This window comes from Copadichromis virginalis, linkage group LG3 (assembly GCF_057382275.1).
Source record: "Copadichromis virginalis isolate Kocher_CV1m ecotype Utaka linkage group LG3, C_Virginalis_male_GT1.1, whole genome shotgun sequence".
NCBI classification, from domain to species: domain Eukaryota; kingdom Metazoa; phylum Chordata; class Actinopteri; order Cichliformes; family Cichlidae; genus Copadichromis; species Copadichromis virginalis.
Window position 1 is genome coordinate 990,567 of NC_140620.1, and position 72,089 is coordinate 1,062,655.

The 72,089-nt window shown below is 43.3% G+C and overlaps 1 protein-coding gene and 2 long non-coding RNA genes across 3 annotated transcripts in view; all 3 read left to right on the forward strand.

Annotated features, from left to right (window-relative positions):
• The first annotated feature begins 3,830 nt into the window (after nt 1-3,830).
• LOC146712196 (uncharacterized) lies at nt 3,831-15,727 on the forward strand. The gene is made up of 3 exons (XR_014919022.1): nt 3,831-3,890; nt 15,259-15,300; nt 15,458-15,727. It is a non-coding gene; the product is annotated as an uncharacterized LOC146712196 (long non-coding RNA).
• Nucleotides 15,728-16,378: 651 nt separating this feature from the next.
• Nucleotides 16,379-33,248, forward strand: LOC146712197 (uncharacterized). Its single transcript, XR_014919020.1, has 3 exons — nt 16,379-16,586; nt 18,105-18,245; nt 33,216-33,248. It is a non-coding gene; the product is annotated as an uncharacterized LOC146712197 (long non-coding RNA).
• Nucleotides 33,249-70,357: 37,109 nt separating this feature from the next.
• The window catches only part of LOC146712198 (uncharacterized), a 9,489-nt gene continuing 7,757 nt past the window's right edge, over nt 70,358-72,089 (forward strand). The window contains exons 1-4 of the mRNA XM_085435991.1: nt 70,358-70,383; nt 70,476-70,552; nt 70,627-70,860; nt 70,956-71,228. Of these exons, the coding sequence (XP_085292117.1) occupies nt 70,358-70,383; nt 70,476-70,552; nt 70,627-70,860; nt 70,956-71,228 (610 nt within the window). The remainder of the gene's footprint in view (nt 70,384-70,475; nt 70,553-70,626; nt 70,861-70,955; nt 71,229-72,089) is intronic.

A 72,089-nucleotide genomic window follows, 5' to 3' on the forward strand; every position in this document is an offset into this window, starting at 1 on the left:
ACAAAGGCTGGCTCATTTCCATGGAAACGACAGGTGTGTTACCTGTGGGCAGGGTTAAGACATCAGGACGGAGCACCCATTTCATCCCTAACTCAAACACGGCAATGGCCAAAGAGCGCGGCTAAAAACTTTTAAATATTATTCTTTCTGGGTCACAAAATAAACTTTTAACATATTTTTAGGTGAGAATGTAGCTGTGTAAACTTCAAATATCTGCTCAATTTATCAAGATATCATATATTTCCAAAAGTGCTCCGACGTTTTCGGGGACGTCTGTTACCCACCAGCTCCTTAGCCGACCGGGAGGTCGAGACTCTCTAGAGCCGGCGAGAACAGGGAACTCCTGGCACATCGTTTTCAATCCCCCGCGGTCTTTCACTACTTAGGTTAAACATGATATATAAGTCACTTAGATAACCTATATACCGTGCTGCCCCATGACAACACTGTTGCTGCACAGCAAGAAAGTCCTGAGTTTGCATGTTCTCCCCATATTTGCGTGGGTTCTCCCCGGGTACTCTGGCTTCCTCAAACAGTCCAAAGACATGCACCTAGTGGGGATAGGTTAATTGATCAATCTAAATGTGAACATGAATGGTTGTTTGTCCCTGTGTGTTGGCCCTGCGACAGACTGGCGACCTGTCCAGGGTGTACCCCGCCTCTCGCCCTATGACAGCTGGGATAGGCTCCAGCGTGAGTGGATGGATGTTTATGTTTGGTTTATTTCAGTGTTTGATTTGTTCCTGAGTAAATCGGTTTGGCTCAGATTAAAGTTCAGCTTCATAACTGGACCGTTTTATTTTAAAGTCATACTCGGAGAGCTGTCAGTATATTTGAACCTGAATATTTCACCTAATTTAAATTGTGCTGTTCTTATTTAAACAGCTGAGTCTGAATTAAATCTAACAGGAAACATATTTAATTCAGGAGGAAACAAAACCAGCATGTTGATACATGGAGATGCTGAAGGCTGCTCCAACAAGGATCTGTTTATATTTGAAATATTAGTTCGGTTCTCTTCCAAACCCCGGCAGCTGTCTGTTGTAGGTTTGAGTCTTTACTAAAAAAAATGTTCTAACATCTCACCTGTTTGTTTCTATTCACACATACATGTGTATTATGTTTATTAACAGAGAGATGAAGCTTGCGTTTCTGTCATGTAGTGATTGTGCTTACCTGTATGAAGCTTATTAGAAATTATGAAACAGATGATGAGCATATGTAAAAGCAAAAGTGCTTAAGATACTTTTTTAAATGATCTTTTTTGCTTAAAATAACTACTACTACTTCATCATGTATAACTTTTTCATGTCATGTGTAATTTCCATTGCGAATATTAATCAGTGTTAAGTTAAGAGGGGGCGGCAGTAAAAACTCCAGACCTGTGATGTCATCAGTACACTACCATTCCAACTGTAGAATGATCACGCTGCATTCTTGGGACGTCTGGACTGGCGAGAACGCGAGTACGGACTTGCGTACTTGAGAATTGAGAAATGGCCGAAGAAACTGGGAGACTAGGAACAAGAAACCAGGTGTGAGGAAACCCAGGAACACAGGAAACCCCACGCAGCAACATAGGACAACACGACAACAGGCAGAGGAAGACAGAGGAGTAAATACACAGAGGCTAAGGGATGAGAAAGAGCAGGGAAACACAGCTGAAACAGATCTAACATAATGGGACAGGGAGGAAGCCACACTGAAGACACTGAACAAAAGACTATTAAAATAAAACTGGAAACATAAGACACACACTAAGATTAAGTGTTAACTCTGATGACCCAGCCTGTCTGTGTTGTACTCTCGTTGTTGGGTGTGTGAGGTTGCTGTGGCCTCCTGCTGCTGCCTAAACACAGTGCTGGCTCATGTTCTGTAGCTTATTTTAAGCACAGCACAGAGCTGAGCTGATCTTATCTGCAGTCTGACTTCTGCTTTAAATGCTGTGAAAACAGCTTGTTCACACCTAAAGTGACAAACTGTACAAGACAAAACCTCTGCTGTTTTATCATCTGCACAACAAATGTAGTCTCTGTGAAAGACACGTGGTCATCATGATCATCTCATTATAATCATATAATTAAACATTCTTCATTTAACTCAACTTAAGTTGGTGTTAAATCCAGAGAAATCCAAGTTCATGTTATTCTCAAATGGCAAAGAGTTGTTAGCTACGTCTCCTAAGATTAAAACAATTCAAGGATCTGAAATTGAAATGGTCACATCTTACAAGTATCTAGGGATCATTATAGATCAGAATTTGTCATTTAGGACTCACATTCAAAGGCTTGTGTCGAAGTTAAAACTAAAACTAGGTTACTTTTTTAGAAACCAATCCTGTTTCTCCCTCCAAGTGAGAAAACATTTGATTCGTTCAACCTTTTTACCTTTATTGGATTATGGTGACCTGCTTTTTATGAATGCACCTGCCCACTACCTAAAGAGGTTGGATACTGTGTACCATTGTGCTTTACGTTTTATTACTGGCTATGGAAGTCGTGTACATCATTGTTCTCTGTATGCTGCTGCTAAATGTCCATCTTTGCATATTCGCAGACTCTCCCATTGGTTGATTTTTATCTATAAATCTCTCCTTGGGCTGGTTCCATCTTATTTATGTGTTTATATGTGTAAAAACCACAACCAATACAACCTTCGTTCGAACAAAATCATACAATTGATTGTCCCAAAAATCAGAACAGAATTGGGGAAAAGGGCTTTTAAATACGCTGCCCCTGCTTCCTGGAATAATCTGCAGAAGGAACTGAAATGATCAGAATTGGTTACCTTGGGAGAGTTTAAGTCTGTCTTAAAGGAACGAGAGAACAGCTCTTTTACTCAGTGTGATTGTTTTTAATGTACTCTTTTTGTATTTGATCTGTTATTGTATATTTTACACATGTTTGTATGGGATATTGTATTTGTTTTAAATGTTATATACCTATGTGGTATGTGACTTTTGTTGCTATGATGCCAGGTCTCTCTTGGAAATGAGATTTTTAATCTCAATGAGATTTTTTACCTGGATAAATAAAGAATTATATATTAACTCATTCACTGCCAGCCATTTTCAAATCAGGTAACTCCCCACTGCCAAGGTTTTTGAGCATTTTTACTCATTTTTGAAGAGCTTTTTTTGAAGAGTTTTTCAATTGACGTCTATAGACGTCAATGGCAGTGAATGAGTTAATTGTTTTATTATGAGGAAGTTGTTCAAAGCTGCAGATGAATCATGTTGAAGTCGTCTCCTCGTTTTTATTCTCCTGGTGATCAGAGAGAGGATCTGAAACTGCTGCAGTCTGCACTCTTTAAATTCAGGACCACAAACACCTTTAACAGTTCAAACAGCAACAGAAGCAAAGATGATGATTACTCACTACATCGTGTATTTGTGACCAAAGCATCATGCTGTTGTTTTATATTCCTGCTGTGTAACATCATTAATGTTACTGAGCTGCAGAGCAGTGAGGACACGAGCATCATTACTCTCCAGAGAAATCTGATTTTCAGGATGGCCTCTTGTCTTTCTGCCTCTTCCTCATGGGCTCACTCCAATAACTAAATTCATCAAACATCCTACTATCGCTGAACGACTGCTCATAGAGGGTCATATGATTGTTGGGTTTGCTCTGGTAGGGTCTTTAATGAGCAGAGTCATAGTCAGCCTGTGCTCTCTGAGGTGCTGCTTTCACACACTGAGCTGTGATGGACTGAGAAGGACAGCTGGGACACTTCATGAAGGACCTTTGTGAGCCGGACACACAGCAGCACGCTGACGTGAGAACAGGAAGTGATGAAAGCGGGCATCTCTCCGTAGCTCAGAGCCCACGTGCTCAGTCTACATCCAGACACCATGAAGCCAGCAGCCACCCCTCTGCTCCTCCTCCTCGGTGAGTCCCTCACTCATTTATTTCCAGCAGAGACTCTAACAGCAGCTCACAGTCTGTATATTATAACATAATATAACATATATAATATGTCAACATGGTAATTAATCTATTATTAGACAAAACTGGCTACATCTTATCATCCATCTTCATTACAGTCATAGTGACAGGTTTATGGCTGTTTACAGGGTCAGAAAGCTGTCATGACAGCTTTTTAATAAGAATGAATTAATTACTGGATATTTGTATGACTTTAGAAAAGGCTGCACTCCCAAGTATCAGGTATAAACTCCACTAATTAGGAGTTTCTACAACTTGAGACAGTTTGTGCTGTTAAAACAAACAATACATCGATTTTAAATACCAAGTGCATAAACAGTATATTTGTTTTGTTTTTTACAGTGATGTGTCAGCTCATTTTTAAAAGTAACTGTGTTACATGGCTGGCCTGATCTGAACCTGAGTGATAGTCTGTTATTGGACTTTTGTGCACAGAATCACAGTTTGTCTATAATGAACACCATGTCCATAAGTGCACATGACACCAAGACACCCCAGGTCACAAATGCACAGCCATAATTTTGTAATGGTGTCACCAGATGAGCAGCTGTATGTCTTGTAAAGACAAGAGCTGAGCTGTCAACTGATAACCACTTGGTGGTGAGTTGGATCAGATGGTGGGGGAGGATGCTCAGCAGGCCTGGTTCACCTAAACAGATAGTGAGGGTGTGCTGGGAATGCCTAGCAAAGGCCGCATCCCATGACATCTTCAACTCTAGCAGAACCACATCAGTATTTCAAATGAGGCTGAGAACATTGAGTTTGAATGGGTCACCCTCAGTTTCTTAGGGGCCAATAAGGTCAATTTGACCCCATATACATTAATGTCAAACCAAGAAACATGACTGTTAACATAATGTTTGATGTGAAGGCTTTTAAATAGTTAAAAGTTGAAATGTAAATTGTTGATTTCTGTATTTTATAATATATTTATTGCATTTTATGTGGAGTGAATGAATAAAAGTATATTTTTGCCTCATAACTTTTGCACTGTCCACTTCCTGCTGTGACAAAACAAATTTCCCACGTGTGGGACTAATAAAGGTTATCTTATCTTATCTTATCTTATCTTATCTTATCTTTACGGTGGCCCCCTAGAGACAAAGCACGTACAAACTCTGAAGCACGTGCAAATTTTCCTGCTTGGAATTGTATACAATTGCATTGGATTCACTGCATGAATAAACTTTCTGAATCCTTTATCATCCACAACAGAAAATAGTTGTGGATGATGCTATGCAGATGACGCCGATGAAGCCAGATAACACACACCAATGAGTTAAACTGCAGGAATGTCTTAAAGACATAAAGACCTGGATGGCCGCTAACTTTCTGCTTCTTAATTCAGATCAAACTGAGGTTATTGTACTCGGCCCTGAAAAGCTTAGAAATATGGTATCTAACCAGATTCTTACTCTGGATGGCATTACCTTGGCCTCCAGTAACACTGTGAGGAACCTTGGAGTCATTGTTGACCAGGACATGTCCTTCAATGCACATATTAAACAAATATGTAAGACTACTTTCTTCCATTTGTGCAACATCTCTAAAGTTAGAAATATCCTGTCTCAGAGTGACGCTGAAAAACTAGTTCATGCATTTATTACTTCCAGGCTGGACGACTGTAATTCATTATTATCAGGATGTCCTAAAAACTCCCTGAAAAGCCTTCAGCTGATCCAAAATGCTGCAGCAAGAGTCCTGACAGGGACTAGAAAGAGAGAGCAGATTTCTCCTGTTTTGGCTTCCTGTTAAATCCAGAATTCAAAATCCTGCTCCTCACATACAAGGTCTTAAATAATCAGGCCCCATCTTATCTTAATGACCTTGTAGTACCATATCACCCTATTAGAGCTCTTCGCTCTCGCTCTGCAGGCCTACTTGTTGTTCCTAGAGTATTTAAAAGTAGAATGGGAGGCAGAGCCTTCAGTTTTCAGGCCCCTCTTCTGTGGAACCAGCTTCCAGTTTGGATTCAGGAGACAGACACTATCTCTACTTTTAAGATTAGGCTTCAAACTTTCCTTTTTGCTAAAGCATATAGTTAGGGCTGGACCAGGTGACCCTGAATCCTCCCTTAGTTATGCTGCAATAGACGTAGGCTGCCGGGGATTCCCATGATGCATGTCTTTCATCCTGTTTTCCTTCTCTCACCCCAACCAATCACAGCACTCCATACTGTACAGTAATGCCACTGTTTTGCACATGTCTCAACTCTGTATATTTTTATATATTTTATTTTATTGTTTGCTCTATTTAATTTGTAAAATATGTGTATACACACACATTGGAAAACATTTAGTATACACATCCAGAAATGCATATACTATTATATACTGTACATATATTTATTAGTTTCAGATTAGCCATTCTTGTATTTTGCTTGTTTACATTATTGTATTTTGCACAACTCTGTTGCTTGTGGGGCTCGCACACAAGAATTTCACTCACATGTGCTGTACCAATGTACCTGCACATGTGATGTGACAATAAAAGTGATTTGATTTGATTTGATTTGAGATGGCCCCGCCCCTCCCTGAGCCTGGTTCTGTCGGAGGTTTCTTCCTGTTAAAAGGGAGTTTTTCCTTCCCACTGTCGCCAAAGTGCTTGCTCATAGGGGGTCATATGATTGTTGGGTTTTTCCTCTCTATCTATTATTGTACAATCTACTGTACAATATAAAGCGCCTTGAAGCAACTGTTGTTGTGATTTGGTGGTATATAAATAAAATTGAATTGAATTGAATAGTACCTTGTGTGCCCGCTCCGGAAAATTTCCTGGAGCCGTGCTCAGGCTGTTTTTCCCCAGCCAACCAAAGAGACTTTTTCCTTTGGACTCTGCCGCTGCACATGTGGTGTGAATCTTGTTTTCATGCTTAATTATCATTGTGTCCTAGCCAATCCTAGTGCTTCATAGCTTTGTCTTCTTTCTCAGCATTCCTAGTAGTAGTTTTGTCTCGTAGTTCTTGCCAGTATTTAGTTACAAGTTCTTAGTGCTCTAATAGGAAGTTTTGCGTTGGTTTAGTAAATTAAAGGGTCCAGAGGCCAATTGTTTTCCCTCTCGTCCTTAGTTCATGTGTAGTGTTTCATTTTCGTTCACCACTTTCAATGTGTGCCACTTTTTAGTGCCAAAATAAATTGTTTCTTTTCACTGTACCTCCGAGCATCCTTGTGGTGTCTGCATTTGACAGAAGTACCCAGTGAAAATTAAAAATCTTTCAGGTTGGTCAGATTGCAGGTCACTGACAGCCTCATACAGCTTGCGTAGAGCTTCCTTAGCTTCAGGGGGAATGTACACTGCCACAATAACAATGATACTGAACTCCCTTGGCAAATAATAGGGCCTTCACATCTCTGCCATAAATTCCTTCAGCAGAGCACTGCTTGTTGATTATACCTGTGTTGATTTAAACATACAGGCCACCGCCGCCGTGTCCTTTTCCAGATATACCGGCATTCCTGGATATTGTGTTGCCCCATTAGCTGAATGTCCACGTGGGAGATCGTGTCATTCAGCCAAGTTTCCATGAAGATAAACACACAGTGTAGGAGCCATATGAGTTGTTCCTTTTTTGGATTAAGAGGGTTGGTTTTAAATGCACACTCTGTATTGGTGCACGGGTGTTGGGCGTGACTCATGGGTGTATTAGGTGATAAATGTGGTTGCACTCACATGAAGGACAAGGGAGACTTAACAGGGGTTGGATACACAAGGGGAATCTAATAAACAAATGATCTTATATAACCTAATGAACTTAAACATAAACCATAAACATAGAAAATAAACTAAAACTTAAAACGCTGGGTCGAAAGACCCTGGATCGTGACAGTAAGACTTTGTGAGTTGCAGTTCTTGTGTTTGTGAAATCTGCGCGTTTGTTTAAAAGTTGATCCTATGTGCTGATTTTGTATAGTGGACAGTACCATGTGGAATAAAAGGAACAAATAGTACATAAGTGCATTAATGTGTTTATTGCTGAGCATCATCAGCGTTCTCATGTTTGGCCTGCCGTGCCCGTTGGGTGGAGGAGCCGCAATACACAGTACGAAGTACAGGCCAAGAAGGTGGTGTGGCAGCAATCATCCACACCAGTCTATCAGTCAACAAAAGCCCCAGACAGACTTTTAATTCATTTGAAAGCCTGATCCGCAGAAAGGAGGGGGGCTTGCCATTGTTGTTAACAGCCGGTGATGCAACCCTGCTCACAGCTGCTGCTCGGTGCTGTTGCGTTTTTAACTCCTCCACTGCTGACCAGTTTCCAGCTGTTTTTAACCAGAACTGTAAAAGTTTTTATGCAGCCAGACTGGGGAACTGAGCTCATGGTTTTATTCCACTTGTCAGACTGCCTTGGACACTGTGGCGCCATTAAAAACCAGACTACCTAAAACTAAATCTGAGCCCTGGCTGAACGACATGATCCGAGCTGTCAGACGCGAGTGTCGTTGAGCTGAGCACAAGTCGAAAACGGACAAACTACAAGTGTCATTTCAGATGCTGAAGGACTTTTGGGGACAATATCAAAGAACTGTAAAAGATGCCAAAAGAAAACACTTATCTGACATTATTCTGTCAAACTGTCACAATCCCTATGTTTTATTTAAAACTATTAACTCTGTTCTTAGTGCACCACATATTGACTGTATCGAGCCCTCATCTGAAGCCTGTGAAAGTTTATTACACATTTTTATTGAGAATCAAATCTCTCCCCTTCTGCTCATGACCCATCAGTCTCTGCTTCCTGCGCTGCTGTCTTTAAAAGGCTTGAGCCCGGGTCGTTTTAAGTCTGCAGGGTCTCCAAACCATGCTGTTCCTCCTTGACTTTTAAAAGAGGCGTTACCTACAGTCGGACCTTTGGTTCTCGAGTTGGTAAACCACAGTTTGATGTCAGGTGTAGTCTCTAAAGATTTTAAACATGCAGTAGTCAATCCCCCTGATTAAAAAAACTGCTCTTGATCCTACGGTTCTTGCAAATTACAGGCCTATCTCCAAACCACCTTTTCTTTCCAAAATTCTTGAAAAGTTAGTTCACAGCCAATTAATGACCTTCCTGGAAAAGCAAAATGTGTCTGTGTGCATGGGTGTTGGACTTCCTCACTGGCAGAACTCAGGTGGTGAGGGTGGGTAGATGCGTCTCTAACAGCATCACCATCAACACAGGAGCACCTCAGGGATGTGTCCTCTCGCCACTGCTCTACTCCCTCTACACTTCAGACTGTGTGGCCACCCATGGCTCCAACACCATTGTGAAGTTTGCTGACGACACAGTGATGTTGGGCGCCATCTCCAACAACGATGAGGCGGCCTACATGGATGAAGTGAAGAATGTTATGCAGTACATTTGCATAACAGTACATTATGCAAATGTACTGTTAGGGTCCTAACCCCTAACCCTAACAGTACATTTGCATAATGTACTGTTTATAATCTTATAAACAGTACATTTGGATAATGACTGAAACTAGCACCACTGCACCACTCGCAGCCATTCCCCAACTCTCTGTGAATGGTACTCATGGTTTTTGATCAGTTGTTGTTGATCAATGGTCATGACAATATGCGTACCAATGATCAAGGAACTGACCTCCCAGCCCATTCGTTCCTTCAGTGGTGCTGGTTTCAGTCATTATGCAAATGTCCTGTTTATAAGATTGGGGAAACCTGCAGTCAGCTGAGACTGAAGAAGTCACCTGGATGAGTGACGAAACGTTTCTCCCACTGAAAACGCTACGTCCAGATGAACAGAATCAACTTTTGGGGATTTACTTACCTTGATTATTGAGCATTTAACAAGAAATGCAATAGTTACATCTTTTGTACAGTAAAATAATAAATAACAATGTTTCACAGTTTAGACTAAAATTTCACTCATATATGCCACCTCTGTAATATTCTAGATATTTGTAATCGAGCGATATATAAATATTAAAAATATATAATATTTCATATATGTGTAGGGGAATGGCTATTATATCTCCACAATGTAGTAGTATGTAGTAATAGTATGAAGCTAAGTGAACAAACTGATGCACTTCTGTGATGGTCCGCGGTGTATGCCATTCCGCCACTTGTTGAACTATCAGGGGATCTGTGGAAATACCTCCAGCAGAGATGATCTGGCCCAGATTGGCAACCTGCTCCAGGAACAAGCAGCATTTTGATGGCTTCAGTTTTAGGTTGGCTCCACACAATCTGATGAACACTTGCTCGAGCTGCTCCAGCATCTGGGTGCCATCCTGACCCAGGACAATGATGTCATTAAGGTACACTAAGCAGGTCTCCCACAGCAGCCCGGGCAGGACTCTGTTGATTTAGCCTTTGGAATCTGGCTGGTGCATTGCATAGTCCAAAAAGCATCACATTCCACTCGAACAATCCCTTACAGGTACAAAAATGCAGGTGCTTTCTATTGCCAGTATCCTGATATCAGGTCTAGTGTACTGAAGTAGTTGGCAGTGGAAAGCGTGTCAAGGGTATCCTGGATGCATGGCAGGGGATAAGCGTCTTTAAGAGTGCGCTCATTTAGTGGTCTATAGTCCACACACAGTCTGAGACTGATATTTCTTTTTCACCATAACAATTGGAGCAGCTAGCTATTGCTAGGCTGAGTTAGCCCAGTCGCAGGCTCTGCTGTACATGCTGGTCGGCCGCTATTTGTTTGTCTCCTGCCATCCTGCATGGCGGGTGCTTAACTGGTGGCACTGACATGGTCAAGATGTCATGCTGGACGACACTGGTGCAACCAAGGTCATTTGGGCCAGTGAGAAGACATCACCATAGGACCCCAGCAGGCCTGCTAGTCCCCAACGGGCAACGTGTGTCAAACCGGGGCTGCTCTCAGCATACAGGGCCTGCAAATGGCTTGGCACAAAAGCAGGGGCAGTGCTATCAAGCTTGAGGGCTGCCAAGACCCTTGGTGGGTAATTCGCCAACCCCTCCAGGACTTGCACAGGCTGAAGAACCCCAGCCACGGCAACCCACTTTAAAGTAACAGCCCCAGGGTTAAAGACTCTGATCAGGATGCTAGAGGGTTTGCAAGGCTGCACAACTACGTGAGCCACCAGCACTTTGTGTTTCTCCACAAAACCCTTCATGGGGCTTTGTGGGGTCTATCAGTTCACACTGTTACCCCTACTCCCCAAATACAGTGCAGTGGGCTCCAACAGTATACTCAGAACGAGCATCACATACACCTTGGGCTGCCATGAGAGTTTTTTTTATTCCCTTTTAATTCCTGTCACGGGGCTGGGCAGCCTGTACTGAACAGGACTCAGGTGCAGAAACCCAGAGCAGAGACAGCAGATGATGTAACAATTTATTAGGCTTAAGTTCAAAAAAGAAAACGTAGCAAAGACAAAAAAAACAATAAGACGTGGAGTTTGGATGAGGCGTGGCCTGGGGAACGTGGCTAGGGAATGAGGCCTGAGATGCGGAGTGGAGCTGAGTAGGGAACAGTCACACTGAAGAGAGAAGATAGGGAGGTAGTGAAGGCAGCTCTGAAGTGGCCAGTTGTAAGAGCAGCAATTCTTACTTGCAGTAGGGGACATGGAGTGTTGAGAGGGGGGTGATGAGAATCCAGGGGAGGCTGAGTGGCGTGGAAAGGCTGGCCTGAGATCCAGGGCTTCAGATGGAGTGTGATGGCAGGAGGGCAGGCAGGTGAGGCACAGAGAGATTTTCAGAATGATTGCTTGGTACCCTGAGTCCGGAGGTGGAGCGTGAGCCAAAGTGAATCCAGCAACTGCAGCACAAGAGAGTCGTGTTAACAAGATAGATCACAGCAAGAACTTGAAGTATAAGGCCTGTTACCAACATGTGTTGATGACGAACTGGCAGTGAATGAAGCTCAACGTGTGGTTTAAATCCCTCTGGCTTGATTGCCTGCAATAGGCTCCAGGTGTGCAGGAGCTGGAGTTGGCCCTGCCCAGGGGCGGATCCCAGGTAAGTTCAGGAGCCTTATGGAAATTCCAGCCACCCACTGCAGACCATGACAATTCCTTTCTTTTCCGTTTCTTCTTATTATCCAGACAGCTCACTTTTGCAGCTTTGTCCTTCATAACTGGTACCAGTAAAATACACAGCATTGAGTCTGGTAGTCTTCCATGAATCATAAACCCTGTGAAGCAGAGTGCTAGAAGAGGAACTAGCCTTAAACTTAAACTGTTTTAAATGTGATCCAACCCTGAAGCTTTATTATCAGATAACTATGAATGAATTCATATATGTCACGGCTGCCGAGGCGAGCCGTGTGGTGTTGGAGGGAAAGAGGACCCAAAATGCAGGCAGTAGATTGATGATGCAAGTGACGTTTATTTCCAAGTGATGGAGTTACAGAACGGGCAGTGAGTACAGTAGCTGGGAAGTGCAAATCGCAACAAATTAAAAAACCGCAACAAAATACAAAAAGCCCACAACAAAATCCTAAACCAACCAACCAAAAATCCTGGCCACGCCCCCTCTCGTGACATCACGCTTGTGTCACTTCCGGTATTTCAGACAATCCCTTTCCGTCAAGGATTTTTAATTTGTTGTGGGGTTTTTTAATTTGTTGCGATTTGCACTTCCCAGCCACCGTAAGTGAGGAATGACAAATGACTAAAGAAACCTAAACTGGGAAAACTAAATAACAAACCTGAGAACATACGAAATAGGGTGCGGGGCAGAGAGAGGAACGAAACACCTTGGAACACAGACGAGCCGACAACAAGCACAGACCGACACCCACTATATATACACACACAAACAAGGAGACCAGGTAATGACATACAGGTGGGAGCACAGCTGATTCTAATACACAAGACGACCTGAGGATACAAGCTGAACACAATGACAACAGACGGAGACCTTCAGAATAAAACAGGAAACCCAGAACACGAACAGGGCACAAGGGGAGGACACAGAATACCAAAATCAGAATAACTAGAACAGAGGAAAATAATCATAAAACACAAAACGCTGGGTCAACGGCCCAGCACCATGACAATATACTTCATGTGTCCTTACACTTATTGTGTCATTACTCATGTCAGAATTGTCCTCATATGATTCACTTTTTATACAGTAAAACAACGCGCTGTAATGCTCTCCTGACAGGGTTTTGTAGGCGGACTCAGGCGCAGACCAGGAGACCTTTGAAAAAGCTGACAGTGCGTTTATTTACAGTGATTTCACCAGGTGATAATATATACGAAGTGTTTGGGAGAGGGGTCCATGGCTCCAGGGTCCGAGGGGAAGGGGAAGGGTCCGAAAACACACTCCACTCTCTCAGCAACGATCCCCTTCCTTTTCCTCCAATGCTCCTCTCGCTCACTCGCTCACTCAACGATACAGGGACGGGTCCAGGGAAGATCTACAAACACAGAAAAATCTATTTAGTACAAGGTCGCATGAAGACTAATACTCTCAAACTTGCAGATCACAGAATAACTGACGCTGGTGGCTCAACGTTCCAGCAACGAGTAGCCAAAGAATCTGCTCTCAGCTCATTTTGAGTTATGAAGCGAACAGCATATTTATATCTGACATTCACACATTTTTTCTGTTCAAATTCTGGGCCTTGTTTAGGTCTTCCAGCCATGGCCCAACATTTATAAGCTACACAAGCTTCATCATGGTACATGGCTACATGTTCTTTCCAGGTCTGATGTTAGGTTTCTTAGGCTTATATTGTTTATCAAGCAGTGTACCACATTCATACAGAGCAGTCACTATATCATCATACATGGAGCAGAGTTCATGTTTATGCACAGCATTCTTACAGTTGACATCCTTGCACAAAACAGCTTCTTTGGGCAAAGAAATGTTGTTCAGACGTATATCGGTATTACTATGATAAGCTAAGACGTCCCCTTCACCATATTGGTAGCAATATTAGCAATATTGTTTCCAGTTGTTGCTGGCATTTATCCCACATTCACAGTAAAACCAAAAGGTATATGATCTGACACAGTTACCTCATACCTAATAGTCATGTTTGCTAAAGCTGCATGTCCATCAGCTGTACAGATACAGTGGTCCAATCATGATGTACTATGCCAGGCTTCACTTATGTATGTATAGCTGTCTGCAGGCAGCAACACTTTGGTAGACAAGATAAGATTATTATCTTCACAAAAGTGGGCTAAGTGGTTAGCAAACTGAGAACTGGTGTCTGTGAGATCAGCATTAAAATCACATAAATATTAAGAATAATAAAGCTACTATTATTCTGTGTATATTGTATACCAATACACCGGTCTACATCCAGTCTAATGGGCTATCACAGGGTCTTTTTTGTCCTAAAGAAACTGTTGGACATTATGAACAATGCTGGGCATCGTCTGCACACTTTTCACTGTGCAATTTTTATTCTATATTCAGCGGTGCAATAGACTCAGAATAGTTGAAATGTGCACTTCCCTGATTATTCCTATTGTTGGATTTATATTTTATTATTGTCATTTGTATTGGGAAATATTTATCCATATATGCTTAGAGGTGTATAATCAATTGTGTAGTGATAGGATGTGTGATCCTTAGGAGTCTGCAACGACTTTGTTTGCATTCCAGAGTGTTCTGGCTTTCACACCCACATCCTGGGAGCATGGGAGAGGTCGTACCTGCTCTTTGTTTTATGGCAGGATAAACGTATCTATGTCTGTTTTACTCTAAGTGCCTTTTGTTTAGATGAACTGCTCGACTTCCAGGCCAGCAGATTTTGGGAAGTCATTTATGGGGTCACAGCTTCACCCCACACACACACACACACACACATACACACATACACACACAGGTACTCTTTGTTCACATGTATATCTATATAAGATATCCTATGTTAATGAACCTATGCATATTCATGTAACCTCAATAAAGAGCAGTGTTACGAGGAAGCAGACAAGAGCAGCTGGGGTCAAGCGAAGGAACGGCGCTTGTCATGGTTTTATCTAATCTAATGTTGGAGAGCATCTAAATTCTCCCTGCTGTCCTCCACGGTGTTGGGAAGGATTATGCAGATGTATTTAGGTGCCTATCAGATTTTGTGGTCTAATCTGAGTGTTAAAACATGTTCAATTCTGAGCTAACATTCACTTTTTCCTCCAAGACTCTGGTGTCTAATGCCACCTCTCTGCTCACACTCAGCTCCCTCATAACTGTTCTAACTTTCATGTGATTTTGTAATGACTGCAGGCCCATCAGTGTGACTGTCACAGACATCTGCTTATCTGTTTGGTCCTGTTCACAGAGAGGAAAAAGCTCCTCACCTGTGCAGGTACACAAGGTGGAGGAGCCTCTGACCTTTAGTGACCTCTGACCTTTAGTGACCTCTGTCCTCCTGTTGCAGGTGTGTGTGTGCTGCTGCTGTCTGCACTGACTGTTTCTGCAGGTGAGGAGATGAAGTGAAAACAATCAGTGAGACTCCAACAAGAACACAAATACACTTACTGTGTGTGTGTGTGTGTGCGTGTGTGCGTGTGTGCGTGTGTGCGTCTGTGTGTGTGCGTGTGCGTGTGTGTGTGTGTGTGTGTGTGTGTGTCCTCCAGTGTCTCTGTCTGTCTGTCCAAACCTTCAGCAGGTCTTCAGAGGATCTTTAGTGTCTCTGAGTTGTGTTGATGATGGACAGACAGCTGATGGATGGACAGTGAAGAGGACCAGAGGAGGACTCACTGAGGACTGTGGAGCAGCTGCAGACTTTGGGAGGCTTCTTGGTTCCTACTCTGTTGTGGCTGTTTGTCCTCCCAGTGAAACCTTCTGGTGTGAGGACTCCTCTGGACAGCAGAGTGACAACGTCTCCCTCAGTGTCCAATCAGACACTACAGGTGAGATGTTCCAGCTGTGTCTCTGTCTCTGTGTGACTCTGCTCTCATTAACTCTGTTTGTCTCTGATGGTCAGATATAGATGTCATCCTGGAGATCCCTGCACTTCCTGTGAGGACAGGAAGTGATGTCATTCTGCGCTGCAGACAGAGGAATGGTGACACGGTCGCAGCTTATTTCAACATCAAAGGAAGTCGCCATGGTCCTAAACGAGAGCACATCATCACTAACATCACGCAGGCTGATGAAGGTCTCTACTGTTCTACTGAACAGGGTAGAAAGTCTCCTCAGAGCTCTCTGAGGGTCAGAGGTCAGAACACTGACATCACTTCCGGTTTAAAAAATGATGTAACAATGTGACCTGATAATAAACTGACTGAACCTTAGCTTACTTAGCTTAATTTTCCCTGATTCATGTCTGTTCCAATATTATCATTTTATAATTTTATTCTTTGTTGTTAACTGTTTTCTCCTGCTGTAAATTGCAAGTATGGTTCGTTTGTGAAGCACTTTGTTGTACTTGTGACTTTTAAATGTGCTATAGAAATAAAATTGAAATTGAAATTGAAAATTGAACCATCTTCATCATCTCTCCTGCAGATCCTCCCAAAATCATCTATCCTCCCCCTCCTCACTGTCCTCCTCCTCCTCACTGTCCTCCCCCTCCTCACTGTCCTTCTCCAAGGACCTCCTCAAACTTTGCTCCTCCTCTTACTTATCCTCCTCTCCCAGCATCCACCTGTCCTCCTCCTCCTCCTCCCTCTCTCCTGGTCCCCATTGTTGCAGGTCTGGTTTCTGGGCTTCTCCTGGTTCTAGTTCTAGGTTTGGTTCTGTTCCTCTGCTGGAAACTTAAAGGTATGAAAGCTTTCACTCATCTGATATGAACAGTTGTAATCTGATTACTACAGTTATTAGCCATAGGGTGTTTAGACTCACCCATGAATTAAGTTTCCCATTGGACCTTCTGAAATAAATAATTAATTTTACTTCATTTCATACGAGCACTTATATGTTCAGCTGAAAACAGATCTGGTCAGACAGACATTTGTTTAATTTTCTGTGTTTTGTGTTGTTTTATTTTAATCATGTCAGTTTGTCTGATCTGTTTTTAATACCTTTGTAAATAACATTGTTCATCGAAAATAAAATAAATTTTTCTTACATGATGCAAAATGATGAGGAGAAAGAGGAACAATTAAACAGGAGTTCTGTTCCTCTAAAAAGAAACAAGTTAAACATACCAAAGGTATCTTTCTATTATCTGGAATCACTTATCCCAACATTGCTGATCATAATAAGCAGTCACACAAAGCTGGTTATCAGCTCGCTAAGTTAGCTTGGGGTTTAACCTACAAATTCACAGGAAAGGGGCGGGGCTTGAGAATCTGATCAATCAAAAACGGTTATTTCATGGATCACATGATTGTTCTTCTAAATAAAATGATCCCTATAGGGGTCACTTATAACAGAGAAATGATCAGATAGTGATCAAAATATAGAATAGAATAGAACAGCATTTAATTGTCATTGTAAAAATAGAAAAAATAAACAGAAATAAATACTAGTGACATATACAAAAACAAAGAAAGGTACACAATGGAGGACTGTTTCTTTGAGACAGTTTAAAAGGACTTGGTCTGAATAGGGTCCATGCATGAGTGGCCTGAGTGATGAGGGTTAGTCAGACCACGGCTCAGATAGGTGGGTGGGCAGGAGGATAACAGTCTGATCTGCCCAGGGTGAGAAGCTGTTAGTGAGTCTGGAGTTGTGAAGTGCTGTATGTAAAGAACATAATAATATTAACCAGAAAAATGTCACATTCTTATAAAGTCAACTGAGATCAAAGGTGCAGAAACTGGTTAAACTGGTGATGTGTGACAGAGCTGCAAAATAAAGATCTGAACAGCAGTGAATGTCTGAGCTCAGTACTGCTGCTGTTTGTTTCTAATGAACAGCTTCACATTGAACCTGTAAAACTTTAAACTGGATCCTAAGAATCTGTAGCTATGCCCAAATTTAAGGGTAGCATCCTTAAGATAACGCATTTTTAGTCAATTACGTTACAGCAATGTGACGAAGGCTTGTCCAAATTTGAAGGCTGCTCCAAATGTGCCCAACAAATGTGTCCTCCTTTTCCCCAGATTTGAAGGATTGGTTGGGTGTATCCTTCGTGCCCCGCAATATCCCATAATTCATAGCGCGGCCAGGAAATTCCAGTTTCCAACAATAGCGGCAGCTACTTCATTTTAATATAACTTTTATTAGTCTTTCTGGGTCACAAAATAAACTTTTAAGATATTTTCAGGCGAGAATGTAGCTGTGTAAACTTCAAATATCTGCTCAGTTTATTAAGATATCACATATTTGCAATAGTGCTCCGACGTTTTCCAAGACGCCTGTTACCCACCAGCTCGATACCTAGCCAGGGTGAGACGAGTGGACTGTGGTGTTATGGAGGTCACAACTGTGAAGAACCTGCAAAGAAGTGTCTGAGATGGATCATCTGCCTCTGCTGTGAGTCTCCTTCATATTACTTCAAATCTTCTCTTTAAACATTTCTCCAAAATTATTACCTCTGTATCCCAAAAGGTTGATTCTGTTCATCTGGATGTAGCGTTTTCAGGGGGAGAAATGTTTCATCAGTCATGGTCTCTGATCAAAGCCCGTTGATCAATAACCATGAATACCATTCACAGAGAGTTGGGGAATGGCTGCAATCACAGCATTGTAAGATGGCGAAAGATGTACCCTTAGGTCCCTCCTCGATTCAGAGATGGTCTTTCCCTTTTCATGTAAATGGCCTCCTTGACTCCACACTCAAACCAGCGTTCCTCCCTGTCCAGGATGTGTACATCCTCATCATTGAAAGAGTGTCCACTGGCCTGTAGGTGTAAACAGACTGCAGAGTCCTGGCCTGACGAGGTGGCTCTTCTGTGTTGTGCCATCCGCTTATTCAGAGGTTGTTTGGTTTCTGCAATGTATTCAATTCAATTCAATTTTATTTATATAGCACCTAATCACAACAACAGTCGCCTCAAGGCACTTTATATTGTAAGGTAGACCCTACAATAATAGATACAGAGAAAAACCCAACAATCATATGACCCCTTATGGGCAAGCACTTTGGCAAAAGCGGGAAGGAAAAACTCCCTTTTAACAGGTTGAAACCTCCGGCAGAACCAGGCTCAGGGAGGGGCGGGGCCATCTGCTGCGACCGGTTGGGGTGAGAGAAAGAAGACAGGATAAAGACAATGTATAAATACTGGCATTCCTCCTGGCACTTAACAGTGTACACTATATTACTCTGTTTGTGTCGGGGGACCCGATCCTTTGGGTGGATCAGTTTTTGGCTACTAAATACTAGAGATGGCACGATACCACTTTTTTTGTCAGATACAATATCATAAATTTGAATATCTGCCGATACCGATATGAAACCGATATATAGTGTATCTTATAATCAATAAATAAATAATAAATAATTATGGAGTTCCACAGGGTTCGGTGCTAGGACCAATTCTGTTTACATTATACATGCTTCCCCTAGGCAGCATCATTAGAAGACATAGCATAAATTTTCACTGCTATGCAGATGACACACAGCTCTATCTATCCATGAAGCCGGGTAACACACACCAATTAGTTATTAGTAACGCTGTGAGGAACCCTCCAGTCATTTTTGACCAGGACATGTCCTTCAACACACATATTAAACAAATATGTAAGACTGCTTTCTTCCATTTGCGCAACATCTCTAAAATTAGAAATATCCTGTCTCAGAGTGACGCTGAAAAACTAGTTCATGCATTTATTACTTCCAGGCTGGACGACTGTAATTCATTATTATCAGGATGTCCTAAAAACTCCCTGAAAAGCCTTCAACTAATCCAAAATGCTGCAGCAAGAGTCCTGACAGGGACTAAGCTCTAAAGAGAGAGCAGATTTCTCCTGTTTTTGGCTTCCTGTTAAATCCAGAATTGAATTCAAAATCCTGCTCCTCACATACAAGGTCTTAAATAATCAGGCCCCATCTTATCTTAATGACCTTGTAGTACCATATCACCCTATTAGAGCACTTCGCTCTAATAGGCCTACTTGTTGTTCCTAAAGTATTTAAAAGTAGAATGGGAGGCAGAGCCTTCAGTTTTCAGGCCCCTCTTCTGTGGAACCAGCTTCCAGTTTGGATTCAGGAGACAGACACTATCTCTACTTTCTTTTTTTTTTTTTGTCCCGTTTGGATCTATAGCCATCAGAATTGTTGTCTTGAGGCCAAGAAAGATGCCAAGCGGATTTATTTTACCAAGTGGATCATCATGGCCTTGCCATATTGGTCCATTTGATTGACCTTTATTATAATTATGAATTTATTTTATTTTCAGTTGCAAACGGGACAGACATGACTGTGGGATAGGACAGGGGGAAAGAATGAAAGAAAGAGGGGGAGAGAAAGAAAGAAAACCAAAGGGGAGCAGAGACGGTGAGAAGGGGGGGAAGAGAGAAAAAAAATAAAAAATAAAATAAAAACTCCTGGGTCACCTGTATGGAGAAAAAAAACCAGAGGAGACAGCAAACAACAAAGAGCAACATAATAGTGGGGAAAAAAAGCACCATCACAATAAACTAGCAAGCCATAGATATCAATAGTTACTAAATAATAAACGATATTGTGCAACACGCAAGATAGACAGCGCACAGTGTGCTTTGAGGCAGCAGCCAAGAAAGCTGTAGTCCGCGTCTGTGAATACCCATGTGTACACCTGTGTGCATACCTGTGTGGATCAGCATGCTTGCATTCCAAAGGTTTCTCCATGTAATGATCTGCTAGGGAGTGTGGGGAGCCACAGCCCCGTCCTTTATGGTATCAAGCAGGTATGGAGGAGATCAAAACTCCAGACATCCAGAGGCCCCCAGAACACAAGAGACCAAGGAAGACCCACAGAGGGGCAGCCGCGCCACTGTCCCAGTAAGAGCTGAGGAGAGTCCCAGATGAGGGCTCATTCAGCAGCCGCGGATCAGAAGCCAGGGGGAGTTGCAGTGACGCGCCCGTGAGCTCCGCCGGCAGCCAGCTGTGCCTGAGTGACCGAGCCCCAGGCCGAGAGGCCGGGGGCACCCCACCTCCGAAATGGCCCGAGCAAGCCCCAATAAGCGGCCCCCAAGGAGTGAGCAGGTGTGTACCCGGACGCCCACCCCCAGATACAAAGAACCACCAACGCACCGACACCTGAGGGAGTCCGCCACCGGCAGGGGAAGTGGTGGTGGGTGGAGATAGGCCTCCAAACCTTGGAGGGCCCGAGATGTCCCCAGAGAGGTGGCGTCTGATACCCAACCTGACATATAGACACAAACATACAGGCACACACAGACACAAACATCCATTCCCACCCTCATGCTCTCATGTGCACTTCACACTCAACCGACGTGGAGACAGACATAAAGAGACGCTGTACACACAATCACACTCCCCAAGCGTACTCTACAAACCAGGTCTAGGTACCCTTGCCCCTGGAGGGGGGAACCGCACCCAGACCCAGGTGGTGTTACCCTTTTCCCTGCGGTGGGGAGAGGCAGACCGCCCCGACTCCGCAGCAGCAGGGAGGCCCCACACCCCAGACCGCAGCCGGACGGCCAACTCCTCCTAGCCCCCCCGCTCCAGCAGGTCGCAGAGAATGGGGGTGGGAGAAGACTCCAAACCTCCCTCCACCCGCTCATTGTAGTGTTGATGCATGTGTGTTCTAAGGTGCATTTAAAACCCAGGAGGGCATGGAGCTACCTGCCAGAGAGCAGCAGGTAAGCGCATGGTCCCTCCTGTTAGCCCTCAATTTCTACGTGTATTTAAAATTGAGAGGTGGGCAACGATGCCAGGGGTGAGGTGTACACCCTGATGGTAACGTGGACTCCGTGTATCGTGCCCACCCCCAAGATCCTATATGTATGTGTAATGAGGGTGTGAGTAATGTGAATGTCTAAGTTGTGGGATAAAATTGAGGCAGAGGCAGCCAGAAGGGGACGGGGGGGGGGGGGGGGGGGGGTAGCCTCCTCTGCACCCTGGTCTGGTGACATACCCCTACTCCAAGGCCCTGCATGTGTGGGTGGTTGTGGTGGAGCGGGAGGAGGGAGGCAGCTGGAGATGGGGAGGGAAGGAAGGGAGGGGCAGGTGACCCCTCCCTGGGGCCAGCTCCCCCACTGACCCCAGTAGGCACTCCCATACTCCGCGACCCGCCAGGGAAAGGGGGCCCAGGCCCATCCAGACCGGGGCCCAGCGCAGCAGCGCCCCCCGGCCCCACAGAGCCCGGGACAGTCCACCCAACCCCACCACAGAGAAAACTGCACCCACCCCACCATCCACTCGTCTTCCAGACTACATGAGACAATAGACGCCCAGGCTGAGATCTTCCTCCACCTCTCCTGTATCTCCCCCTCCTGCAGAGAGTTCCTGAGGAGAGGAAAGCTCCTGCAAGGTGTGACAATCTCCCCCACCGGTTGAAGAGCCCCACAGGCGGCTCGACACACCGGCGGCACCCTGCGCCAGGGATGGGCCCCCATGCACCCACCTGCCCACAACCCCGGCAACACACAAACCAGGACCCAAGGCCCCGAGGCCCGGCCAGGGCCCCGGCCCAGAGACGGAGCACCCCCAGACCCTCACGCCCATCCCGGACCCACCCAGGGGCAGACAGGCTACCAGGTCAGTAACCCACGTCCATCATCACAGACCCTCCCCTAGCCCCGCTGCACGCAGCCACGAGGAAATAGTCAGAAAAGAGCCCCCAACCGGACATGACCGCTACCCCGGGTTGAGCCCCCCAAGGAAGATGCCTCCGGGGAACCCCCCGACGCCCTAAGCCTGTCCCTGCCCCCACACCAATCACAACATTGAAGGCGGGACCAAACTATGACCCCCCACCCCCACTAGGTGATGGAGCCGATCAAAGGAGCCCAGAGCAATTGATCTGATGTGGTGGCCGAGGCTGTGTCAAGACTAATGTAATCTAATAGATAATTTCTATATTGGTTAGAATTAAGATTATTTTTATTTTTCCAGTTCATGAGGACAGTTTTCTTGGCTATGCATAGGGCAGTGAAAACCATATGGGCGATATTCTTTTCTGAAGTGACATTATCTAAGCTGCCCAACAAACACACTAAGGGGGAAGTTGGAATGTTACATTTCAGACACTTTGATAAGTCTTCACATATCTCGCGCCAAAACTTCTGAACTGGTGGACAGAACCAAAGAGCGTGAATGTAATTGTCTGGTGTATTGCCTTGACAGTGTGAGCAGTTGTTGGAAGATGTAAAGCCCATCTTGAACATCCGATGACCTGTATAGTGCACTCTATGTAGTATTTTGTATTGTATTAATTGCAGACTGGGATTTTTAATCAATTTAAAAGTTTTTAAGCATACCTGAGACCAGAAGTTTTGGTCTAAGCTGACTGATAAATCTGCTTCCCACTTTGCAGTAGGAAGGGATATTGATTCATCTAATTTAGAAAGTGTTCTGTATATTTTAGATACTAATTTGGGGGATTTAAGAGTAAGGAAATGTGCCGCACTTGGTGGTGTTTGTAATTCAACTTGACTGAGGTTAAATTTCTTTTTTACTATGGATTTAATTTGTTGATATTCCAAAAAAATTTTCTTGTTGATCCCATATTGTGCAACTAGTCTGTCAAATGGAATAAATTCTGTTCCCTCTAATATATGTTCTAAGTATTTAATTCCTTTACAACTCCATTCTGGGAAATTAATCATATTATTGTTTTGTAATATGTCAGGGTTATTCCAGATAGGTGTACGTTTGCATGGGATTAGTGAAGACTCCGTTATTTTTAGAAACTCCCACCATGCTGTCAGAGAGAAGCTGATGTTGATACTTTTAAAGCATTCATGTCGTTGGATGTTTGAGCTAATAAATGGTAGGTCTGAAATCTCTAGATCCTTGCATAGTGCCTGTTCAACATCTAGCCAGGGCTCATCTAGGAAGGTATGTTTTGAGCATTCTGAGATGAACTGAAGCCTGTTGGCTAAGAAGTATTGGTGAAAATTAGGCAGATCTAATCCTCCTCTATCCCTGGTTCTTTGTAGCGTTTTTAAGCTGATACGCGGGGGTTTATCTTTCCAAAGGAATTTGGAAATATATGAATCCAGAGATCTGAACCAATCTTGTGATGGTTTGTTAGGGATCATCAAAGATAAGTAATTTATTTTTGGCAAGATCATCATTTTTATAGTGGCGACCCTTCCCATGAGTGATATGGGTAAAGATTTCCATCTAGTCAGATCGCCTTCTACTTTCTTTAGAAGTGGGATGTGGTTTAATTTAGTTAAGTCTGAAAGCTTAGGAGAAACATTAATACCTAAATATTTAATATTTCCGGATTGCAGTGGGGCAGAGGAAGAATTATGGAAGGAGCAGTTAATGGGGAGAACTGTAGATTTTGGCCAGTTAATTGAATAATCTGAAACTCTTGAAAACCAGTTTATTAGAGTAATTACCTCTGAGAGGTTGGTTTGTGTGTTTTGCAGAAAAAGCAACACATCATCCGCATAGAGACTGATTTTATGTTCTATGTTCTTACATTTTATGCCCTTAATTGTTGTAGCCTGTCTAAATGCTGCTGCTAGAGGTTCGATAAAAATTGCAAAAAGTGAAGGGGAGAGTGGGCATCCCTGTCTGGTGCCCCTCAGGAGACAGAAGCTGGAGGATGTCTGGTCATTTGTTCTGATACGAGCTGTTGGGGAATTGTATAATATTCTTATCCAGTTTATGAAAGAGTTTCCAAAACCAAATTTGTGTAAAGTTGCGAATAAAAATTTCCAGTAAACTCTGTCAAATGCTTTTTCTGCATCTAGAGATAATATTATGGTTTCAACGTTTTTATTGTATGAGTAGTCTATTAAATTAAGTAATCTACGAGTGTTTGTTGAGGAGTGCCGACCTTTTATGAAACCAGTTTGGTCAGGATGAATTAAGAGGGGGGTTATTTTCTCTAATCTCTTTGAGAGAGCTTTGCAGATTATTTTAAGGTCTACATTTAAAAGAGAAATTGGACGATAGCTTGAGGGAAATAAAGGGTCTTTGCCTGGTTTTAGCAGGAGACTAATGTTGGCAGAGTTCATATTTGGTGGTAGTCTGCCATTTTCCTCGATTTCCTGCAACATGCTGTGGAATACTGGTGCCAGAATTGTCCAGAATTCTTTGTAGAATTCTGCAGGGAAGCCGTCTGGACCTGGAGCCTTATTATTGGGCATACTTATCAGGGCTTCCTGGAATTCACTTGGCGTCAGTGGCGAATCCAGTTCCATTGCTTGACTGTCTAGTAATTTTGGGAGAGTTACGTTGTCAAGAAACAGATCAATTTCATTTTTAGATGGGTTTATTTGTGGTGAGTATAAAGTTTCATAGAAATCCCTAAAAATTTTGTTTATTCTTCCAGGGTCATATATTGTGTTCCCCGATAAATCTTTAGCAGCACATATAGTTGTTTTTTCTTTCTTTATTTTTAACTGGTTAGCTAGAAATCGACCTGATTTGTTACTGTGTTCAAAATTCTGCAAGCGTAGTCTTTGTATAAGGAATTGTGTTTTTTTATTAATAGTTTCATTTAATTCTAGTTTTGTTTTGCATATTTTGTTCAATGTTTCCTGATCTTGGTGGGACGCGTAGGCTTCTTCTAGTGATTTGATGGTTTTTTCTAATTCCTGAATATTTTTGTTTTCTTCTTTCTTTTTGTGTGATGAGAAAGAAATTATTTTACCTCTCATCACAGCTTTCCCTGCTTCCCATAGAACAGAAGCAGATATTCCGGGAGTGTCATTAAAGTCTAAATATGAAGTCCATTCCTTTTTAAAGTATTTAATAAAGTCTTCATCTTTAAGCAGTGATGTATTAAATCTCCAGTTTTTACTTGGCGTAGTATTATTCTTGTGCATTAGTTTTAAAGATACAGGAGCATGATCGCTGACAGCTATAGGATGAATCTCAGTGTCTGAAATGTCGCTCAGCAGTGAGCTGCTGACCAAAAAATAATCCAGACGAGAGTAAGAGTGATGAACATGCGAGAAAAAAGTATATTCCTTACTGTTGGGGTGAAGGGAGCGCCATGCATCGCGAAGGCCAAAGTCGCTCATATACTGTTTGATTATATTTGTGGATTGCCAATTGCGCTGAGTTCCTGTTGTGTTGAGCCTATCCATGTCTTCATTTAGTCCAAGGTTGAGGTCACCGCCAAGAATGAGTGTGCAATCAAGGTGTTCAGAGAGTGCACTAAAAAATCCGTGGAAGAATGAGGGTTCATCAACATTTGGACCATATATACTTACAATACATAGTTTTTTGTTCAATATTGATAGTTTAATAATTAGAAATCTACCCTCTGGATCTATAACTGTATCGAGTACTGTAAAATTAACATTTTTATGTATTAAAATTGCTACTCCCCGTTGTCTAGAATTATAACAGGCTGCAAACACGTTAGGAAACTCAGGGCCCTGTTTCAGGAAGCCGGTTTAGTGGAAAAACTGAGTAAGTATACCCTGAGTTAACGAAAACTCTGGGTTTTCGGTTTCACAAAGCGAGTTCAGCTGCAGCCTGAGTGAGTCACTATGACGACACACTCCGTGAAGCTAACCTGCCCCCTAGCAGGTTTACTACAACTAACCCTGACTGTCTCCGCCCCTTTGTCGGAAACCTGACAGTAGGAAGTGTCGGACATGGCGTGCCACTTCCTTGAAGAGCCAGTAGATCGTGAAGCCCAAATTCGCCGCAGAGCTCTCCGCCGGGAGAGAGTGATCAGAGCGCGTTTGGACATTTTATCATTTCCTGATGATTTTCTGTGCGAACGTTACCGTTTCTCAGCACAATCTATAAGTTATTTGGATAACATCCTCAGGCCATATATTACGCATGTGACACATCGCGGACATGCTCTCAGTTCATTGCATATTATTTGTATCGCACTTCGGTTTTTTGCAAACGGGAGCTTTCTGTATAATATTGGTGACGCTGAGCACGTTTCCAAGGCTACCGTCTGTCGGGCGGTCAGGAATGTTACAGTTGCACTGAAACGTCTCCTGTACTCGTTTGTGGTGTTCCCCGGTCACAGACCCACAAGATTCATCAAAGAGGGATGCCACAAAATTGCAGGTAGCAGGATGAACAAAACTTAATTCATGATGTGGTGATACTTGAACTACTACTTAAATTTTACATTTATTCTCACGGTTCCCAGGCGTGATTGGCTGTACAGATGGCACTCACATTCCAATCATTGCTCCTTCAGTAAATGAAGGAGACTATGTGAACAGGAAGTCTTTCCACAGCATTAATGTACAGGTACATAGTTCCCTGTAGCATTTCAAACTAACAAATTATTTCATCATAGTAATGGATGCTAATTTGTGTTCTCTGCACTGTGAAGATCATATGTGATGCTGCCAACATTATCACAAATGTGGAAGCCAAGTGGCCAGGCTCTGTCCATGACTCACAAATATTCCGTGAATGTACACTGAGCACAAAATTTGGACATGGTGAGTTGAGAATACTTTAAAATATATAAAGACCAATTGCTACAGGGACATTTGAACTGAAGTGTATCCTTCTGTCTTAGGAGAGTTCACTGGCTACTTGCTTGGTGATAGGGGGTATCCATGTTTACCCTATTTGCTTACCCCTTACTCTGACCCTGAACCGGGCCCACAGCAGCGATATAATCTGGCTAATTGCAGGACAAGAGCCAGAATTGAAATGACTATCGGAATGCTTAAGGCCCGGTTCCAGTGCCTGCAAAGACTCAGGGTCACCCCAGAAAGGGCATGTGACATTATTGTGGCATGTGTGATTCTTCACAACATTGCCACAATTAGAGGAGAACACTGTCCTTCTGAACCAAACATCAGCAGTGATCCAAACCATGAACATCCTGACCCTCCCACGGACATACAAGATGGAAGAGCAGTCAGAGACACCATATGTCACAATCATTTCTTTTGACCCATCACCTCAACATGTTGAAAGAAGAATAAACAGATTTTTTGTTCAACTGGCTTTATTGGTCACCTGTGTTTCCTGTACACAAAGTATTAAAAGATGTACACCTCATAAAGTGTCTCTGTTGCTTCCTCCTCTGTAACAGCTGTCAATGTTTCTTCATTATTTTCCTGTAGTAAAGAAATAAACAACATTGCTGTTCTACTGTACACTCATATAATCTGTGGAGTATTACTCACAACTGCATGTTGGTCTGGCTCAACAGGAGGCTGCACCAGATGCAGTACACCACCACCATCAACTGATAGAATATGAGGTTTATACAGGTCACTTATAACTTACAAGGGACCAAATGGCAATTAACAAACATACCAATCACCTTACACTTCATTGTCATTATGCTCTCAAAGACAACCAAGACTGAGGCAAGGCAAAATCAGTAGGAAAATAACTTCACTACAAAATAATCCATTATGGTAAAGAGTTTATCAGATGAATGAGTAGCACTGCAAAGGTGACTGTGAAGAAAGGATGTATGCACATCATGTATTATTTTGGATTTACCCCTTATGTAGGCACTTGTGTCTTGCGGGGTTATTGCCTCAGAGGATGTCCCCGCAGAGATGCCTTCAGCCACAGGGCGCCCACTGTTTTGGCTGAGGGCCAACTGCTCCGCCTCTGTGAGTGGTGGTGGTGGTGGAGGACCCCCACCTGTTTTTCGGGCCTCCGCTTTTTTTCTGTTGGCTATAACGGGTCACATTTGAGCATACAGAGTAAGCAAATATGTACTTGTAATGTGCTCAGATAATTTCAATAAGTGCTTACAGAAAGAAAATTAATGTAGCCTCTAACTGCAATTGATTTACATCGGACAAACAGACCAAGCACTATGGCTCATAATACAATTACACCTTACCTGTTTGGACTATATTTTTATATTTCATTTTTACTTGCTGCCAGGCACGTTTGGGGCCTGTTGGGTTGCACCTGCGCTCACATCATCACAAAATAAAATGTATAAAATAACAAATAAAATAACATATGATAAAATAACGTGTTGAATGGGTGGAAATCCCTCGATCAATGTTTAAATTAACACTCACGCATTGACTCTGTCGGCTATGTTTTGCCGTGCATGCTCCCTTTCTTTTGCAGCTGTGGCTGTGTTACTTTTTTCCGCGGAATTTGCATGTTATCGGCATATGCTGCCATCAGAATTTCAGCCTCAAGCGCTGTAAAATACATTGACCGCGCCTTCTTTCCCTCCGTCTCCATGGTGACTCGCTTAATCTGTGCTCCACTAATCAGGGCTTTATGTATCCTCGTCCGCGCGCTTCACTTGGGGTTAAAGCAACTCCGCGTTGACTGAACTAATTGTTATCAGCCTTTCTGAAACCGAATATTCCGAGTTGGACAGTTCGGGGTTACTCAACCCTGAGTATCGTTTTTCACTCTGAGTTTTCTAAACCGGCTTCCTGAAATAGGGCCCTGGTGTTTTAAGTTCGTTTAAACCTGTGACAGGTCTGTGAGTTTCTTGTAATAAAACAACATCTGCCTGTAGTTTTTTAAGTTGGTTAAATATATTTAACCTCTTTCCTCTGGTGCCAGCTCCATTTACATTCCATTTGACAAGCCTCAGAATGCCCATAATTGTGTGTGTATGTCTAATGATGTACGCTGGGTGTTTCGTTTAGACAGGTGGAGAGAGTGTGGAAACATCCCTTGTTTGTAAATAGAAAGAGAGAGAGAGAAAAAAAAGTGTGGTGAGAGGCTCCATAAGTCTGACTATGTGTGTGAATATTCACTAATATGAACAAGCGTGGCTTGCTTATGTGTCCTGCAAGTCTGTGCGTGCTGTGAGGCTGTTGTGAATGTGCTGCCGTTGAGCTGATGTGTTTGCGTGATCGTGTTGTGAAAATATGGAGAAATAGAGGGTGTTGTTTGTAGGTGAGTGGGGAAGTAGGTGATCACAGCAGTGAAAGACAAGAGAAAGAAAGAAACCACATGAACTGTGAGCGACAAAAAAAAAAAAAAGAAACGAAACGGAAACATTCCAATTAAAGCAATGACGGAGGGTGACGGTGTTATATCTGCTATGACATCCTACTGATATTACTAGGTTAAACACATTTTAAAGGAGAAAGTGTGAATGAATAAGAAAAGAGTGTAGCGGGTTCTTATCTGGAGTGCAGTCAGTATAACCACGGTGTGGTGCCGGGGTCGCGGTACAGCTGTCCGTCCACGTAGAGCCGGTCCACAGCGATGACAGCACGGGAGCCTTTCTGGATAAAGCTACGTCGAACTGGGAACAGGACCTTGCGTCGTTCCAGGATCTCTTTGGGGAACTGGTCGTTCACGCTGAAGTCCGTTCCTTTCAGCTCTCTGCCGCGACTCTTCACCTGTTCCTTCTGTTTGAATTGCCCGAATTTGGCCACAATAGGCCGTGGTCTCCCGGTCCGCGACCGCACGCCCCCCAAGCGATGTACTCTATCGAAGTCGATGTTCTTTACGGTGTCCTCCGGCAGCTTCAGGTGGATTTTGATGAAGCTTTTCACCGTTGCCTCCGCATCCTCTCCGGTAGATTCTGGAATACCAGAGAACACAAGATTATCTCTCATGCTACGGGCTTGTAGATCGATAACGGACTCTTTTATTTTTTTATTTTCAATGTTTAGCTGGGTCACGTTATCGGTGAGAGATTTGACCGACTCCCGTAGCGTGGCATTTTCAGCGGCAAGCGTTTCCACCTGCTGCTGGCTGAATTCCAGGGATTCTCTCAGAGATTTAAATTCCCGGTGTAAAATCTCCACCAGGGACAGCCTCGCATCGAAACTGGACAATCGCTTGTTGATTGACTCCAGGATGTCTGCGATGTCTTTGCCGGCAGGCGATGTTGTACCGGGGGAGTCTGCTGGGTGACATCTCTTCGATGACGGCGTCTCAATTTTGGTCGGGGAGGATGTACTGTGGGCCTTCTTCATTACTAAATCTTGAAAACAGCGGTCGATGTAATCTTGGAGAGCGTCTAAACTCTCCCCGTTGTCCTCCAGGGTGTTAGAGATGATAAAACAGATGTTGTTAGTTATATGACAATTGATTAGTATATTTGGTAATACTGAAGCTTGAAAAACCTTTGTTAAACTCTATGCTACCATTTGCTTTTTTTTTTTTAAATTCCGCCAAATCTCCGGCGTCTGACGTCACCTACAACATGGGTCGCTTACCTTACTCGTCACTTTCGTCACTTCCGTCACTTACCGTCGTCACTATCTCTACTTTCAAGATTAGGCTTCAAACTTTCCTTTTTGCTAAAGCATATAGTTAGGGCTGGACCAGGTGACCCTGAATCCTCCCTTAGTTATGCTGCAATAGACGTAGGCTGCCGGGGATTCCCACGATGCATTGAGTTTTTCCTTTCCAGTCACCTTTCTCACTCAGTATGCGTTAATAGACCTCTCTGCATTGAATCATATCTGTTATTAACCTCTGTCTCTCTTCCACATCATGTCTTTATCCTGTCTTCCTTCTCTCACACCAACCGGTCGCAGCAGATGGCCCCGCCCCTCCCTGAGCCTGGTTCTGCTGGAGGTTTCTTCCTGTTAAAAGGGAGTTTTTCCTTCCCACTGTCGCCAAAGTGCTGCTCATAGGGGGTCAAATGATTGTTGAGTTTTTCTCTGTACCTATGAAGTGCCTTGAGGTGACGTTTGTTGTGATTTGGCGCTATATAAATAAAATTCAATTGAATTGAATTGAATTTTGTATAAGTTCATACTCATGTTTTACTACAAAGTACTACTAGTGACACATACAGGATTGTTACGGGTTTTTGCTTAGGCAGTGGTTACCCTTCTTGTAATGTTCTTATTCCTCTGAATAAAACATCATGAATGGCACATTGTGCTGATGTAACAGGTGTATTGAAAAATAATTTATATTTCACCAAAGATCCATCCTGCAGTGTTATCTTGCTTTGTCAGTATTGGTTATGTATATGTTTATTTTCTGTATTTATATTTTGGGAGCTTTTATTTTGTTTGTGTGACCTTTGACTTCCCACGAAGTCACTTCCTGTAGCTGCGCGCTATTTTCCTCAGTCGCCTAGAGGCCCCACTGAGGAGAGGTGAGCGTACGCTAGTGTTCTCAGTTACAGAGCGAATAAACACAGTTAAAGTAACTAAAAGTAATTCAAACACTGCTCGTTCCCTTTGTGCATTTTGTCTCATAGTTCTGTTTGATGTTTTAGTGCGAATTATTGTTTCTCTGTCGAGTACAGCACTTTATTGTAACATGCTAGTTAGCATGTCTCAGATGAGAGCATAGGAGCATGCACGTGACTTCTCATGTGGTCCGCTATCCTTCTCTCTCCCTTGAAGGTGTTCATGCAGAAGTCCAGTAAAGTGAAGTTGCTGTACTGTTTTGTTTTTATTTTAAACAGGTATGTGAGCTCCCTCTTTTATTTTTGTGTCATGTGAACTGGTTATATCTTTTGTTTGTTTGTGATTCATGTTCACTGTTTCAACTTACTGTAAATATGTAAAATTGCCACTGGTAAATGAAGTCTCCCTAAAGTATAATTTTGTTGATGAGGTAATTGTCACTATATGTTCACGATGCAGTGCATTTTTGTTTGTTATATATGAATATAAATACATTTTAGCAGTATTATTTGGTAATTGGATTCGTTGTAATGTTGCAGCTCAGTCGCCTAGAGGCCCCGCTGAGGAGAGGTGTTCATGCAGAAGTCCAGTAAAGTGAAGTTGCTGTACTGTTTTGTTTTTATTTTAAACAGTTCTGGGAGAATAAATCCACTCAGCTGGCAAAGTGAGAGCTGACTCCTCTGGTCATTCGCACAACACAACGCAGAGAACTAACGGCAATAAGAGTTTAAGGCCAGACCGGCTACACTAGCTTTAGCTAGCTGTTTATTTTCTCTTGCACTCACTCACTCCTTCTTTGTGTTATTGATTTCTAAGTGCCCCCCTGTGGGTAGCTTCCTCACTAGCAACTATTATTACACTTCTCTCCTGGATCACTGGAGCTTTCTTTAGGTGCATTTGCAGCTTTGACAAATGATCAACATTCAATGATTTTTGATCAGTGGTCTTTGGTCAGTCGTTGTTACACAATGGTGATGATAATTTGCATATTAATGATGTTAAACTGAACTTCCAGCCCATTGTTCCTTTAGTGGTGCAATTTCAGTTATTATGTAGATGTACTGATTATGAGGGAAACTGCAGTTAGTTGAGACTGAAGGGGTCACTTGGATGAGTGACGAAACGTTTCTCCCACTGAAAACGTCAGGATGAAAAGAATCAACTTTTTGGCATTTACTTACCTGGATGATTGAGCATGCATCAAGATATTATCTGTGTTTCCACCACTGGATGGCACTATGAATTATTGTGGGAACAGCAGCCAATCACTGCAGTCTGAATGGTTCTCTTTGGTCATGTGATCATTTGATCTCTGATCAGTGTGTTCTTCAGTTTCAGGCCTGTTTCTGCTGACTGCTGCAGGTGAGCTGATGTTATTACACCTGTCTGTCCTCATCATGACCTCTGACCTTTAGTGACCCTCAGTGACCTCTGTCCTCCTGTTACAGGTGCGTGTGTGCTGCTGCTGTCTGCTCTGACTGTTTCTGCAGGTGAGTTAAAGGTACTAAAACTCTGTCACCTGGAAACAGTTCTGCAGCTTTGAACTTTTTATCAAACCTCATTTTATTCTTCTCACCCATCTTTTGTGAGTGTTCGCTGGCAAGGGTGTAACTCTCTTGGAGGTTTTGGCGAAGACCTTTAACATAGTCAGAGTAAGACTTTGGACTGGTTTTGCCCGGGTGAGTACCCAGGACAAGATCAAAAGGCAACCTCGGCTGTCTGCCAAACATAAGTTCGTATGGACAGTACCCTGTTGTGTCATTTTGTGTACAGTTGTAGGCATGTGTTAATGGCCTAACAAAGTCTTTCCAATGGTACTTGTCTTTGTCCTCCAGTGTGCCTAACATGTCTAAGAGAGTCCTATTGTACCTTTCCACCGGGTTTCCTCGTGGATGATAGGGCGTTTTGTGAATTTTGCTTGTCCCAATCAATGTGCAGAGCTCTTTCACAAGCTTAGATTCAAAATCTCTGCCTTGGTCACTAAGCAGACGGCTAGGGATACCATAGGGGATGATAAGGTGATCCCAAAGAGCCCTGGCTATTGTCTTAGCCTTTTGATCTTTTGTCAGGACCACGACTGCAAATTTTGTGAAATGGTCCGTCAATACTAACATATTTCTGCTGTCTCGACTATCGGGCTCAATACACAAGTAATCAATGCACACTAGCTCAAGAGGGTAAGTTGCCTGGATATTCTGTAGTGGAGCAGCCTTTTGGGGAAGGGCCTTCCTCATGGGACAACGTGAGCATTTCTTACACTTCTCTTCAATGGACTGAGCCATTCATGGCCAGTAGAACCTTGCCCGAGTGAGATGTAAGGCACGCTCAAACCCGAGGTGACCAACGTCGTCATGTACACATTGCAGGGCTCTGTCGCGGTACTTTTGGGGCAGTACTAACTGGTACACAAGGGAATCTCTGTCATTGAATTTCCTGTAAAGCACGCCATTATTGAGCTCGAGTTTGTTCCATCATTTCAGAAGGAGTTTAACATCTGACGATTCAAGATTTGCTTTGGGGCTGGGTTTCAAGCCTCTTCCCAACAGGGCTATAACACGAGTGAGAGAAGGATCATCCTTTTGTGCAGCGCACCAATCAGCATCTGTCATTGAGGGTAAGATGTCTTCTCCATAAGCCTCAGTGACTGAGCTGGGGTCAATAGCAAGACTCTTGACAACTGAGAGGGTTTCTGAAAGGCATGACACCGAGTGACGCTGACACAAGGCAGAAAACGTTTCATGGTCAAGATTGTTTGGCATGTTAATGAGACGTTCTTTCATGTCATCAATACGAGCTTTTTCTTTGACAAATGCCTCATCTTCATGAGGAGGCTCTTGGGGCCGCCGTGACAACCCATCAGCATCTTCGTTTGCTTGACCTGCCCTGTACTTAATATTGAAATTGTAAGTAGACAAGGCAGCCAACCACCTGTGTCCTGCCGCATCTAATTTCGCAGTTGTCAAAACACAAGTTAGCGGGTTATTGTCAGTCAGGACTGTGAAGCTAGAACCATAAAGGTAGTCATTGAACTTTTCACACACAGCCCACTTGAGGGCTAAGAATTCAAGTGTGTGTGGGATAGTTCTGTTCATTCTTAGAAAGAGTGCTAGCGTAAGCAACTGCTCTCAGCCTCCCCTCTTGCTCCTGATAGAGCGCAGCTCCCAGCCCATCTCGACAAGCATCCGTGTGCAATACATAGGGGAGTTGTGGGTTGGCAAAAGCAGGAATTGGTGCAGAAGTCAGCTTTTCGATTATTGTTCGGAACGAGGTTTCACACTCATGAGTCCATTGTTCCCCGAGAGGCTGAGTGGGACTGTAAGAAAGTCTGGGCGGTTCTCTCTTGTAACTCTTGCCTCTCTTCTTCGGTGGCCGGTAACCGGCAGTGAGACGATTCAACGGTTTGGCTATCTTGGAGTACCCTTCAACGAAACGCCTATAGTATCCAGCGAAGCCTAAAAACATTTAAGCTCTTTGAAATTGGATGGACGCGGCCAACATTTCAGAGCAGAGATCTTTTCGGGATTGGTGTGGACTCCGTGAGCATCCACAACATGCCCTAAATACTTCACAGATGTTTTGAAGAAGTGGCATTTTTCTGGGGATAATTTAAGACCGTAGTCTCTCAAGCGAGTAAGAACTTTCATTAGCCTGGATTCGTGCTCTTCTAATGTGTCTGAGAACACAATCAGGTCGTCTAAAAAGACAAGCACTTCGGTGAGGTGGAGATCACCCACACACTTCTCCATCAGGCGATGGAAGGTACTTGGGGCATTTGTAACACCCTGTGGCATCCTATTAAATTCATAGAAGCCAAGAGGACACACAAAGGCTGTCTTAGGCTTGTCCTCCTCGGCTACCTCCACCTGATAGTAACCGGACTTAAGTTCCATGACCGAAAACCATTTAGCTCCACTCAGAGCTGTGAATGTCTCCTCATTATTTGGCAGGGCATATGCATCTTGAATAGTTCTTAGATTTAGTTTACAGTAATCTATGCATAGCCTTATCGAGCCATTCTTTTTCCTTACCAATACAACTGGTGAGGCGAAAGGACTTTGTGACTCTCGAATGATGCCTGCATCCAGTAATTCTCTTAGATGTTGTTTGACAGCTTCTCTGTCACTTGGGTGTATGGGCCTTGGCTGCTCTTTGAAAGGTGTTTCATTGTTCAATTTGATTTGGTGCTTCACAGCTGTGGTGTGGCCATGGGACATGTCATCGAGAGCAAAAACTTCAGGGATGGATCTCAGTTTTCCCAGAATTCGCTCTTTCCATTGCTCTGGGATGAGAGAATCATCAAGGTTGAATGTGAGGTGGTCGCTGTCTGGTTCATTTTGACTTGGAGGATTCCGAGTTTGACTCGATGCTAGTGGGGAAACGTGTTGGGCTGCACAAGCTTGAGCGACAATGCTATTTGACTGCAACGTAACAGCATGTTCACTAACATTGTGTACAATGACAGGTACTTTACTGCTGGAATTAAAAGGAATGTCTACTAAAGCCGATTCAAGAAGCAATCCACCTGGTAACTTGTACTGCTCATGCGGCTCAAGAACAAAACTTGTGTTCCGGTTGTTCTTTCTTAACCTCACATTTCCCATTAGGCATTGTTTGTGTCTTGCAGGGATTGTCACTGCCCCCTTGCTATGCAACATGACAGGGCAGGAATGAGTATAATTTCTTTGTACTTGGGCAATATGTTGAAGGATCGCTGCAAACTGCTTAGAGTGTAGCTTACGAATGAACTTGGGACCATCTTGATGCACTAACTGTCCATAAACCCGTAAAAGCACATTTGTCCCTATCAACAGTGGAATTCTACTGTTAAAGTGACACTCAGGAACAACAAGGGCCAAGACAGCTAATTGTTGTTCTTTGCCTGCAATGTTTTTGGGAAATTTAATGCAAGTCTGAACATAACCCAAGTATGGCACGTTTTGCCCTCCTGCTCCTTCAATTTCAAGAAGAGCATGTATTGGCTGGATGGGAAGGTGGGAAAGGTGCATCTTGTGAAAAGACTCAGAAATGGTCGTAACCTGTGAGCCTGAGTCCATTATGGATTCACAGGGTACCCCGTCAACAAGTACTGAGGCTGCACAGTGTGGGCCTATGAGACCTTGAGGGAAGAGGAAGTTAGGATCTAGGCTGTCTATGGGATGAATGGGTTCTGTGATTTGCACTTCAGGACCACAAGCTAATGTCTCGGGACTGGGGGAATCAAGGGTTTCAGCTCCTGGGTGTCCCACGACAGGAGCTGCCACTAGTTTAAAGCAAACGGGGCTGTGGCCTGTCGTGCTGCAAAATCAGTCTGTTTCTTTCTCAACTCTGCATGCTTTTCTCAGACAAGTGTGGGATTAGCGTCATTTGTACAGCTTACTGCGATGTGATTGTCTTCCCCACACGTAAAGCAAAACCATGCCCTAGGTGTGCCAGGAACTTTAGCAAATGCCTGTGAGTTTCTGGTGTTGACAGCTAGAGAATTTTGGGCTCATATTTCTCAGGTTTGGTTGAATGTCTTTGGCTTTGGACAAGCATTTGGACTTGTTTCGTCAGCTCGGCTATTTGACTTTCAAGCTTGGCAGTTTCATTCGATTTTGGGTTCACAGATTTGGATTTAGTACTTACAAGAGGTTCAGTACTTGGGGTGGTGCTACTTGGCCTTTGAGTTAAAGTTAACTGTTCAACTTGCTTTGTGAGCGCATTAACTTTTTGTTCGAATTTCGCAGCTTCACTGTCGGTTGGAGTAGGAGTCGCAAGTGGCAATTGGCATGCTGACAGCAGGAATGTCAACCAGATCTGTCGCCCGTGCATTGAATGTTCATTTCTCAACCATAAGCCGTCTCCACAGGCGTTTCAGAGAATATGGCAGCACATCCAACCGGCCTCACAACCGCAGACCTCGTGTAACCACACCAGCCCAGGACCTCCACATCCAGCAGGTTCACCTCCAAGATCGTCTGAGACCAGCCACCCAGACAGCTGCTGGAACAATTGGTTTGCACAACCAAACAATTTCTGCACAAACTGTCAGAAACCGTCTCAGGGACGCTCAACTGCATGCCCGTCATCCTCATCGGGGTCTTGACCTGACTCCAGCTCGTCGCCGTAACAGACTTGTGTGGGCAAATGCTCACATTCGATGGCGTCTGGCACGTTGGAGAGGTGTGCGCTTCACGGATGAATCATGGTTCACATTGTTCAGGGCAGATGGCAGCTGAGAATGTCCCAGTTCTTGCATGGCCAGCATACTCACCGGACATGTCACCCATTGAGCATGTTCGGGATGTGCTTGACCGGCGTATACGACAGCGTGTACCAGTTCCCACGAATATCCAACAACCTCGCACAGCCATTGAAGTGGAGTGGACCAACATTCCACAGGCCACAACTGACAATCTGATAGACTCCATGCGACGATGTGTTGCACTGCATGAGGCAAATGGTGGTCACACCAGATACTGACCGGTTCTGGGTCCCCAGACCCCCAATAGCGCAAAAAACTGCACATTCCAGGGTGGCCTTTTGTTGTGGGCAGTCTGAGGTACACCTGTGCACTACTCATGATGTCAGATCAGCATCCTGATGTGGCACACCTGTGAGGTGGGATGGATTATCTCAATATAGCAGATGTGTCCACTACCACACATTTGGACTGATTTGTGACCACTGTTTGGGAGGGATGGTTATATTGTGTATCTGGAATGAATTTTAGGTCTCTACGTCCATCCCATGGGGAATGGGAGCAGTAACAAAGGTGTTGCGTGTATATTTTTGTTGAGTGTAAAAACTGAGTGTGCATGTGCAGCAGCCTTTGTTGCACCCAAATGTTTCTTCATGCGGTCCAACTTGGCGAAATGACGCTCTTCCTCAGTCCTTAACATGAGGAGAAGCTCTGAAAATGAGGGTGGAAAGCTCTTTTTTGCTTCAAGCTGGAGACTTATTATCAAGCTTTGGTCCCAGCAACCTCTAATAATTGCTTAAGAAGCAGTTCATTTACATTTGCAGGAGGGGCTCCCCCTCTAGAAATGACTCATGTGAGAAGGCTGTGAAGACGGTTCAAGAAGGCAAATGGGTTTTTTCCGCTGTTTTCATTCGAGCCAAGAAAGGCAGTGTAAAGCTCTTCACCGTCCTCAACAACTCCAAAGGCTGAATCAAGCTGAGTGACATACAGTGGGGCAAAAAAGTATTTAGTCAGCCACCGATTGTGCAAGTTCCCCCACTGCATCCGCCTGCATGGAGCTAGATGCGCAAAGCTGTGTGGAGATTCAGTCCTGTAACGTGTTGCGCTACGGAATTAATGTTTTCTTTGAAGAATATCCTGGTGAGTCTCACAGTTGCAGTTTAAGTTGTGATTCATAGTCCAGTTTCTGAGCATAAAACCAGTCAGGATACTACAGTAGCTGTTGCTGTTCTGTGAGTCTATTGTGCAAGTGGTGTGATATGCCCATGTAGAAAGGACGGCACTGCAACGCTGGACTTGCCCTTACTCTGGGCTCCCTCTTTATTCTGGCAACTGGTACAAAGAAAACAGCACACAGTCTTCATTAACAGTGTGCAAAGCAACTACAACATTCAGTTCACCAGCTTGGGAGTTTTTGTCCTTTTGCAAATATAACACATACAACAGAACATCAACAAAGTCTTTTTTTAAAAAGTTCTAGATGAAACCAAACCTGTGATCGTATAGTAGCAGTATTATTTATTTATTTTTCTCCTTTTTCCTAACCAACAACAACAATAACATATAAAAACAGCTTTTCTATTATAAAACAATCATCATTGTTCATCATTGTTTTCCTATAGAGATTGACAGACCACGTGACTTTCGCGCATTGCATGCCGTGAACTCGTGGCAAAACAATCCAAGTACCCACATCAAATGCAAGCATTTGCAGCACCGCAAAGCGTTCATTCTTCAGTTCCAATAAATTCTTGCTTTTTCTTTGCCCCCCAAAAAGGTATGTACAAAATGAAGGAGAATAATGCCGGTCCGTACAAAGACAGACTTAATGAAAAGTCAAAGAAAAGATACAAGGAAAAAAATCAAACCAGTGAAAGGGTCAGACCCTTACGAGCACACAGAGGGACAAAATACATTAGCGTGCTGCCCAACTTTCACCACGCTCATACGGTTCTTTGAGTGAGTGCATACACTCGTGAAGTTTAGTAACTTCAGGTCACTGCAACAAGCCCAGGTACAGTTTACCGACAGATGGGTACAGGACCTTGAAATGCACCATGCAGATCGAAAGACCATCGTACGTATCATAAGTTTACCAGTCTCACAAATCGTCGTCATAAATACACATTCGTTAAACGTTTATTAATAGGACCTTTAAGCTCAACGGTAATTAATTAGTAGTGGAAATAATCTCTGGTAGCGTTACAGAAATGTAGCAGTGACAATAATATTGTATGCTGTAATCGCACTGGAAAATTAGTGATACAAAAAACCTGTTTTCTCTATACAACAGCATCAATAGAGATTGAAAATGTGACGTCACTCAGGGGTAAAACCTCAAAGAATTCTGGGAACTCGTGGCAAGAGGTACTAGCGCACGCAGGCTTTCAATTAAAATCAGTTACACAGCGATAAAAAGAAACACAAAAAATGGCAAGAAGCTGTTGTATTATTAACTGCAATAGCCGGTCGCATGACAGCCACGGGAAGCCGACGGGTAAAGAGATCGGTTGTTATCAGATTACGTTGTTGAAGAGAAATTGTTCGAGCCATGTTTCCGAAGTAACAAAGAGGCGACTGGATTGCAGCCATTCAAAGACCAAATATAACGTCCCAGAACCCTCCAGCTCACAGGTTAGTCTGCTCCAAGCATTTACACAAAGGTCAGTCTGCTGTTGTAGTTAATGCGTCATTTTCATAACATAATTGGTGATATAGGTTACAAGCAAGTCTGGCGCTGAACAGAAATTGTCGCGCTATGCTCCTTTATTTATTGTGCATAAATAGTGAATTGTCCTGACACAATATTGTGTTTCGCTTCTGTTATTATGGTACATTGACAAAAGCATGTACTTTTATTCACAGGATAAAACAGTTGTTTTGTATCACTAATTGTCCAGTACGATTACAACATACAATATTATTGTCACTGCTACATTTCTGTAATGAACCAGAAATTATTTCCATTACTAATTAATTACCGTTGAGCTCAAAGGTCCTATTAATAAACAGTTAACGAATGTGTATCTATGACGACGATTTGTGAGACTGGTAAACTTACCTTTGTTCGTACGATGGTCTTTACTTTCTACACGGTGCATTTCAAGGTCCTGCACCCATCCGTCGGTAAACTGTACCTGGGCTTGTTGCAGTGACCTGAAGTTACTAAACTTCATGAGTGTGTGCACTCACTCCAAGAACCGTATAATTATAAATATGAGCGTGGTGAAAGTTGGGCAGCATGTATTTTGTCCCTCTGTGTGCTCGTAAGGGTCTGACCCTTTCACTGGTTTGATTTTTTTCCTCGTATCTTTTCTTTGACTTTTCATCAAGTCTGTCTTTGTACGGACCGGCATTGTTCTCCTTCGTTTTGTACATACCTTTTTGGGGGGCAAAGAAAAAGCAAGAATTTATTGGAACTGAAGAATGAACGTTTTGCGGTGCTGCAAATACTTGCATTTGATGCGGTACTTGGATTGTTTTGCCACGAGTTCACGGCATGCAATGCGCGAAAGTCACGTGGTCTGTCAATCTCTATTAAAACTTAAACTTAACAGCGCCTACCTGGTACAAAGAAAACAGCACACAGTCTTCATTAACAGTGTGCAAAGCAACTGCAACATTCAGTTCTGTTAAAAAGAATTAGAACAATTACAATCTCATAGAGAAGCATTAGAGCTGAGTGCAAGTCAAAAAGCACCCGACTAGCTAACGAGTATTAGCTTAGCATGCTAACTAAGATGCTACTCGTGAATAAATTTACTACCCATGCATCAAAATGCCTGTAACTTTCAGGATACATGCTAGTACTGCTTATAATCAAAATACATGTTGACAATTACCACTATAAGAATGTTTTCATTAATACACATACAAATTGACAACAGTATCGCTCACAAGCACCTACCACCATCTTGGGAGTTTTTGTCCTTTGCTGAGGCATGCGCTGTGCAGCAATTTGGAACCTTAACAGTTGCAGTTGCTGTGTTTGTCCACCAGGTGGCTCCAACTATTCACAAAACACATCAATTTTGAGGAAATTCATTAAGCTATTTTCTAACTCTGTTACATCCAGATAACAGGGTCAGTGTGGTTAAAGACAGGTTAGCTATATGTGTACTGTATGCAGTACTTGGAGTACAAGAACACTGCCTAACTCCTTCTCTGTGCCCTCTTTTAGGTCCTCCTCCTCTTCCCTGTGAGTCTGTGCTCAGACTCGTCTGCCATCTAGTGATCTTCTGTCCATACTTCATCTCCACTGGTCTGCTGCTGTCCATCTGCTGGAGCAGGAAGACAACGAACAAACCAGCCGTCTCCATAGAGATGAGCCAGCGTGATAGAGGAGGCCAGGGACTGGATAAAGATGGTGATGATGTCACTGCTGATGTCACCACTGAGCATGCCTTCTGAGCTGTAGAGTGTTTGTGTTGAAGCTTTGAAGCTGTGTTTGCTTTGACGTGCCTGAGAGTGTTCAGCTGCTAAGGGTGGAGCACCTGTAATGACTCCACCCTCTGTTGGCTGTGGGACCAATGAAATGTCTCAGAGGTCTTTCTGATGCTTTTACCTAGTCGTAGAGCAGAGGATTCTCCTCAGTCTGGATTTGTAGCCTGCATGTTTCTACCTTCTGATCCTGAATCAGTTTTTGTCTCTTTTCCTGCTTCGTGTGTTTCTTGGCTGATGACGAACTTTGGTGGTGATGTCTGATTTTCAGCCTGCAGCTCCTCTCCACCCTCTCCACCCATTCATATTCATCCTTTCCTGTGATCTGGGTCCATTTCTTCAAAATTATAATCTGGATAAAAATTTTGGTACATTTCTTTCCTTCCATGGATCATTTAATCAAGATCACTTTTGGCTGTGTTAATAAAAGAAACAGCTAGGCTCCCTAAGCCTTATCTTTGGGGAGCCGTACAGTCTGCACTCTGCCTGTGACTGTTGCATCTGCAGAGATATTTAAATTAAATTAGAGCACACATCAAAACCTGAACTAATATTCAGATTGTACATCTTAAACTTGAGTTCTGCAGAGCCGAGAGCATTAAAGAGTCTCAAAACTCATGCTTTATTGAATGAAAAGAACTCAAACCTAAAGAAACTTAAAATTACCCGAAAGTTTTTGAATGTTAAACAGTGGTCCCCAAACCCCGGGCCATGGACCAGTACCGGGCCGTGAGTCATTTGGTACCGGGCCGCCAGAGTTGAGGCTCAGGTGTGAAATTTATGGTTTTCAGGATTTTCATCCTTAACTCAGATTCCCTGGGTATTTTCCTGTGTGTTATGAATAAATTATCTTTTCCTCTCTTTTTTTTGTATCAGTACTCGTTTTATTTTATTGTATTTATCCGCGATACCTTAAAGGCCGGTCTGTGAAAATATTGGTGGACATAAACCAGTTCATGGTGCAAAAAAGGTTGGGGACCGCTGATGTTAAAGTCAAAAAAAGTTAAAGCTCATAAATGACTCATATTTACTCAGGTTGTGATGCGTGTGTGTTTATAAAATAGTTTCATATGTTTTTAAATTTGTTCACAAATGATTTCACACATGTTTAAATCTGTTTGTGGGTTTTGGACTCCCTCCTCTTGTGGCTTTATATACTTTCACATTGTCAATGTTGGATATAAATGTTTAGCTGATTAACAATCAAACACAATCTGCTTATTTAGAAACTTAATGATATATGGAGTCATTTATAAAGTCTGTGTGAGTGATTAATAAAGTATTTACATGAACGTTTATACATATACGGATCATAAATTGAGCTTTGTGTGTTAATAAAGGTTTTATAAATACAACTGTCATATTGCAACTCATGATTAATTCAATTAATCGTTCAGTATTTAAACTGCAGCGTTCATTCATCTGGACCTAACAGTATTTATTAATGAAACTGAAGGTCAGCAGGCCTTGGAGACTCAAACAAGTCTCAGCTACAAGAGAAGCAGAAAACAGACAGAAAGTAAGACACAACATAGAGATATTAGATGTCATGGTTCTGATCATTTGACACAGCGTTTTCTTGTGTTTTCTTGTATTTTGGTGTCTGTTATGTATTATTATTTAAGGTTAATATACTAGTCTCCTATGTTTTAGTTCCTTCTTCATTTAGGTTCCAGTTGTGTGTCTGTCCACTGTGTCCCTCTCTGTGTTTGTGTGTGTCCTTGTGTCTTGTGTCCCTTTTCTGTTTCTATGTTTCATGCCCCTCCCCCCTCTCCCTCGCCCTCTCAGGTGTGTCTCTGTGTGTCTCTCTTGCCTGGTGTTGTGTTTGTCTCCCTGTGTTCCGTCTCATCTCCTCAGTCTCATGTCAGTCATATGTTTTCATGTCTGCGTGTACTATTTTCAAGCTCGTGTGTGTTTGTCTGGTTCTCACTGTATATGTCACTTCCTCTCTTACTTTGTAATGTGTGTTATGTTCGGTTTTGCTTCCTCTGTCTCATTGTGTCTGATTAGCTGTGTTTCCCTGTTGTTTCTCTACCCTTGCTATTCCTTGTGTAAGTCCTGTGTTTCCCTCTGTCCAGGTATCTCCCTCATACCTGGCTGTGTGCTGTGTTTGTTGGTTTAGCTTCCTATGTTTTGTATTCTCCGTTCGTTGAGTTTTGAGCTTATTTTTGCATCCATGAGTCTGCGTTTGGGTCCAGTCCTGCCTGCTTCACACAACAACTCACAGCAGTATTCTGCAAACATGACTCCTTTAATGTTTGCAGAATACTGATGTGTAAGCAGGACCAGTCTAAGTGTGTAAGAGGGCTTTAAGAAAGAAGAAACACTGAGTGGTTGGAGCCACAGAGAGCTAAACTTAAACAAAAGGTTATCAGGAATCTATAGTTAATATTTGACAGAGCTTCACAAACGTGCAGTGTAAACACCATAAACAAAGTGTCTGTGAGGATTTCTCCTGTACTCCTGTGCTTCTGTCCAACATCAGAGGTCAGCCGGTGTTTTTCACTGTGGACAGACTCAAACACTGTTCTCTCCATCAGCAGGAGGGTTGTTCTTAACCCTCATAATGTCTTCCCATTTGCCATTCACCTCAGGAGTCCTCAGGAGTCAAAATTATCCTCACTTCTTTTGAGTGGTTTTTAAAGTACAAAGTATAAATTGTCAATCAATTCAGCGTTACACCTTAGTTTTACTTAAGATTAACACATTACCACAAAATCACCCTTCATTTTGCAATATAAGGCCACCAGACCTTGTTTACATAAAGTACACTCTGTTTTTGAGTGAGTCGATAAAATATTTAAATGTTTAGACAATTTCGGCTCTTTGACTAACCACTGAGTGCTGTACGTTGAACTTTAGTTAGAATGGTTTTTTTGAAGCATTTAAAACTTTAAACGGCAGCCTTCCCTTGGATCTCAGGTCTTTGGTCTGGGGCTCAGTCTGCTCTGGAGTAGCCATCCGAGGATAGCCCGGCAGCTCTTTTCTAGGTGGGTGGCGCAACTGTCCCTCCAGTGGTCCTCCTTGGGCGCTTACAAGTGCTTTGGGGCCTCTAGATGTCCGGGGCCTGGTTCTCCTTCCTAACCTGGAAGGCAGGGCTATGACTCCCCACACCTACTATTAAACAGTAACATGGAGAAACCTTTGAGTATAAGCGCGCTCACACACACAGGTGTTCACAGGCACAAACTATCTTTGTTGGGATGTCCATGCATTGTTTCTGTCTTTCTCTTTCCCATTCTCTGGTCCTGTCCGTTCTGATTGTAGTAACGGAAAATAAAAAATAATTCAAAATAATAAAAAAATCCTAGCAGAAATCTAATAAACTACAAAAATCAAGTGGACCAGCGTAGTAAAGGGTCAAAATGTTGGGTATTTTTCTTGGCCTTCAAACAATAATTCTGATGCTAAAGTGCTGGGGAGGACAGGCAAAAACAAAAGAAGAAGAATGTATCTAACACCATCATTCAGCTCTGTGTTGTTTCCTTTCTCAGTAACTTCTGTCTATTTCTGTTGTGCTGCTTCCTCCTTTTCTCTTTGGTTCCTGTTTTCATGTTCTTACCACTTTTAATCAATTTGTCATGTGATGCTTGTAAGCCTCCTTTTCAGTTCAGACGCACTCAGATAAAACACTGATTTCAGTCACAAAGCAGGGTGATTTACATGTTCCAGATGTCTTTCTGTGTCATTTGATACTCAATATTTCAAAATAAAGTTACATATCAGGGGTCCGTTCTTCGTACCTCGCTTACTACATCCAAGATCAAATGACACATCCAAGACCAAATCATCGCGCTAACTCTGAGCGCGCTAATCCGGTTCTCCGAACACATCTGTTGTTGACGATTAGTACAGCTGGATGAAGTAATGTGAGATCACTGGGTGTCGTAAAAGGGGCTACGCATCGATAGTAGAAACATTGATCGGCAACCCTCTGATTGGTCGGCGAAAATGTCGAAGGAGTGTGCTCGGTATTTTTCGGCAGCAGAGCAAGAACTCTTGAGTGAGGGATTTCAGGAGTTTCAGAGTTTAATCAGAACGCAAGGGAACACTGCAAAGGCTGCAAAAGCAAGGAGAGAGGGCTGGCAGGAAGTTGCTGACAAATTAAACTCGTAAGTAATCCAATAATAACAATAATAATGGAGTGGATTGATATAGCGCTTTTCAAGGCACCCAAAGCGCTTTACAATGCCACTATTCAGTCACTCTCACATTCACACACTGGTGGAGGCAGCTACGGTTGTAGCCACAGCTGCCCTGGGGCAGACTGACAGAAGCCAGGCTGCCATATCGCGCCATCGACCCCTCTGGCCAACACCAGTAGGCGGTAGGGTAGATTTATCATATCACACCATATTATCCAATATTATATGGCATTATATTATATTATAATATGTTACATTATATCCCCTTTCACATTAGAGCCACAACAGGACCCACTAGAACATGGGAACAAGTAAAAGTGAAATATAAGAATATTCTACAGAATGGTAATATTTATCACTTATATTGCTTTTCGTCTCTTGGAAAGAGACCCTGAAATAATCTGTTAGTTTGTTCATAACAGCAACCAAGAAAAGGGCAGAGCAACAAAAGACAGGTGGTGGTCCTGCACCCCCTCGTCAACAAGTTGGTTAAGTGAATAATACCCTCACGGGAAAATCGATATCTCTCTATGAGCACACTGTCGCGCTGAGCTAAAGGATCCTGTCTGTCCCGCAATATACGCTGAATTCTGAGGACTCTCCTTATCAATCTTGCACCTTCCGCAATGGGTTGCTCGCGTATACGGACAGGACATGGCTGCGACAGGCTTCCCAAATCCACCTTCGCTTTTATAGCCGTGGTCTCTCATCTTGATTACATGAAGTAATTTACAATTACTACTCTGAAATATGAATTACATCTGTAATAATCACATACATGTAATAGAATGTTAATAGTACATTTCCCTTTTTTAGGAAATGACCTGTATGTATCTGTGTGACATCAATACAAGGATCAAGTGCTGCATTATCTTTAGTTACATTGATAATATTTATTTATGGTGAAACAGTGGTGGAATATCGCTGTTGCTTTCGTATAAATGAAGCGGACATACCTGCGTGGCCGCGATCTAATCCTGTTTACATAAAGTAAGCCTGCTCCCGAGCAGGTTTACGCTTACGGCTCTGTTGCTATGGCAGCAAGTCCCGGATGAGCTTCGGGGAACCGAACGATCCAGGATCACGCGAAATCGTCAACAATCTAATCCAGCTAACTTACTTAGCGAGGTACGAAGAACGGGCCCCAGGTGGTGAATTTGTGATGTTGGAGCTTTTCAGCAGCTGCTCTTTTCTTTTTGCATTTAATGGATGAAGACAAAGATGGAGAAGTGCCATAAGTCACAAACAAATATATTTATCTGAATATGAAATATGAGTTGAACAAAGTATGTTATTAGTCTAAAACTACACCTTGGGATGGAGCTCATACTGCTGATCACACGCTTCATAATGTCCGACTGAGAGTTCACTGCTGCAGGATTTATCTTCACTGTTGGCAAGGAAATAGTGTTTGATGTTCAACCTGAGCCAACCACAAACTTTAAATTTGTGATATAAGGACTTTGGTGAAGGCAAATCTTACCTGAAGAAACACAAGAATGAAGCTTTGTTTGTAAAGGTGGACTGCCAGCCTCTACCACCCCATCTCTCATCATATGACAGGACAGGCTTCAGCCCACTCTACAACGGTGAACTGGATAAATGTTTGAGAAAAGGGATGAATGGAAACGTCGTGAGCACCTGTATCAGGTGGTGGGACAGATCATATGGTAACATGATGATTTTAATCTTTGTAAATGATAACTACAGGCTGCGGCTCATTAAAGCAAGCCCCGCCCTCACAACCCCTCAGTGTGGCGACATTTAGTGAGACTGCATGTGTTAAAGGGGAAGTGATGAAGCTGCAGACGTCTCTGTGCTTCTCAGACTGATGTTCAGTCGTCATCCAGACATAATGAAGACTCCGTGTGTCTCTCTGCTCCTCGGTGAGTCAAACTCAGAGCTGCTGCGCTCATTTATTTATTATCCATTTAATAGAGATTCACTGCACTGAACTAAGAAATAACAGGAAGCTCTTTCTGACTCACAAAGCTGGAGATGAAATTTGATCTTAACTATCATTAAACTGGATCGAGCTGTTCTACTTTTAAATACTCTAGGAACAACAAGTAGGCCTGCAGAGCGAAGTGCTCTAATAGGGTGATATGGTACTACAAGGTCATTAAGATAAGATGGGGCCTGATTATTTAAGACCTTGCATGTGAGGAGCAGGATTTTGAATTCTGGATTTAACAGGAAGCCAATGAAGGGAAGCTAAAACAGGAGAAATCTGCTCTCTCTTTCTAGTCCCTGTCAGGACTCTTGCTGCAGCATTTTGGATTAGCTGAAGGCTTTTCAGCGAGTTTTTTGGACATCCTGATAATAATGAATTACAGTCGTCCAGCCTGGAAGTAATAAATGCATGAACTAGTTTTTCAGAGTCTCTCTGAGACAGGATATTTCTAATTTTAGAGATGTTGCACAAATGGAAGAAAGCAGTCTTACATATTTGTTTAATATGTGCGTTGAAGGACATGTCCTGGTCAAAAATGACTCCAAGGTTCCTCACAGTGTTACTGGAGGCCAAGGTAATGCCATCCAGAGTAAGAATCTGGTTAGATACCATATTTCTAAGCTTTTCAGGGCCGAGTACAATAACCTCAGTTTGATCTGAATTAAGAAGCAGAAAGTTAGCGGCCATCCAGGTCTTTATGTCTTTAAGACATTCCTGCAGTTTAAGTAATCCGGTCTTTAAGTGATGACATGATGATTCCTGTTTCTGGGCCCAAAGTATGCTATGTTTAATATGGCTTTTGTGTTTTTAACATGTATTAATGCTTCGTATCTTGTTCTATTTAATCTCACCCCCCCCCCCCCCAAATACAGTCACTGCTGGCCTGTCTCGGTTTTTATCACCACTATTTATTTTTAAAACCTTCCGATCTAACTACAGCCCAGCCCATGCAGCAGTATATGAATGACTAACCTCGTATTGTGGATGGATTATCTCAGTTGTTCTCCTGGCTGAAGTTTGGTCCTTTTACAGCATCCTGCCATGTGATTACATTTGTTCCTGACCACCGAGAACACTCACGTTAACTTTTATCCAGTGGAAAAAGTTAGCGTTCATCCTCCAGCTTCACTGTGTTTATATTATGCTAACATAGCTGTGTAGCTAGCGATCATGTAGCACATCATTATATACCAGCTAGCCCAACTTCAGTAACCCTACAAACATCACTGCTGTTTAGTTTTCTGTCTTCATTTATGTTGGAAGTGACAGCAGAGCTGTACGTTTGATTTTGTTTCAGAAATCTCTCAGTCAGAACCAATGACTGTATAAAACATGGACAACGCGACAGCTCCCCAAAAGTGAAGCCAAAACGTCTCTATCGCCCCCTGGTGTCTGGCTGCAGTATAGGTCATAAACCCCGCCTCCTCCATGTTAGCGGATGGGACTGGGGTCAGACTAAAATTAATTTATTCTCCTCAGATCATTTTTTTCCAAAGATTCTTTCTTTTGTTATCAACAGTTCTCATCACACTGATTGATGTTCAAGGGGTCTCCTCTCCCATAAGTCTGATTCTAATTCCTACCGCGGTGATGTTAAATTGGGGTGAAACGTCATCATAGCAGCTTTGACTGGCAGCTGCAGTCACGGAGAAACTTGCGTATCTCTGTTCAGGAATAGCACATAGAGCGTAGGCTCTGAGAGGAGGGCCAGCGTTTACGCTACGAAAACACGACCGAGTGTTTTTTAACCTGACAGCCTGAGGTGTTCTCCAGTAAACTGGACTACCCGACAGAAGGACCCGAGGCCCTGCTGCCCTTTTTTGGTAAGTTAAACATGTTTGTAAGCTAATCCGTAACTACCGTCCTTAGCTCGGTCCTGAGAGCTAAGCCGTGCAGGTGAATGAATTTACTAAAGAAATCAAGAGAAACGCTCTGGGCTCCTCGGTCACTAATTACTGTTACTGTACTTTTATTACAAGTGTTATACTGTAAAACAACAGGCTGCATCCTGCTGCAGCTCCTGTGCAGAGCTGAATATTAAATATGTGCAATCAACATGTTTTCAGTCTCTTGCCACATCTGTAAAGACAATAGCATTTTTTTAAGCTTGTACTTCAGTAACTCCTCATTAATCAGGAACTATGGATTAAAGTACTGTAGTGTACTGTAATGCTGAAAAAAATGTAAGAATTTCAGATCCTGAGTGTGTGAGGACAGAAGAATCAGCTTTATTTCAGATTTGAGGGATAAAATTTCTATTTGAGTTTGATGGTTCTGTTGTCTTTGTGATTACAGGAGCTGCCCTCAGATTCAGACCTCAGCACCACCCAGTGACAGCAGACAGATCATCCAACATGTTCACATGTTAACTGCAACATGAACTGATGAAAACAGTACAAAGGTTAACGTGCCACATGTGCTGTAGTGAAAGCTGCAGCTGTTTTATTGATAAAGTTAAAGACAAAAAGTCAAAAGGATTAATCACCCATGTAACTGTGTGACTATATATCAGCATTAACAGGACCTCAGTTTGTATCTCAGACCTGCACAGCTTCCGTTTTAAACACTTGATGTACTCAGCTGCATGAAGAGCACGTTTGAGTTTCTCTAACACAATTAAATAAAACCTGATGAAGGACAAAGGTCGTCACTTGTATGTTGAACTACAAACTTGTCATCTGGAATTCTTTTACAGTTTTTTACACATAGTGTGTTATTTACCATAAAGTGATTCAGAGTTATTCATACCAGAGTAACCAGAGGGGATCATATATTTTTAAATATATAACTTTCCCAGCTTGGTCCTGATGGTCTCCCTCACTAGTTTCTCTCCAGGGTGAATGTAGCTGTTGATATAATATGGACTCTATTATTAAATGAAAAGAACAAATTAGACTACACTACTGAAACGTTCTGCTGATGTCTTTAAAGTTTCCATATTACCAGGCTGTAGAGAGCTCTGAAGATTTAAACAGTTTTAGATCCATTACACTCACAGTCTTATGTTAAAATCTCAAAGGACAGCATTATATTTTTGATATTAACAGTAACTCTGGGCCTCTGTGGAGTGTACAGATGATCTCATCGCTGTCTAAAAATGGATCCAAATGGACCCAGTGATTTCAGTTTGTTCATGTTCAGTTTAGTTCGCCACATTAATGTTCTCACTTCCTGTTTTTTCCCCGTGTCAGCTTGTCTCCCGTGTCATTAGTCAGATTATGTTCAGCCCTGTACTCACCTGTTTCCAATCATTGTCCTCATTCAACCTGTGTATTTAAGTTCCTCGGTTTCACCAGTTCTCTGTCGTGTCATTGATGTTGATGTTCATGTCGTCCCTCTGTCTGTATGTTCATTCATTCAGTCAGCCAGCCAGCCATTTCCTCCCTCTGTACTGTTTGCTCACTCCTTCGGCAATAAACATCCACCTTCACCTACCTGCCTGTGAGTCCAGCATTTGGGTCCTCCTTCTCTCATCCACGACACTACCGCTGACAGAATGACACGACCCGTGCCAAGAAGACACGCTTTTGACCCAGCGGACTCGGACCTTTTCGAGCGGCAGGACGCAGCGCTGTCAATTTGGGCGGAGAAGCTCAGGTGGAAACAGCGGCTCTTCTCAGAGAGGGAGCACGTCTTTGAGGGGACTCGTCTGGCTCTGGGCGGGCCTCGGAGACGCCGCGGTCCTCCACCTGCTGCCTCACCTGCATCAGAGCATTCGCCGCGGAGAGTGGGCGTCACAGGCCAAGCTTCGGCCGCTCACTCTCCCGCTGCTCCGCTCCTCGCTCGCCAGCCGTTTTACTCACCGGACCTTCAACCTCGCCATGGCACGGCGGCTCCGCCTCCCACCTCAGCTCAATGGAGGCTCCCGTGCCAGAGGCTCGGCTGTGTACCCCGCCCACTGCCTCTTCCCGGAGAAAGCGGCGCACACGTCGCCATAACAAGGACTATTTCCAGCAACTGCCGATGGTGAGCTCCAGTGACTGTTTTTCGCACTCACCGTCTGATTATCCACTTAAAACACACAATAGACTCATTTCTGATTCATGGGGAGTCTCCCTCCTAGACGAGGACGTGGACCTGGAAGAGTTTTTCTGCTCTGCTCCAAGGACTGTAAATAGTGGTGGCAGAAAAACCAGAACAATCCCCAATAAACCTGTCAGTATCACTCACCCAGTCATCATTTCCACTCCAATCAGTCAGCCGACACCCACACCTGTGCCCGCTCCCAGGACGAGGGCAGCTGTGACCCCGTATACCTCCACACCCACTTCTGTTCCTCGGGTGGGGGTGACTGGTGTCCAGCCACCTCCCATGCCTGTCCCAGCACCTAGGCTGAGGGCGGCCAGGATCCGGCCTGAACCCCCTAGAGACTCAGCTGAGGCTCTCCAGCCAGTGCCCTCACGCTCTGGAGGCACGGAAGAGCCAATCAGTTCACCTCTTCATCCACCTCCTGATCCAGCTTTTCACGCCCTCGCACTATCACTGGTTAGGCTAGCTGAGGTGTTCCCTGCTCAGGCCCCAGCTTTATTAGCCCAGGCTGCAGTTTTGTCCCCTTCAGTAACCCAGTCATTAGCTCAGCCATTAGCCACACCAACCTCATCTCCGTCGTCAGCCTAGCCTGCCTCTGTTCCTCCCTTAGCATCTCCACTCCAGTCAGTTCCCTCACCTGCTGTTCAGCTTTCACTCCAGTCAGTTCCCTCACCTGCTGTTCAGCTTCCAGCCCCGTCAGTTCACTCACCTGCTCTCCAGTCTGCTCCTGTCCAGTAACCTGTAGCTCAGTCCCCTGTCCAGTCAGTCCAGTCTGCTCCTGTCCAGTCAGTCCAGTCTGCGCCTGTCCAGTCTGTCGTTCACTCTTCTGTAGTCCAGTCTGCCGCCCAGTGCCCTGTAGTCCAGTCGCCCCCTGTCTCCCAGTCGCCCGTCCACCATCCTGTTCGGTTCTCAGACCTGCAGCCACAGCACCCAGAGCCAGCTGTGAGCTCTCCTGCTCCTCAGCCAGGGGTTTCCGCACCCGCTGGCCCGGCCGCTCCTCAGCCAGGGGTTTCCGCACCCGCTGGCCCGGCCGCTCCTCAGCCAGGGGTTTCCGCACCCGCTGGCCCGGCCGCTCCTCAGCAAGAGGCTTCCGCGCCTACTGCCTACTGGCCCTGCCTGTCTCCAGCCAGAGGCTTCTGCGTCTACTGGCCCTGCCTGTCTCCAGCCAGAGGCTTCCGCGCCACCTGGTCCGGCATCAGACTCAGCCGCTGCTTCGCCTGGTCCAGCCTCAGCCTCGGCTTCAGCTTCGCCTGGCCCGGCCTCAGCTTCGCCTGGCCCGGCCTCGGCTTCTGCTTCGCCTGGTCCAGCCTCGGCTTCGCCTGGTCCGGCCTCGGCCTCTGCTTCTGCTTCCCCTGGTCCAGCCTCAGCCTCTGCTTCAGCTTCGCCTGGCCCGGCCTCGGCCTCTGCTTCTGCTTCACCTGTTCCGGCCTCGGCTTCGGCCTTGGCTTCTGCTTCGCCTGGTCCTACAGCTGCTCCTCAGTCTCCGCCGGCTCCCGTGCCGCCTCCTATGGCTGCTCCTCGGCCGCCTTCTCCTTGTCGCCGGCGTGGTCGACCACCGGATCGGCTCAGTGGCCGCCGTTGCCTTCCGCACAGCCGGCCCCCGGACCGCCTTCGCCTGAGTGGCCGCCGTTGCCTTCCACACGGCCGGCTCCCGGACCAGCGCTGTCATCGTCGCCGTTGCCTTCCGCACGGTCGGCCTCCCGAACTGTGTCCACGTCGCCGCCGTTGCCGTCCGCACGGTCGGCCCCCTGAACTGTCTCGTCTCCACCGGAACAGTCTCATCTCGACCACCGCAGCCGCCCACCGGACCGGCTCAGTGGTCGCTGCTGCCTTCCACGTGGCCGCCCACCTGAACTGTCTCTTTGTGGACTCCGTCCCTCCGTCCTGGGCTCCCTCCGCCCGCCCTGTTCTGTTTTTTTTTTCTTTTGGCCGTCGGGTGCCGGCCTTTGAAGGGGGGGGTACTGTCAGGGTTCCCGGGTCGTTGACCCAGTGATTTCAGTTTGTTCATGTTCAGTTTAGTTCGCCACATTAATGTTCTCACTTCCTGTTTTTTTCCCCATGTCAGCTTGTCTCCCGTGTCATTAGTCAGATTATGTTCAGCCCTGTACTCACCTGTTTCCAATCATTGTCCTCATTCAATCTGTGTATTTAAGTTCCTCGGTTTCACCAGTTCTCTGTCGTGTCATTGATGTTGATGTTCATGTCGTCCCTCTGTCTGTATGTTCATTCATTCAGTCAGCCAGCCAGCCATTTCCTCCCTCTGTACTGTTTGCTCACTCCTTCGGCAATAAACATCCACCTTCACCTACCTGCCTGTGAGTCCAGCATTTGGGTCCTCCTTCTCTCATCCACGACACTACCCCTGACAATAACACAGACTATTAGAGTATTAGGTGTGTAGCACCGCTAACTAGCTAGCAACAAGCCTCCAACACATTGTGTATGCTAGCTGCTAATCTAGCAAGGGAGACTCCTAAAACACTTCAGGCCCAGACAATAACAACAAGAAGGCCCCTCCCCTTCCCGCCAGAGATGGGCAGTAACGTTTTACTTGTAATGCGTTACTGTAATCTGATTACTTTTTTCAAGTAACGAGTAAAGTAAGGGATTACTATTGCAAAAACGGTAATTAGATTACCGCTACTTTACTGTAGGAACACTGCGTTACTGCGTTACTAAAACCGTGATTTTTTTGAGAGAATGTCTCATGACAGTGACGTAAGTGAGTGCGACATTCATGACAGCGTTTAAAGCGTGGAAGTACTGACCTTATTTGAGTTTGATTCCATAAAACGTGACAAAAACATTAGAGTCCGTTGTGCGTGGTAAGAAAACTTCTTTTTACAGCAAAAAAAACCCTAAACTTCCAAGCAAGCACCGAGTGCACTACAATGTAATGGGAAACTCACAGAGAAACTCGCAGATTCTTCCACTGACCGCTGCGGGCACACCTGCACCAGGGTAAACCTCCGCCCACCCCACTCCTCCTTTAGAGGTGAAAATAGAGCAACAGGACCGCTGAGTCTTTGACTTTATTTATTTTCTGCTGTGTTCTACTTGCATCTATTTGAAAGACTGAGTGTAAACACACAAAATATTTTATGTGCTGGAATGTGCAGAAAATAGGTTTAAATGTTTAACAAATTTCTTCCAGTCAGAGAATGCTGCATATAATTAAGTTTTTGCTTCATGCATAAAGTTTAAACTTTTAAAAAGAGACTTTTCCATTTGATTACATTTTGTATGATGGATTATGCAGTAAAAGTAGAATTGGGCTGAAAGATCTATCGTTTTATTACCTATTCAGGTTGTAAATTGTGTTTTTAAAAAGTAAAAAGTAATTAAATACTTTTGAAAATAAGTAATAAGTAAAGTAACTGGATTACTTTTTTGGAGAAGTAATCAGTATTTAGTTACTGATGACTTTTTTCAAGTAACTTGACCAACACTGCTTCCCGCACACACTAACTCCCTTTTTCCTGCACCACAATCGCGCTCCGAATTAGAAATTGTCATTCATGCATTTGTTTCATCCCGTCTGGACTACTGTAATTCTTTGTTTACTTGTTTATGTAAAGCCTCTTTGGAGCATCTGCAAGTTGTTCAGAACGCTGCTGCAAAGCTTCTGACCAAGTCCTCCAAGTTTTCCCATGTCACACCCCTGCTGATTCAGCTGCACTGGCTCCCCGTTAAATTCAGGATCCAGTTTAAGGTTTTGACCTTGACTTTCAGGGCCCTGCATGGACAAGCACCAACATATATAAGTGAACTTTTGCATCCATACATTCCCAGCAGGTCCCTGAGGTCATGTGACCAGGGCTTGCTTGCTGTCCAGCACACGAGGCTGAAAACAAAAGGCGACAAAGCTTTTGGAACTGTGGCCCCCAGATTGTGGAACTCTCTCCCTTTGAGCCTGAGATCTGTGGACTCAGTGGTCGCTTTTAAAAAACAGCTAAAAACCCATCTTTTTAAACTTGCTTTTGGTTGATTTTTATTTTTAGGTTTTAGCTTCTGTGAAGCACTTTGTGATTTTTATCTTGAAAGGTGCTATATAAATAAAGTTTTACTTACTTTACTTACTTACAACCAAACGTGTACCTTAAAGAAGTAACAACAGTGCACAGAGATAGCCAAGCTGTAACTGTATGTTACGGCCCTAGCAGGGCCTCCTCCTGAAGGTGCCTGTGTGGGCTTGTCCCACCACCTCTTCTGCCTGAGGTGCCACCTTTCCCTTCTGTGCAGCTGACTCTCGTCAGTAATTAAAGAAATTTAAGCCCAGGGAAAGGTGAGCTCTGAGCCAGAGTGCCATTAGTGTGGTTTCAGCTAGTGAGCTGAGTGATTGTGGTGTTTGCAGCTAGTGAGCTGAGTGGTTGTGATGTTTGCAGCTAGTGAGCTGCGTTTTTGTGGTTTTCAGCTAGTGTGCTGCGTGTCCGTGTTTGCAGCTAGTGAGCTGCACTCTTTTTGACTTACTTTGTACTTTATTGACCAACGCTTGAGTTTTGTTTGTTCCTTTAAATGGTGATAGCGGCTTGTCAGTCTCTTTTAGTTAGTTTTAATAGAAACTTTGGTTAAATCAAAGAGTTTTATTATTCTGCCTCTGTTTCCCTTTCCTGACCCGGACACTTTTTGTTACTTCCCCCCTCATCACCTGGACCTTTTAGGGGAATGTAACACTGTAAAATAACCTTTAACCATCGTTACACTATTTTTCATACTGTGTAGTTATTATGTTACATGTTTGATTCTTTATAAGATGTTCTCAGAGAATAAACGCTGCATGTTTATTTTGTTGGGTAAGATAAACATTACGGCGCATGTGTGGGAGCAGGTTAGAATGCACCAGTACGGCAATGGAAATGTGTGCTGTAGCAGAAAACAGTTTTTTGACCATGACATCGTGTATTTGTATGTATGAGTCAGAAATAACTCTGGACAGCTCACATTAAGGAGTGGAAGAAATTTTTTCAAGGCTTGGGACAGAAATTCACCACTACAGTGTGTGTTATCTGGCTTCATGGGTAGATAAAGTTGCGTGTCATCTGCATAGCAGTGTAAATGTATGCTATGTCTTCTGATGATACTGCCCAAGGGAAGCATGTATAATGTAAACAGAATTGGTCCTTGGTAATGACCTAGTTTCTAAATTATTTTTTCAAAGGGTTCATTTAATTAAAAAGAATATACCTGAATCATTTAGCACCTACAGTGCTTTGAAAAAGTAATCATACCCCTTGAATTTTTACACATTTTGTCACCTTACAACCACATAATTAAATGTTTCTTATTGAGATTTTCTGTGATAGACCAACATAGTTGGAAAGTGGTACAAAAGTTAAACATCTTTTTCAAAATTTAAGCAAATAAATATCTGAAAAGTGTGGTGTGCATTTGTATTTAGCCCCCTCTACTCTGAAAACCTATAGACAAAACCCATTGTTATCATTTGCCTTTAGAAGTCACCTAATTAACTAATCAAGTTCACCTGTGTATAATTTAGTCTCATTATAAATACAGCTGCTCCGTGACGGCCTCAGTAGTTTGTTACAGAACATTAGTGAACAAACAGCTTCATGAAGACCAAGGAATCCCCCAGGGATGGATTATAAAAAAATATCCCAAGCTATCCCAACATCTCAAGGAGCACTGTTCAATCCATCATGCAAATATGGAAAAATTATGCTCCTACCAAGACATGACCATCCACCTAAACTGACAAACCAAGCAAGGAGAGCTCTGGTCAGAGAAGCTTCCAAGAGGCCTACAGCCAACTTTGGAGGAGCTGCAGAATTCCACAGCTCAGGTGGGAGAATCTGTCCACAGGACAATTGTGTGTAACCCACAAATCTGGCCTATGTGGAAGAATGGCAAGAAGACAGCCAATGTTGACTGAAAGAAATAAGAAGTCCTGTTTGCAGGAGCCATGTAGGGGACACAGCAAACATGTGAAAGAAGGTGCTCTGGTCAGAAGAAACCAAAGGTGAACTTTTTGGCCTAAATGAAAGCGCTACGTGTAGCAGAAAAGTCACACTGCTCACCACCCTGAACGTACCATACCCACTGTGAAACATGGTGGTGGAAACATGCTGTGGGGCTGTTTTTCTTCTGCAGGAACAGGGAAGCTGGTCAGAGATGATGGGAAGATGGATGGAGCTAAATACAGGGCAATCTTGGAACAAAACCTGTTGGAGGCTGCAAAGGACTTGAAACTGGGACACAGATTTGTCTTCCAACAAGACAATGGCCCTAAATATACCATTAGAACTTCTGAATGAGTAATGGGAACCACTCACTGTCAGATCTGTGAGTGCTAAAATTATACTTTTACTCGAACCATCCAGTCATTCTCTAAAATAAAACACTAACTTTCTCAAAAGTGCTTTAAAAGTCCAAACACACATCTACAAAAATCTGGCTGGCACTACCCCCTCTAGTTATCCTACAAAGAATTCTCATTGCATCATTATATGCAATGTACAGCTTCTGCATGCTACATTGTTTGTAGGATGACCACAAGGGGGCAGTATATAGCGGTGTGCGGTACGCTTTAAACAAAGCCACTTTAACTGGAAGTGAACAAAAGCTGAATTTGCGTGCAATAGTATTTGCCTGCACATAGAGCTTACATCGTTGTCTGTATATGTCATCATCATCATTCATTTGCTCAGTAATAAAGTGACCGAGGTATTTCACCTTTTTATCAACTTCAAGAGTTTTTTGTGCCAGTTTAAACAAAGGGAAGTTTAGCTGTTTATCCTGCTTGGTTCTACATATCAAAACAGCACTTTTAGCAGCATTGTACTTTATGTCATATTGCACACCATATTCAGTACAGACATTAAGAAGATCCTGTAACCCAGCACTGCTTGGACTAAAAACAACCAGGTCATCTGCATACATGAGATGATTTATCAGTGCTTCACCTAATATACACCCAGTGTTACAGGCTCTCAGCTGTATGGACAAATCATCAACATACAAATTAAATAAAATTGGAGACAAAATCCCACCCTGTCTGACACCATTGCTGACACCAAAGGGGCAGAAATACTGCTTCCCCATTTAACCTGCATGTTCTGATGAGCGTACCAGTAAGAGAGAATCCTCACCATGTATTGAGGAACTCCCCGTCTCTTCAGTTTATCAAAAAGTTTTCTGTGGTTCACTCGATCAAAAGCCTGAGAGGCATCAATGAAACACATGAGGACAGATGAATTTTTAGCCCTATACAAACTGACTATTTCCTTGAGTGCATATATGCACATGTCAGTGCCGTGCTTTGAAGCCAAACTGATTATCCAGAGAAGAGATGAACACACTAACTCTATCAAACAAGATTCTTTCTAACACCTTAGATAAAATACTGGCTAGTGCAATCGGCCTGTAATTATCCAGACAGCTCACTTTTGCAGCTTTGTCCTTCATAACTGGTACCAGTAAAATACACAGCATTGAGTCTGGTAATATGCCATGAATCATAAACCCAGTGAAGCAGAGTGCTAAAAGAGGAGCTAGCCTTAAACTAGCATGTTTTAAATGTTCTGCAGTGATGTGATCCAAACCACAAGCTTTATTATCAGATAACCTATGACTTCATATACTTCATGTGTCCTTACACTTATTGTGTCATTACTCATGTCAGAATTGTTCTTATATGATTCACTTTTTATACAGTTAAACGATGCACTGTAATGCTCTCCTGGCAGGGTTTTGTTGGCGGACTCAGGCGCAGACCAGGAGACCTTTACAAAAGCTGACAGTGCGTTTATTTACAGTGATTTCTAGTGATGTGCGATACCACTGATTTCCTTTCCGATCCGATACCAAGTAATATTCAGGGTGGTATCGACGATACTGATCCGATACTTTGTACAAAAACGTATTTTATTTATTGTATCTCAAATTATAGCGTCATAATGATTACAGGACATCAGATTACTTGTTCTCATCACTTAATAATGCAGAGTTCATCATATAGAAATAAAAAAAACTGAAGTTGTGCTATTTGAACACCTTGCCTGCCTGCAGCACTAAAGGACTCCGTGAGAGACGTCTGTCTCGCCCTAGCAGCACCTGTCCCTGTCCTCCTCTTCAGTTCGCCTCAACATACGCTCGTCATATTCTGTGATATGATTTACTCTGAGGTGTTTGATAAGGTTAGTGATGTTGCCACAACCATACATGCCAACCCTCCCGATTTTTCCAGGAGAATACTGAATTTCAGTGCCCGTTCTGAAAACCTCCCGGAGCCACCATTCTCCTGAATTTCTCCCAATTTTCCAGGACAACAAAATTGAAAAACCATATGGCAGAATTTATAGCGGGCCCAGCCAATTCCAGTTTCCAACAAGGTGAGAAGTTCGGCCATCCGGGAGGGGCTCAGAGTAGAGCAGCTGCTGCTCCACATCGAAAGGAGCCAGCTGAGGTGGTTCGGGCATCTGACAAGGATGCCCCCTGGGCGCCTCCTGGGTGAGGTGTTCCAGGCCTGTCCCACCGGGAGGAGGCCCCGGGGCAGACCCAGGACACGCTGGAGAGATTATATCTCTCGGCTGGCCTGGGAACGCCTTGGTGTTCCCCCGGATAAGCTGGAGGAGGTGGCTGGGGAGAGGGAGGTCTGGGCCTCTTTGCTTAGGCTGCTGCCCCCGCGACCCGGCCTCGGATAAAGCGGATGAAGATGGATGGATGGAACAAGGGTGGCAGCGACTTAGTTTTAATATCACTCTTATTTCTCTTCCTGGGTCACAAAAAAACTTTTAACATGCTTTCAGGTGAGAATGTAGCTGTGTGAACTTCAAATATCTGAGCCGACACATCCTCTTCAAACCCCAGCGCTACTCGGGTTAAACATCAAATCAAATCAAATCACTTTTATTGTCACATCACATGTGCAGGTACATTGGTACAGCACATGTGAGTGAAATTCTTGTGTGCGAGCTTCACAAGCAACAGAGTTGTGCAAAATACAATAATGTAAACAAGCAAAATACAAGAATGGCTACATCTGAAACTAATAAATATATGTACAATATATAATAGTATATGCATTTCTGGATGTGTATACTAAATATTTTTCTACGTGTGTGTGTGTGTGTACACATATTTTACAAATTAAATAGAGTAAAAATAAAATAAAATATATAAAATATGCAGAGTTGAATATGTGCAAAACAAGTGGCATTTATATACAGTATGGAGTGCATAATGTTGAAGTTCCAGTAGTGAAGCTGAGGTGTCTATGACGTGTTCAGCAGTCTGATGGCCTGATGGAAGAAGCTGTCTCTCAGTCTGCTGGTACGGGACCGGATGCTGCAGAACCTCCTTCCTGATGGAAGCAGTCTGAACAGTTTATGGCTACTAAACATGATGTACAAGTCACTTTGATAACTTAAAAATGTTCTTGTTTGGCTTTTTCAGTGTTTTATTTGTTCGTGAGTAAATCGGTTTGGCTGAGATTAAAGTTATTAGATTAGATTAAATTAAATGTAACTTTATTAATCCCTCGGGAGGGTTCCTCCTTCCTCACACAGCTGAATAAGAAAATGATTAAACAGAAGTGTGAGACGGTGGAGAGTTTACGCCAGCACGGGGTTATATTTTAGAGAGCAAGGAGCAGACGGCTGAGTTTCAATCCACCGAGGGAGCTCATGACGTACTACCCGGCTTTCTTTAGACCGCGAAGGCCGGGTGCTCAGGTGGAAGCAGCCTCTGAATTTGGACACCCCCGCTGTTTCCGGGTCTGCCATTGAAAACGGTGACATTTAAGGTATTTTACCCGATAAATAAACACTGTAAAATGTATTTACCACCCCACCCCAACAGCCCTTTTGAATGTCTCCCTAATTCTGAGGTCTCAAGGTTGGGAAGAATGGCCACAACACCTCACTCTTGGAGCACGTTTTTGCCACATGTATCGCAAACCACTTCTCGGCTGTTTGTGGAGGTAAAATACGTCCGCACACTTACGCTCAGCCATTGTTGTGAGTGCGCACGCCAGACATTTATACAGCCGTAATTCGCACATGACTATGAAAGGCGGAAGAGGAAGTAGTTCCTTTGAATGTTTTTTTTTTATTAGTAAAATTAACATACAAATAAAATGCACCATATATTACACATTCAGAGAATAGACATTCCTTACATATTAGCAACTTTCATACATAGGAAAAATAAACTATAAAGATGGGGTCACATAACTTAACAGATTATTAACTCACTAAATCAAAGTCTTCCAAAAAGGAAACAAAAAAGCAGCCTTTTTCTTTTTAACTAAAGTCAGAGATTTAACAAACAGGTTTAAGTCGTTTTTCCAGTGAGCTAGTGTTGGTTTGGTCTTGAAAAAGCGACATTTATGTATAAATTGCTTGCACAAGATTAATAACACATTAACACCATAATTAGCTTTCTTTTCTTTCAAAAACACTCCAAACATTATCATATTAAAGGTAAATGGGGTAATTTGAATCCCACTGGAATAAAGCCAGGTATGAAAATCCAACCAAAATATTTGTATAAAATTGCACAAAAAGAATAGATGGTCCAGATCCTCCTCTTCTGTTTCACAAAATACACTGTTGTGGATAGGCGTAGCTTTGGGTCACGTGGTGTCGGTAATAGTAATAGTGATTGCTATATCACCTGTTCACGGCCCGAGGGAATTTTTGTGAATGAGTGGGGGTGGGGGAAGTCGACTTTTGCTGAGCGCTCAAGCTTAGAATGTTTTTGATCACTGTTTTTCTGGATTTTAAGGATTTGATAACAAATAAAGAGGTTTTAATCTGGAACTTTGACTTATGTTTTGAACAGCGGGCGCGTCAACATTATTCCCCTATTCAGCTGCTCAGCTAAAATAAATTTCATTCTCCAAAATTTTAGAGTCGTCACATTCAATGCCATCAATTAACAGGGCAGATATAAAATTTCTTTTCTGTCTGCTCTTTTCTAAATTAAAAAAATATGAGGAATTTCTTTCCCCCTCCTCAATCCACTTGGCCCGTGAACGCACAAAAGGTCCTTCTGCTTTATTTAGGTAGAGCTGGGCCCTGTTTCAGGAAGCCGGTTTAGTGCAAACTCTGAGTAAGTATACCCTGAGTTAACGAAAACTCTGGGTTTTCGGTTTCACAAAGCGAGTTCAGCTGCAGCCTGAGTGAGTCACTATGACGACACACTCCGTGAAGCTAACCTGCCCCCTAGCAGGTTTACTACAACTAACCCTGACTGTCTCCGCCCCTTTGTCGGAAACCTGACAGTAGGAAGTGTCGGACATGGCGTGCCACTTCCTTGAAGAGCCAGTAGATCGTGAAGCCCAAATTCTCCGCAGAGCTCTCCGCCGGGAGAGAGTGATCAGAGCGCGTTCGGACATCTTATCATTTCCTGATGATTTTCTGTGCGAACGTTACCGTTTCTCAGCACAATCTATAAGTTATTTGGATAACATCCTCAGGCCATATATTACGCATGTGACACATCGCGGACATCCTCTCAGTTCATTGCATATTATTTGTATTGCACTTCGGTTTCTTGCAAACGGGAGCTTTCTGTATAATATTGGTGACGCTGAGCACGTTTCCAAGGCTACCGTCTGTCGGGCAGTCAGGAATGTTACAGTTGCACTGAAACGTCTCCTGTACTCGTTTGTGGTGTTCCCCGGTCACAGACCCACAAGATTTATCAAAGAGGGATGCCACAAAATTGCAGGTATCAGGATGACCAAAACGTAATGTATGATGTGGTGATACTTGAACTACTACTTAAATTGCACATTTATTTTCAGGGTTCCCAGGCGTGATTGGCTGTATAGATGGCACTCACATTCCAATCATTGCTCCTTCAGTAAATGAAGGAGACTATGTGAACAGGAAGTCTTTCCACAGCATTAATGTACAGGTACATAGTTCCCTGTAGCATTTCAAACTAACAAATTATTTCATTATAGTAATGGATGCTAATTTGTGTTCTCTGCACTGTGAAGATCATATGTGATGCTACCAACATTATCACAAATGTGGAAGCCAAGTGGCCAGGCTCTGTCCATGACTCACAAATATTCCGTGAATGTACACTGAGCACAAAATTTGGACATGGTGAGTTGAGAATACTTTAAAATATATAAAGACCAATTGCTTCAGGGACATTTGAACTGAAGTGTACCCTTCTGTCTTAGGAGAGTTCACTGGCTACTTGCTTGGTGATAGGGGGTATCCATGTTTACCCTATTTGCTTACCCCTTACCCTGACCCTAAACCGGGCCCACAGCAGCGATATAATCTGGCTAATTGCAGGACAAGAGCCAGAATTGAAATGACTATCGGAATGCTTAAGGCCCGGTTCCAGTGCCTGCAAAGACTCAGGGTCACCCCAGAAAGGGCATGTGACATTATTGTGGCATGTGTGATTCTTCACAACATTGCCACAATTAGAGGAGAACACTGTCCTTCTGAACCAAACATCAGCAGTGATCCAAACCATGAACATCCTGACCCTCCCACGGACATACAAGATGGAAGAGCAGTCAGAGACACCATATGTCACAATCATTTCTTTTGACCCATCACCTCAACATGTTGAAAGAAGAATAAACAGATTTTTTGTTCAACTGGCTTTATTGGTCGCCTGTGTTTCCTGTACACAAAGTATTAAAAGATGTAAACCTCATAAAGTGTCTCTGTTGCTTCCTCCTCTGTAACAGCTGTCAATGTTTCTTCATTATTTTCCTGTAGTAAAGAAATAGACAACATTGCTGTTCTACTGTAAACTCATATAATCTGTGGAGTATTACTCACAACTGCATGTTGGTCTGGCTCAACAGGAGGCTGCACCAGATGCAGTACACCATCACCATCAACTGATAGAATATGAGGTTTATACAGGTCACTTATAACTTACAAGGGACCAAATGGCAATTAACAAACATACCAAGCACCTTACACTTCATTGTCATTATGCTCTCAAAGACAACCAAGACTGAGGGAAGGCAAAATCAGTAGGAAAATAACTTCACTACAAAATAATCCATTATGGTAAAGAGTTTATCAAATGAATGAGCAGCACTGCAAAGGTGACTGTGAAGAAAGGATGTATGCACATCATGTATTATTTTGAATTTACCCCCTATGTAGGCACTTGTGTCTTGCGGGGTTATTGACTCAGAGGATGTCCCCGCAGAGATGCCTTCGGCCACAGGGCGCCCACTGTTTTGGCTGAGGGCCAACTGCTCAGCCTCTGTGAGTGGTGGTGGTGGAGGACCCCCACCTGTTTTTCGGGCCTCCGCTTTTTTTCTGTTGGCTATAACGGGTCACATTTGAGCATACAGAGTAAGCAAATATGTACTTGTAATGTGCTCAGATAATTTCAATAAGTGCTTACAGAAAGAAAATTAATGTAGCCTCTAACTGCAATTGATTTACATGGGACAAACAGACCAAGCACTATGGCTCATAATACAATTACACCTTACCTGTTTGGACTATATTTTTATATTTCATTTTTACTTGCTGCCAGGAACGTTTGGGGCCTGTTGGGTTGCACCTGCGCTCACATCACGTCACAAAATAAAATGTATAAAATAACAAATAAAATAACATATGATAAAATAACGTGTTAAATGGGTGGAAATCCCTCGATCAATGTTTAAATTAACACTCACGCATTGACTCTGTCGGCTATGTTTTGCCATGCATGCTCCCTTCCTTTGGCACCTGAGGCTGTGTTACTTTTTTTCCGCAAAATTTGCATGTTATCGGCATATGCTGCCATCAGAATTTCGGCCTCAAGCGCTGTGAAATACATTGACCGCGCCTTCTTTCCCTCCGTCTCCATGGTGACTCGCTTACTCTGTGCTCCACTTATCAGGGCTTTATGTATCCTCGTGCGCGCGCTTCACTTGGGGTTAAAGCAACTCCGCGTTGATTGAACTAATTGTTATCAGCCTTTCTGAAACCGAATATTCCGAGTTGGACAGTTCGGGGTTACTCAACCCTGAGTATCGTTTTTCACTCTGAGTTTTCTAAACCGGCTTCCTGAAACAGGGCCCTGGTCTGATTTAGTTTGCAACTCCATAAGTTTATTCCTTTCTTGGGTATTTAGATCATCTTTACTACAGCAATAAGTAATTTCTTGGAATAATTTACATTCATATTCTCTTTGCTTTCGACTTAAGTCTTTTACTGAATTGAATACTAAATTCTCTAATTTTGAATTTAATGAATTCCCATTTAATGATATATCCTACAAGTAGATGATCAGCCATAATATCTTTTATAATTTTTTTGACTATGTTGCAGTAGTCTTCATTTTGTAAAAGTTTGGCATTGAACTTCCAATAAGTTCTTTTATTTGATTTGTCTGTGAAGGTTTTATTTGATTGTCTAATTTCCGATTCTAAGCACAGTTCAATAAAGCAATGATCAGATAGAGGTGCATTTGACATCACAACTTTTACAGTGTGGCTAAGAATGATGTCACTTCCTAGCCAATAGTCTATTCTAGATTTACAAGCTCCATTTGGTTCAAACCAGGAAAAGCTTTTAATTCCTGGATTTCTTTCTCTCCAAATATCTGTCAACTTGTTGTTTATCAAAAAATCTATAATTAGGTTATTCTTTTGTGGTCTACCTGTCCTTGAGGGCCATCTATCAGTCCATTCATCAGGAGTCATATTCCAATCACCACCCATTAAAATGTATTCTGTAGGGTATCGATCTTTAAGTTCAAAAATATTTGAAGTTATATCTTCTAACATAATTTTATTCTGACTTTCATTGTTATATCCATAAACGTTGACTAAAATGAAAAACAAACTTTCAACTCTCATTACAGCAATCAACCAATGACCATTCAAGTCAGTCCGCTGTATTACAAGATCCCCGGGAAAGTTATTGAATAAAATTGCTACACCCCCCGACCTCGTTGAGCCATGGCTAAACAGGATTTTTCTACCCCATTGGTTTGACCAAAAAGATACATCACTATCAGCTGAATGAGTCTCTTGTAGAAAAATACAGTTTGATTTTTTACCTTTGCAGTACAAAAATAAGGCCTTTCTTTTAACAGATTAACAGAAAAAAGAAAAAGAAAAAAGTACTAAAAAGTACTAAATGCTGAGCTCCTCAGACCGCTAACAAGTTTCCACTATTTCAGTTTTTGTCATTTTTAGTTCTCCTGTCTTTCCTCAACTTTGCGTCCATCAATGAAGGCATGTGGACCACGAAAGTAGGCTCGTTTACCCACACGTCTTGCTTCCTGCACCAGAGGCCATAGGCGCTGTCGAGCTTGTATGTCCTGCTGCGGCAACATCTCCGCGAAGCTGATGCCTTCTTGTTTGCAGGTTGAAGAATCTTTGGTGCGCCTCTACAATTCTTTTTTGTTTCGACTTTGTATGACTAAAATAATGATGTTTCTGCCATCAACTCGTTTCCCTAAGCGATGAACAATATCAACGGCCTCTTCTAAGTTCAAGTCAGGGGCAATCTTCTGAAGCGTTTGCAAAACCTTCACTCTAATGTTTTCATCTTTGTCTTCCTTCACCCCTTTCAGTTTTAGGCACCACCTCATTCGGTAGCGCTCTTGTTCTCTCACTCTTCTTTTCAAGTCTTCATTTTCTTTAAGCAGCTGTTCATTCGCATTTGCCAGTTTAACAACTTTCAGTTTGCAATCAACTATCTCTGCAGCATTAAACTCCACAGCCTTAGCCAAGCTGGCAACCATAGCTGCACTTTGGCTGTTTTGTTCCTTGATATCCTCCAGTTGTGCTTCATATTTTTTCTCAAGTCCCAGAATGGCTTCAAAAATAGTTTTATTGGAGATATCATCTTCCTTCTCTGAAGATTTTGTTCTTTTCTCCTCCGGCAGTTGTTTTGATGGAGTTGACAGCGCCGAGTCTGTTCCCCGTTCTCGCTTGTTTAAGCCCACATTGGCAGCTTCAGTGCTAGCATAGCCATGGTCACTGACTTTAGCATGCGAAGACGTCTTAACAATGGGGTTTGACGGCACAAATTGCAGCTTTGCATTCTTAATAACCTTTTGGGCATCCATAGTTATAATTTGAGTGGAAAGAGAATAAAGTTAATTAGCAAATTTTGCGGTCTTTCGGAGCTCCTGAAAAAACACGACTGTTCAAGCCGCCATCTTGGTGCCACCCCCCCCTTTGAATGTAGACAATCTGAATGTTATAGTTTCTTTCCACTGTGTTCCTGTTAATGATAAACTACAAATTTACCCTAAATTACTAAAATATCGATATTTTAATGTGAGAATCAATTCTAGAACATAAATGACTGGTATCGGAGGAATCAATATTTCAGGATCGATCCGCACATCACTAGTGATTTCACCAGGTGATAATATATACAAAGTGTTTGGGAGAGGGGTCCATGGCTCCAGGGTCCGAGGGGAAGGGGAAGGGTCCGAAAACACACTCCACTCTCTCAGCAACGATCCCCTTCCTTTTCCGCCAACGCTCCTCTCGCTCACTCGCTCACTCAACGATACAGGGACGGGTCCAGGGAAGATCTACAAACACAGAAAAATCTATTTAGTACAAGGTCGCACGAAGACTAATAGTCTCAGGCTTGCTGATCACAGAATAACTGACGCTGGTGGCTCAACGTTCCAGCAACGAGTAACGTAGGTCTACCATCTTAAGAAGTTCTTCTGATTTCACATCTTTCCAAAAATCTGTCATATTATTACTCAGCGTTTTCTTGGCCAAAGAATCTGCTCTCAGCATTTTCTCATTTTTAGTTTTAAAGCGAACAGCGTACTTGTATCTGGCGTTCACACTTTTTTTTCTGTTCAAATTCTGGGCCTTGTTTAGGTCTTCCAGCCAAGGCCCAACATTTATACGCTACATGAGCTTCATCTCGGTACATGGAAACGTGTTCTTTACAGGTCTGATGGTTTAAAATAAAACATATCCATGTGTTAGAACGGCCCAGTCAAAGTCCAGATCTAAATCAAATCAAGAATCTGTGGCAAGATCTGAAAACTGCTGTTCACAAACGCTGTCCATCTAATCTGACTGAGCTGGAGCTGCTTTTTGCAAAGAAGAATGAGCAAAGATTTCAGTCTGTAGATGTGCAAAGCTGGTAGAGACAGACCCTGAAACACTGGCAGCTGGAACTGCAGCAAAAGGTGGTTCTACAAAGTATTGACTCAGGGCTGAATAATTACACACACCCTGTTCTAACTTTCATGTGATTTTGTAATGACTGCAGGCCCATCAGTGTGACTGTCACAGACGTCTGCTTATCTGTTTGGTCACACAGAGAAAGAAGCTCCTCACCTGTGCAGGTACACAAGGTGGAGGAGCCTCTGACCTTTAGTGACCTCTGACCTTTACTGACTCTGTCCTCCTGTTGCAGGTGTGTGTGTGCTGCTGCTGTCTGCACCGACTGTTTCTGCAGGTGAGGAGATGAAGTGAAAACAATCAGTGAGACTCCAACAAGAACACAAATACACTTACTGTGTGTGTGTGTGTGTGTGTGTGTGTGTGTGTGTGTGTGCGTGTGTGTGTGCGTGTGCGTGTGCGCGCGTGTGCGTGCGCGTGCGTGCGCGTGTGCGTGTGCGTGCGCGTGTGTGTGTGCGTGTGCGTGTGTGTGTGTGTGTGTGTGTGTGTGCGTGCGTGTGCGTGTGTGCGTGTGTGTGTCTGTGTGTCCTCCAGTGTCTCTGTCTGTCAGTCCAAACCTTCAGCAGGTCTTCAGAGGATCTTCAGTGTATCTGAGTTGTGTTGATGATGGACAGACAGCTGATGGATGGACAGTGAAGAGGACCAGAGGAGGACCCACTGAGGACTGTGGAGGCTTTGGGAGGCTTCTTGGTTCCTACGCTGTTGTGGCTGTTTGTCCTCCCAGTGAAACCTTCTGGTGTGAGGACTCCTCTGGACAGAAGAGTGACAACGTCTCCCTCAGTGTCCAATCAGACACTACAGGTGAGATGTTCCAGCTGTGTCTCTGTCTCTGTGTGACTCTGCTCTCATTAACTCTGTTTGTCTCTGATGGTCAGATATAGATGTCATCCTGGAGATCCCTGCACTTCCTGTGAGGACAGGAAGTGATGTCATTCTGCGCTGCAGACAGAGGAATGGTGCCACAGTCAGAGCTTATTTCTACATCAAAGGAAGTCGCCATGGTCCTAAACCAGAGCACATCATCACTAACATCACGCAGGCTGATGAAGGTCTCTACTGTTCTACTGAACAGGGTAGAAAGTCTCCTTCGAGCTCTCTGAGGGTCAGAGGTCAGAACACTGACATCACTTCCTGTTTAAAAAATGATGTAACAATGTGACCTGATAATGAACTGACTGAACCATCTTCATCAACTCTCCTCCAGATCCTCCCAAAATCATCCATCCTCCCCCTCCTCACTGTCCTCCCCCTCCTCACTGTCCTCCCCCTCCTCACTGTCCTCCCCCTCCTCACTGTCCTTCTCCAAGAACCTCCTCAAACTTTGCTCCTCCTCTTACTTATCCTCCTCTCCCAGCATCCACCCGTCCTCCTCCTCCTCCTCCCTCTCTCCTGGTCCCCATTGTTGCAGGTCTGGGTTCTGGGCTTCTCCTGGTTCTAGTTCTAGGTTTGGTTCTGTTCCTCTGCTGGAAACTTAAAGGTATGAAAGCTTTCACTCACCTGATATGAACAGTTGTAATCTGATTACTGTGCTGACCTTCTGACCCTACATAAAAATGAACTGACTGGGTCACCTCTGTCCAGATCAGTGGGTTTTACTCATCCAAACATGCAGTCATGGTGGGTTTGAATGAATACTTGAGTGATGCTGCTCAGTGATTCTTCAATTTACTCTGTGACCTTTCAAAATAAAATGTGTATTTGGGCTGCCCCTGACACATAAATCTATATTATATCTCAGTTTATTCTTTTAGTGTGGAAGATGTCAAAATGTAGTGTAAAAAGAATAAATTAGTGACATCACAGGGAGTGCAGAATTATTAGGCAAGTTGTATTTTTGAGGAATAATTTTATTATTGAACAACAAGCATGTTCTCAATGAACCCAAAAAACTCATTAATATCAAAGCTGAATGTTTTTGGAAGTAGTTTTTAGTTTGTTTTTAGTTTTAGCTATTTTAGGGGGATATCTGTGTGTGCAGGTGACTATTACTGTGCATAATTATTAGGCAACTTAACAAAAAACAAATATATACCCATTTCAATGATTTATTTTTACCAGTGACACCAATATAACATCTCCACATTCACAAATATACATTTCTGACATTCAAAAACAAAACAAAAACAAATCAGGGACCAATATAGCCACCTTTCTTTGCAAGGACACTCAAAAGCCTGCCATCCATGGATTCTGTCAGTGTTTTGATCTGTTCACCATCAACATTGCGTGCAGCAGCAACCACAGCCTCCCAGACACTGTTCAGAGAGGTGTACTGTTTTCCCTCCTTGTAAATCTCACATTTGATGATGGACCACAGGTTCTCAATGGGGTTCAGATC